General features: G+C 43.1%; 3 protein-coding genes and 1 pseudogene across 6 annotated transcripts; 1 reads left to right on the forward strand and 3 right to left on the reverse strand.

Annotated features, from left to right (window-relative positions):
• The first annotated feature begins 6,726 nt into the window (after window positions 1-6,726).
• LOC118605492 lies at window positions 6,727-6,844 on the forward strand (annotated as a pseudogene).
• Window positions 6,845-8,461: 1,617 nt separating this feature from the next.
• LOC107506523 (MHC class I polypeptide-related sequence A-like) lies at window positions 8,462-10,194 on the reverse strand (the record flags this gene model as incomplete). Its single annotated transcript, XM_036234858.1, is given in 5 exon segments — window positions 8,462-8,619; window positions 8,622-8,756; window positions 8,934-9,025; window positions 9,888-10,044; window positions 10,047-10,194. Coding segments are annotated over 5 exon segments (690 nt in total), but the record flags the coding sequence as incomplete, so codon positions are not given.
• An 11,958-nt stretch (window positions 10,195-22,152) lies between these two features.
• On the reverse strand, window positions 22,153-25,882 carry LOC107519335 (HLA class I histocompatibility antigen, B alpha chain-like). 4 transcript variants are annotated; one of them, XM_036238055.1, is made up of 8 exons: window positions 25,646-25,882; window positions 25,076-25,305; window positions 24,532-24,807; window positions 23,628-23,903; window positions 23,409-23,525; window positions 22,937-22,969; window positions 22,739-22,834; window positions 22,153-22,576 (listed from the first exon to the last, which is right to left on the reverse strand). In XM_036238055.1, exons 1-8 carry the CDS (start codon window positions 25,765-25,767, stop codon window positions 22,572-22,574), a joined length of 1,155 nt encoding a protein of 384 aa, XP_036093948.1. In that variant the 5' UTR covers window positions 25,768-25,882; the 3' UTR covers window positions 22,153-22,571. The 4 variants fall into 4 exon arrangements, with proteins under 4 accessions (XP_036093948.1, XP_036093950.1, XP_036093947.1 ...); XM_036238057.1 differs by having other exon boundaries at window positions 22,153-22,616; window positions 22,739-22,786; window positions 25,076-25,354; window positions 25,646-25,857; XM_036238054.1 differs by having other exon boundaries at window positions 25,076-25,354; window positions 25,646-25,857.
• A 27,126-nt stretch (window positions 25,883-53,008) lies between these two features.
• Window positions 53,009-54,346, reverse strand: LOC107498433 (HLA class I histocompatibility antigen, A alpha chain-like). The gene is given in 4 exon segments (XM_036238058.1): window positions 53,009-53,056; window positions 53,852-53,955; window positions 54,074-54,319; window positions 54,322-54,346. Coding segments are annotated over 4 exon segments (393 nt in total). The 5' UTR covers window positions 54,332-54,346; the 3' UTR covers window positions 53,009-53,023.
• Window positions 54,347-72,089: the final 17,743 nt, after the last annotated feature.

The raw sequence follows: 72,089 nt of genomic DNA on the forward strand, positions 1-72,089 counted from the left end.
AAACCTAGAAAACTGGGTTCTTCCCCTATGAGATCCTGTATGGGTGGCCACCACCACTCATCAAAGGAGTACAAGGAAGCCTCAAGGAAATAGGTGAATAGACTCTGAGACAATAGCTTCAGACCCTAGGCACCACCTTCCAGACACTCAACCAATGCGTTAGGGAAAGGCGCCCTGTCAGTTTAACCTAGACCGTCTGGGTAAAAGAGTGGAAAATCCTTGTGGAGAGGCTCCTTTACTGTCATTTTATCTGCCACCACTGCAGTTAAGGTTTCTAAATAACACCCTGGAGACATCATAGCAAGCTTGAACCCGCAGCTGCAGAAAGGGAATGTGTTCTAGACTCTTCTGAGGCTCTCAAGGCAACCCTCTGGAAGAAAACACCAACTATGCCAACAGACCAAAGGTAAGACATTGACCCCGATTTAGTCACACCAGAAGCTGACCAATTTATGTGTGGCAGAAGCCTAAGAATGATGTCTCATCAGGGTAGCACCCCTAATGGCTCTTTTCTTTTTCCACCCATGTATAAGGAGACAGTCTCCTCACTTCTTCTTCCCCTTGCACCCATTGCACACAAAAATACAGGATAGGATCCAGCATTGCCACCGCCTTCACTTTCATAACCAGCCTACCCAAAGGGTATGCCCTACACACCACACTCTGCACTCATTGGGGATTCCAATATTGGATGGGACACATAAAGGTTAAATCTGAGAGTGGCTAATCCTGCCAAGTGCCTGTAAAATTAGAAGAAGTTTAGGTATGTTGGCTATGGACCTCCAGCAGAGGAAAGGTTCATAACCATGCAGAGGGCCCAGCAGTTAGAGAAATTGTCCAATGACTGCGTAATTCAACCACACCTAAGCCTACACTGTCTCCTAGGTGCCAAAGCCCACAAATGTATTAGCAGATAAAGGCCACCTTGGGCCAAAACCTAGACCTCCCAACCCTAGAGAAGAACCTCTTTGTTGACCTAGCTGAGATGATAGCCCATAAACTTGGTGTTACTAAATGCTGAGTTTGTGGAGGAGCACTCATGAGTGAACATTGGCCTTGGAAGGGAACTAGCCTAGTCGCCTTTTACCTCCTCCAGTGGAACCACACAGTGGCTTGCCACAAAGAGGGTCAATCCAAGAGCTCCTCCCCTCAGAAATGGTAGGGGGAGAATGTCTTGGCCAGTTGGGTCCAGGATACACTCAGTGGGTTGGAGAGAACCCATGTGAAAGAATGCTATTTTTAAATCACACAGACCTAAACTGGTGGCCTAAGGCTCCTTCTGGTATTGGGCCAATAATACTGCAGCTAACTCCTCCTTGTGCCGCTCTCTCAACCAAAACTCGACTGTCACCAACTGTACTATAGGGAATGGCACGGTCCCTAATCCCTTCCACTCCATCCCAGCTATTGGCACATTCTAGAAAAACCTCAGTTCCACTAGCCCCAAAAGCTGGAAATCACCTGATGGGCTCTACTGGATTTGCGGAAAGTGGGCTTAACCTCAACTTCCAATGAACTGAAAGGGAAGTTGCACCATTGGGAGAATTCAGCTTGGTTTCTTCCTTCTGCCTGACCAGGGAGGAAATGAGCTAAGTGTTCCCCTATATCAAGATTTAAAGGCCAGAACTAAGAGATCACTTAAAATAGGGGGACAACAAATGTAGGGCAAAGATAACTGGCCACCCCTCTAATTATCCAATGCTACGGTCCCGCCACTTGGGCCCAAGATGGGAGCTGGGGTTACCAGACACCTCTATACATGCTTAACCAGACCATTAGATTACAAGCAGTTCTTGAGATCATAACCAATGAGACAGCAACTGCTTTAGATCTTCCAGCCATGCAACAATCTCAGATGTGGTCAGCTATCCCCCAAAATAGCCTAGCCTGAGATTATCTATTAGCAGAAGGAGGAGGAATGTGCGGAAAGTTTAATCAGACTGATTGTTGCCTCAAAATAGATGACAATGGAAAAGCCATGGCTGCCATAGAGCTACTAATATTAGGAAAATAGTTCATGTGTCATCCAAAGTTGGAAAGGATGGGACCCTAGTAACCTCTTTGGAGGCTGCTTCTCCACTTTTCATGGCTTTAAGACCTTAGCTGGAACAGTACTCCTCCTCCTCAGGGCCTGCCTCCTCCTCCCATACTGGTTGGCTCTTGTTATCTGGTCATCCACCTCCCTCAGAGGCTATAGTAGAAAGAAAAACTGCAGCAAAAGTCCTCATGCTATGCAGGCACCAGCCTCTAAACCAAACATTAGAAAATAAAAGATGATGCTCTCTGACCCAGTGCTGAGTCCAAGCATCAAAGCAGGGAATGTGGCAGCCTGACCCTGCCTGAACATTTTCTGCTCAAACAAGTTTGTTCCTGACTGCCCCTGCCCCCACCCCTCATAAGGACTTTCTGGCTAACATCAGTTTTCTCATAGCTTGCCAACAAATCAATGTTCTTCCTTATATCTGTAGCTGTGTAAGAATGACAAGACTGTATAAAACTGCCCATTATGTTACAATTGGGGATCAGCCTTTGGATAAGAATCCACTGAGCCAGTGCTGGCATCAATAACCGCTGCTTCCTCCTTATACCCTCAGTGTCAGGTCTCTCCATTGGAGAATCCCACAACACCCAGGAATCAGGACAGAAAGCAGAGAAGTGGGGACAGCAGAGAAACAACAGTTGGTTTTTATCAGCTGCAGTTGCAAAACTGAGGCTGAGCCGTGCTCCCATCCTCCAACCCAGAGGGCCCCTCCCTGCATATCCTCCAAGATAGAACACTGCAGAGCCCCAGCAGTATCTGAGCAAACACAACCGAAACTGTCGCTAACACTCACACAGACTGAGACTGTGAGTGGCGAGCATGATTGAATATCTATAAGAAAAATAAAGGCATTATTAAGACTTTATATAAAGCAAGGATCAAGAGGCTTAGATACCACGTACCGAAAACCAAATGAAAAGTGCCTTTTTTGAAACAGGCTAAAGAGAGACCTTTCTGTAATGAATCTTTTTTTCTGGAAAAAAAGCAGAATACATTTCCATTAATGCACAGGTGGAGAAATAGTCCATTAAAAACCATGAACTATCAAGATGACGAGGCATCTCAGAAAGAAAGAGAAAAATCTCCAGAAAATAAGCTTATAGACATAGAAATAGGCAACTAAATGACAGAGAATTCAGGATGACACTTCTGAAAAAACTCAGTGAGATCCAAAATGATTCACATCAACAATTTCAGGGATTTGAAAAAACAGCTAGATGAGCAGAATGAGTTCTGTAGCAAGGAGATTGAAACCCTCAAAAAGAACTAAATAGAACTTCTGGAGATAAAGAACACACTGCAGGAGTTAAAAAATGAAATAGCAAGCTTGGGGAATAGAGTTGACCAAATGGAGGAAAGGATCAGTGATATCGAAGACAGGAATCTAGAAATAATCAGAAGGAATAAGAGAGACACTGAAGAATGAAAAATAATGAAAGAGAAACACAAGAACTAGTTGATAACATCAGAAGAGGAAACAAGAATAATGGGCATTCTCGAAGGGGATGAAAAGGAGTAGGGATTAGAAAGCATTTTAAGACAAATACTTGACAAAAATTTCCCAAATCTAAGGAATTAGCTGGAGCTTGGAATTCAAGAAGTCAACAGAACACCCAATTATCTCAGTCTCAAAAGGCCTTCATCAAGACACATTGTATTAAAATTATCAAAAATCAACAACAAAGATAGAATTCTCAGGGCAGCCAGGAAAAAGAAAACGATAACCTATGAAGGAAAACCCATTATATTATCGTCAGACTTCTCAGCACAAACCTTACGAGCCGGAAAGAAATGGAATCAAGTATTCAAACTATTAAATGAAAGGAAATACCAGCCAAGAATAATATATCCAGCAAAGGCCAACCTTACATATGAAGGAGAAATAAAGAACTTTCAGACATAAAAAATTGAGGGAATTCACAACTATGAGGCCACTACAGGAAATACTGAGATACTGAAAGGTGTCAGCTCAACCTAAAATAAAATGAGATAAAAAAAATAATAATTAGGAGTAAGGTGACTAGCAGGCAGATAGAAGCAGAGGAGTACAACCCTTATTAAGAACAGGGCATTATAAGCTTAAACAATAAGAAGAGACTTGCTATAGCAAGATAGTAATGAACTTTCAGCATACATAGGGACAAACTGAGACAACAATAACAGAAGAGGGGAGGATCCACAGATCCAGTTTCACAAAGAGGAATGGTGATCAAGTATGCGCAGAAGAAAATGGACAAATGTACATATATAACAACTATCCATTACATATTTGTAATGGTAACCACATACCAAGGATTCAAACTGAAGTATAGAACATAAAACAAGAAGGATCAGAAGGAAAACTCAGAAAATCCAACCAAAATTAAAAACAGAAAACAAAAAAACACACATACAGAAACTCAAGGACAAGAAAGTAATGGAAACACCGAGCTACCAGAAAGCAAAAGATAAAATCGCTGTAAGAAGACCTCATATTTCAATAATCACCCAACATGTAAATGGACTGAACTCATCAATAAAAAAGCACAGAGCTTCGAATTGGATCAAAAAACAAAACCCAGCCATATTCTGCCGCTAGGACACACACCTCAGCTCCAAAGACAAGTATAGACTCAAAGTAAATGACATTCCAAGCAAATGGCATTCAGAGAAAAGCAGGTATAGCGGTGCTTATAGCAGACAAAATACACTTCAAAATAAAAAAGGTAAAAAAGATACTGAGGGACACTTCATAATGATAAGGGGAATCATGCACCAAGAAGACGTAACACTTATTAATATCTATGCTTCCAATTAGGAAGCTCCAAAATACATAAAGAAATGACTAATAGAACTAAAGAGAGAAACAGACCAAAACACTATCATAGTAGGGGACCTAAATACTCCACTGTTCAATATGGACAGATCATCCAAACAGAACATCAATAAAGAAATAACATCCTTAGCTGACACATTAGACCAACTGGACATAATTGACACATTTGGAGTCTTTCATCCCAAAACAGCTACTTAAACATTCTTCTCTAGTGCACATGAAAGATTCTCAAGGACTGACCACATACTGGGAAACTGAGATAGCCCCAACAAATATAAGAGGGTTGAAATCATACCAACCATATTTCTGATCATAATGCTTTGAAATTAGACATGAACTGCAAAAAGAAATCAGAAAGAACCACAAATACAGAGAAATTAAACAACATGCTACTGATGAATAACTAGGTCAGAAAAGAAATCAAAAGAGAGATCAAGAGGTACATAGAAACAAATGATATTGATAGTACAACATATCAAAACTTTTGGGACACGGCAAAAGCGGTCATGGGAGGAAAGTTCATATCATTACAGGCCTACCTCCAAACACAAAATGAGCCCAAATAAACAACCTAACTCTTCATCTTAAAAAACTAGAAAAGGAAAAACAAATGAAGCCTAAAGTCAGCAGAAGGGAAGAAATCAAAATTAGAGTAGAAATAAAATTGAAAACACACACATGCACATGCACAAAGAGAAAAAATAAATGCAACAAAGCGCTGGTCCTTTGAGAAAGTTAATAAAACTGACAAATCCCTGGCTAGACTCACTAAAGAAAAAAGAGAAAGGACAAAAATAAACAGAATCAGTGATGAAAGAGGAGAAATTACGACAGACACCACAGAAATACAAAGGATCATGCAAGAATACTATGAAAAAGTAGATAACACCAAATTTAATAACCTAAAACACATGGACCTGTACTTAGAAAAATATGACCTTCCGAGATTGAATTAAGAACTGGAAAATCTAAATAGACTGATCAGCAGTATGGAAATTGAAACAATCAACAAAAATCTACCAAAGAGTAAAAGTCCAGGACCATATGGCTTCACCAGTGAATTCTACCAAACATTCAAAGAAGATTTCATACCCGTTCTCCTCAAACTCTTCCAAAAAATCGAAGAGGTAATACTTCCCAACTCAATTTATGAGGCCAATATCACTGTGATACCAAAACTTATTAAAGATCACACAAAAAAAGAAAACTATAGACCAATATTTGTCATGAACACAGATGAAAAACTCCTAAATAATACACTAGTGAACTGAATACAGCAACATATTAAAAAGATTATACACTATGATCAAGTGGGCTTCATCTCAGAGGCACAGGGATGGTTCGACATATGCAAATAGATTAATGGGATACGCCACATCAACAAACTTAAAAAAGAATCATATGATATATCAATAGATGCAGAAAATGCCTTTGACAAGATACAGCACCCATTAGTGATCAAAACACTTAACAAAATTAGTATAAAAGGAAAATACCTTAACATAATAAAGACTATAAATGACAAACACTCAGCTAACATTATACTTAATGGTGGAAAAATTAAAAGCCTTCCCTCCAAGATTAGGAAGAAGACAAGGCTGTCCACTATCACTACTGTTATTCAATAAAACATTGGAGGTCCGAGCAGATAAGAGAAAGATATAAAAGTCATCCAAATAGGAAATAAAGAAGTCGAATGGTCATTATTTGCAGATGACATGATTGTCTATATAGAAAACCCTAAAGACTCCACAAGAACACTACTAGAAACAATAAGCAAATACAGTAAATTTTTTGGATACAAAATCAATGTTCAAAAATCCATAGCATTCCTGTACTCTAATAATAAAGTGTCAGAAAAAGCAGTGGAGTCTATGGCCATGCCACCTGAACAAGCCTGATCTCGTCTGATCTCAGAAGCTAAGCAGGATTGGGCCTGGTTAGTACTTGGATGGGAGACAACCTATAAAGACCAGGTGGTATAGGTGTAAAACGTAAAAAATAAGGGATTGTAATCTGACAAGGTCCTTGCAATCTGTGAGGTTGACCAAGGGTTGCTTTGCCTAAAGAAAAAAAGAAAGGAAGAAAGAAAAAAGAAAAGAAAAAGAACAGAAGAAAAAGTGGAAAAATAATTCATTTTGCAATTTCAACAAAAAGAATACCTAGGAATAAATCTAACAAAACAGGTGAAGGACCTATATAATGATAACTATAAGACCCTATTAAAAGAAATCAAAGAAGATACAAAGAAATAGAAAGGTATTCCTTGTACTGGGATTGGAAGAATCAACATAGTTAAAAGAACTTTGTCACCTAAAGCTTTATACAGATTTAATGCAATCCCCATCAAAATCTCATTGGCATTTTTAAAGAAATGGAACAAAAAATCATCTGATTTGTACAAAAGCACAAAAGACCCCGAATTGCCAAAGCCATCCTGAGAAAAAAGGATGAGGCTGGAGCCATCATTCTGCTCAACTTCAAATTATAATCCAAAGCAACAATAATCAAAACAGCATGGTATTGGCAGGAAGACAGTCACATAACAGTGGAACAGAATTGAGAGTCCAGAAGTAGACCCATGTTTATATGGGCAAATGTTTTTTTGACAAAAAAAGCCAATACATGCAATGGAGAAGGGAAAGCCTGTTCAATAAATCGTGTGGGGAAACTGGAAAACCACCTGCAAAAGAATGAAACTAAACTGTTGTCTATCACCACACACCAAAATTAACTCGAAATGGATTAAGGACCTAAATGTAAGACCAGAAACCATAAATTGCATAGAAGAAAACATAGGAACTAAACTCAAGGACCTTGGACTTAAACAGGATTTTATGAATTTGACCTCAAAGGCAAGGGATGTAAAAGCTAGAATAAGTGAATGGGACTACATCAAACTAAAAAGCTTCTGCTCAGCAAAAGAAACCATCAACAAGCTAAAGAAACAACCATGCAAATGGGAAAATATATTTGCAAGCAACACCTCCAATAAGGGCCTAATATCCAAAATATACAAAGAATTCATACGACTTAATAACGACGAAAAATAAACGGTCCAATCAAAAAATGACCAGAGGACCTGAACAGACACTTCTCCCTAGAGGACAAACAAATGGCCAACAAATATGAGAAAAGATGCTCAACATTGCTATCTATTAGAGAAATGCAAACCAAAACCACAATGAAATATCATCTCACACCTGTTAGAATGGTTATAATCAACAGGACAATTAATAACTAATGTTGGCAAGAATGTGGAGAAAAAGGAATCCTCATACATTACTGGTGGGACTGCAAATTGATACAGCCACTATGGAAAACAGTTTGGAGGTTCCTCAACAAACTAAGCATTGATCTACCATATGATCCAGCAATCCCTCCACTGGGTATTTACCCCAAAGACTTGAAAACCCATATCTGAAAAGATATTTGCACACCAATGTTCATCGCAGCATTATTCACAGTGGCCAGAACATGGAAGCAATCGAAGTGTCCTGTGATAGATGATTGACTAAAGAAGCTGTGGTACATATAAACAATGGAATATTACTCAGCCATAAGAAGAGATGAAATACTGCCATTTCTGACAACATGGATGGACCTCAAAACACCCCAGGCTCACAAGAGGGCACAGTGTGTGCACTGTGACTCCAAAATTGTTCCACATAGCACTTGAACCTCTGCTCCTCTCCTTGAGGAAGCCTTATGGACCAAGTCTGGTAGGTCCCACTCCCATTCAGCAGGACACTTCAGAATACTAGGAGTCTTGGCTCAAGGATTCCTCATCCTGAAGCCAGGCCAGTGAGATGTGCCAAGGAGAAAAGCCGAAAGGCCAGCACATCAGGGTGACCATGCCCTCCAAGGCCTGGCTATGGGTTACCTTCACTGCTGGGGTCCCTGGGGAAAAAAGGACAGAGTCAGTAAGGCTTGGGGCCAAGCCCTGCTCCCTCTAAGGGAGACTTAGAGAATGGGCTGCTCCTCCCACCATTCCAACTCTGGCTGACCCCTCACTGACACCCTGAGACCCAGGTCCTTTAGACTGGCAGGAGGATGGTCCCCAGATCAAGGCCTCACTCTCTTGGATCCATGTGCTGTTGCTGAGGAGGGGAATGTGAGGGGTGCGCTCCTGGGCCATGGGGACCAGAGAACTCTCTGATACGGGCAGGCTGGGAGCCAGAGAGGCTGGACCCCAGTTTGAGGGCTTCTACTCCCACCTCATACCCACCTTCCCTGGTTCAGTGTTCTGTAGGAGGGCCCACTGCTTCCCTGCATTATTGCCACTGGAACAGTTCAGCCCCCTACCTACCTGTCTGTCTGTATCCAAGGGCTTAACAGGACAGACCAATCACAACAGAACATGCTAATGGAACATACATGCATCCCACAGTCCAGGGAGGGTTTCCTCTTGCCGAGAGGGGAGGGAAGCTCTAGGGGTCTGCAGGAGAGGAAGGCCCCTGCCCCAGGGCCATACCTGTACTCTCCTTGAAGCCCATCCAGGATTCCCTGTATATCCGCGCTCTTCCACAAAGGCCTCCCTGCACATGGGCCCAGGAATCCCTGCTGTCAAAGCCATCTGTGTCCCAGGACTTCTCAGTTCCCAGAGCCCAGGTCTGAGCAAAGGACTGGAGCACTCTCCATCCACAGGCCTTCCGGTGATAGGAGATGGAATGCTCCCCACATAGCCAAATGCCTGAAGCCCCTGGAGCTGTTGTCCTGCTAGTTCTCATGGCTCAAATCTCCTGGAGGGAATGCAAGCCTGCTGCCCCACCAGCAGAGGCTTCCCCAGTCCCTGTGTCCCTCTGCCTTCCCTGCCTAAGTAAGAAACTGCAGCCAGAGGGGCCCCTCCCTGATCCCCTCCATCTTGCTGTGCTGGCTGAGTATGGGTCACCTCTGTGCTGAGATCCACAGACACCCCCATTCCTCACCCCCACCCCCAGCCAGGTCCAGTGGAAAGAAACAGGCCCTGTTCTCTACTCCAAACTTTGCTAGAAAAGCCTCACATCACTCTTGTCCCCTTCCTACTCTCACCTCCTTTCTGGACCTATAGGGCCATGATTTCCTCCAGTTATTCTGAAGTCCTTCCCATTCTCTGCCAAGTCCTTGATATCTGTGTCCCACATGTTAGCTCCCAGGACTGCATCTTTCCACCACTCATGGGACTCTTCCCTGCCTTCCTCATGGTCACATGCAGGAAGGGCTGACCATCCAAGAGTTCCTCAGCCAAAAATCTGGATTGCACAGATCCATCTTGGGTCACCACCGTGAGGTTATCACGAAGACTCTGGGATCCTAGGCAAGGAGGAAACCACAGATGAAACTGAGTCCTGGAAATAACTGCACGTCACACATTTTAACAGAGTTTTGCTGTAACTCTCGAAAGGAGAGCTTCTCGAAGTCTTGAGGATGCAGAAATTGCACACATACCAAAAGACAAGAATGAAGATTTCCAATGCAGGAAAAATAGAAAAAGGGAAAGGAAGGAGAGGGGAATTGAGGGATGGAAGAAGGGAGAATGGAGATGGGCAAACATGGAGGACAGGTGCCAGGACACAGGCTCCCTAAGGGTACAGGTAGGTGGTCCAGGGGAGAGGCTGGCCTGCAGGGGGCAAGGGAGAGGCAAGATGGCCATGGAGAAGGGGAGGTCTTGCCAGAGGGGAGAGAGGGGAAGTAAGGTAAGATGGGAGGGATCTGTGGTCAGATCAGCTGTGGTGCAAAGGTGGGTTAGGGTGAGAGGGAGAGCAGGGAAGGCTCATCATGGACAAGGCGGGGACAAGGAGGGTGTGGCAGTGAGGCCAGGGTCAGGAGGGGCTGCTTTGTGGCCCTACGGGAGTTTAGCCTGGGGAGGCGAAGGGGTGGGCCTGGGCCCAGAGTGGAAGAGGCATGGGGCAGGTACTGGTGAAGAGGTAGATGGACCTGCCAGTTCCCCTGGGGAGAGATGGGTGGTGAGAGTCACAAGGAATCAGTGCAGTGTGACTAAGAGTGGCTTATAGTTAGAAAGGAGGGGGATGGCAAGAGAAAATAGAACCTAGAGCCCAGGACAGGTAAGCAAGATGCACAGCCTGGGGAAGGACCCACATGATGGGAATGGTGTAAGGTGGTGGTTGGGGAAGAGCATCATACCCCCACAGAGTTAGGGTTAGACAGACATCCAGCACAGGAGGGGAGGTGCTGGGGGAAAGCCAGCTGTAGGAAAGGCCAGAGCTGACCAAGTGGCATAAATAGGGATTTTAGATACATGGTGTGGGGTGCGAGAGCCCACTGGGTCAAGGAACCAATTGGTGGGGGAATCGGCCACAGAACAGTTGGACTAAGAGCAGTTTGCAGGTCTGCAAGGGGTGGTGAGGGCAAAAGAACGAGAGGCAGCAGGTAAGACTAGTTCTGAGGGCTGGGATTGGGGGGCAGGGTGACTTGAGTTGAGGTGCACACAGGAGAGGACAAGTGCTCTGGGTGAGGATGGGTCAAGGTGGGTGGTGATTGCAAGGGCCCCACCGGAGGGGGCTGTGAGATATGAGAACTTGGTGAAGACCCAAGGCAGATGCGTAAGGGGTGGGAGCAGGGCACAGTGCTATGAGGGGAGGGGTGCAGAGGGCCCAAGGAGACAAGGAGTCCAGCACCTGTGGGCTAGAGTGTGGAGGCCTCAAGAGGGTGAGGTTTAGGATGAAGGAGTGAAGAGGGGTGGTGCCCAGTAAAAGGCCCAGGATAAAGGAGGGCCAAAAGCAGGCTCCTGCCCTGGTGGGAGCTGGGAGGACAAGGTGCCAAAACAGAGGCCAGGTCTGCACACAAGGGGCTGTGCGCTGTGCTCAAGGCGCAAGTGTGGTTAGCACCAGGGCTCCCCCTGGGGAGGGTGTGAGGGGAGTGGGGATAGAGGGAAGACTCCCCCCTGGGCAAAAAACACCCCCAGAAAGTGTGGGTTAGTGAAAGTGGGGGAGGTAGGAGCCATGCAGGTAAAGGCTCCTTGTTGGCCAAAGCCCACCAGAGGAGGAGAAGGGACCTAAGGGAAGGAGAAGGGAAGAGGGGAGGACACAGAGGACTTCAGAGAGGAGGGAGCAGCAGGGGGAGGGGAGGGTAAAGCCCTGAGGGGGCACATGACATGGCAGGGGAGGAGGCAGGAGAGAGTCAGTGTGGGAACACAGGCATATTAGGAAATTAGGTACACTGGTGGGGGAGGGGAGGGGTGAGAGGGGAGGAGTTGGGGGAGACCAGAGAAGTCACAGGAAGACTCCTTGGCCTGAAGCCTTCAGGCTCTGACCTCCCTCAGTGCGAGAGCCAGGAGCCTCTGCACTGCCCAACAGAGGAAGTGTGGTTCAGCCCATGGCTCCCCAGGCAGTTGGTGGGCACTAGAAAATGGCTCCTAACTCCAGACTAAGGGCCCTTGATCTCTGCCCACCTGGGAACTCCTTGTTACCCAGGGACTGGGAGGGGTGCAGTGCTGAGAACACACTGCAGGCTCAGTCAGTGTTAGGGGCTGAGAGGGAGCCCCGCACTGGTGGGGAGTGTGGCCTGGGCCTCAGACCTCCAAGGGCCCTTGAATGCCATTCACAGGAGCAACCCAGGAGGCAGCCAGACCCAGGGGCGTCAGAGGGCTGTGATGTTCCAACAGGAAGGGGAAAGCAGGAGAGCAGTGTGCAGCAAGAAGAAAGAGAAAATGACCTGGGGGCGGGGGATCTATGAGAAGAGAACTGAAAATAGATTGGAAAAGTAGCTCCAGTCCCCGCCCCCACTGCCCACATCCGCCACAGACACTGTCACCAGAGCCATGGCATATAGACACTCCCCGAAATCCACCCAGTCCACTGGAAACACCCCACAGCCCATGCTCAGTCAAGGACCCTACTGAACCCCATTCACCAGATAAAAGGGCAGCCTCAGCAAGAGCAGCAGGACTTGTCAGAGCCCCGTGGCCATGACTTTTCCAGTTTCACAGGCAGCAGGGCGGGGCTTCCCTGAGCAGCTGAGAAGAGCCAGCATAAGATTATTACTAAAGCACCAGGCCCAGCCCAACTCACACTCATCTGAGTATGGAGACCTTCCAATCAGAAGCAGAAGGAAGGCCTTGCTGGTTACCTCTGAGAGTCCTCTAAACCCTAAGAGACAAACCAAGAATGCAGGGAGCCCCTGCTGGCTGCCACCCACCCCTTCCCTGTGAGTACAACCCAGTGTGGTGGGGACTGGCTCTGAGCAGCTGAGCATTACTGCCTCAACCTCAGAGGCTCCCAGACCACCACGCCCTCCCCTTCCCGGGCAAAGGAGTCCAGGCTCTGTGACACACTCACCCGGCTGCCTTTCCTGGCTTCTTAGCACTGCCATTTTTGTCCCTTCTGATCTCCTTTTTCCTGCCTCAGGGACTCAAAGTCAGCCCCTCAAACCCTCATTCAATTCCACCGCCGCTACCTAGTCCAGGCTTTCATCTACCTCAGCCTGGAAAGCCCCAAAGTCTTCCTAAACACTGCACTGTCCCCATTATAACCATAATATCCCAACCACTACAGCTGCCCCATCTGTGGAATTTACACATGTGCCCCAACTCCACCAGCAGAGTCCACAGCCGCCACAAACTACTGTCTGTCATCACCCCCATTTCTCTAGTGACACCTCCCAGTAAAATGAACTCTGCTCTCTCCTAACCTGTCCCACTAGGATGCCACTGCTTAAGCCTCTCCCTCCTCTTCCTTCCCACATCTCAGACGTGCACATCCTAAAAGATCATCCCAATTAGACAGGGGTGACAGTGGCCCAACCTTGAGATTATACTAAGAAAAGGGTGAATCATGTGATATCCAAATTATATCTCAACAATAATATTTTTTTCAATAATAACATTAATAATAATGTCATCCTAAAAGCCTCCTTCTGCTGAAAGATGTGCCCAATGCACCTCTCCTGGTCTCTGGAACATCTCGCCTCTGGTCCTCAAACTTGGCTGCTGATATAACCTCCTATCCGAATTCCCAGGCCACGGCCAAAGCTGATTGAATCAGTATCCCTGGAGTTGAACCCAGGCCTTCCTGCCTTTGAAAGCGCCCTCCATGATTCCAATGTGCAAGAGACCTTTAGAATCACTGGTCTACCCCATGGTTTAAACCTCCTTGATGGTACAAATCATGTCTTGACTTGATCACATCTTATTATCTTAAACTACCCCCATTAGACAATGAGCTTCTCCAGCATCAGGAACTGTGTTCATTTCATCTTCGTCTCCCTGAAAATGTTTCCTTAAAGTGGAACCCTGCCCATCATTACTCACCATTTTTCTAAGACTCCTAATCTACACTTTTGCTGTGGATGGAAATGTCATGAATCACAAAGTTTCAACAATCCCTCAGATTTCACATTCATTTTTATTAATTTATTACTTTGACCATCATAACTTTTTTAGTGCATCAGGGATGGGATCCTGCACATACCGAACCTAGAATGGGTTCACCTCTTGTCTGAGTCAAATCAGACAGTACACCAGAGGTAGTTACCACACAAGGCAAGATTCATTTGCAGCAAATAAGGAGCCCATGGAGGAATGATTTCTAAAGCCATGCTCCCAAACTGGGGAGCCTCTTTATTTTTATCCTTTCAGGTCAATGCATACTCATGATGGAATTTTGTCATAGCATGTATACTATGCAAAGGGTGCTGTTGGGTTGGCTCACCTGCAGTAGCAGGTCAAGCTTCTTCACATGTGACATGTGCAGAAAATAGCATCCAAACCCCTCCTCAAAGGTGGGAATTTTACTTTAATAATGAGTTCTCTCTCACCTCATTCATAAAGGCTTCCTTAACCCATATGAGCTGGTTCTATCTTTGGTTCCTTTAGTGGTTTCTATAGGTGGTTTTCTGGGGGCCCAATCATTTCCATCATTTCCTGGAAAATATGCTAACAGAGTCGTTAACAGAACATTTTAGTGACTTTCTTAAACTTAGTTTTGAGACAGAAGGGTGTAGTTTCACAACTCGGAAACCTTATTCTGCTTACCCTCTCCCCTTCTCAGACACATTCTTTTCATTGCTAAAGGTCCCAGGGCAGTGAGGATGTGGAGAAGGAGATGGAACCCAGCTCTCCTGACAGCTGGTCCCAAGCCTTTGCTCTGTGAGGTCAAGCCTCCTTCCAGGACTTCCTAGGTATGGTGGCTCTACCGAACTCTTATTCAGCTCATTTCCCCCATGGGTGAGGGGGGAAAAGACTTTTAATTAATTAATTAATAATAATAATAATAATAATAATAATAATAATAATAATAATAATATGCTAAGTTTGTTCCACAGCATTTACACATGGTTGCAAGGAGAAATGAAGCCAATATTACCCTTTCTGGGGTTGGAAGAGCCCCTGATGGTCTAGGGCTCCGGGTTCAGGGTGCACCCCAAGACCTAGGCCTGGCAGCCTCTCCCCCACCAGCCTCTCAGGGCCTCTTCGTACCAGTGTTTCCCTCCACCCCACCCTGCTCCAGCCCTGGCCACTCTGCCCCATGAACTGTTTTGTCCCCTTCACTACTGTATTTGGACCCCTAGACTCATCAACACAGGAGCACCCGCAGACCGCAGGTGCCACTTTTGGGTCCCCAAAAGAAACTGAGACCACCCAGCAAGAGGCTGACACAACCCTAGGCGAGCTTCACTGTCAGACCGGGTAAGAGTTTAAGCGGACCACCGAAGATCACCCGTCCTCTCAGACTGGCCTAAAGGAAATAGAAAGTGTTCATTGACCTACAAGCAGAACGAAGGCGTTTATGCGCAGGTTGGGAGCCGAGCGCGGTGCACCTCGGGTTCTGGTTTTTAAACTGCAGGATGTTACACCTGCTGGTTGGGAAAACGCGGCCTCACCCAGGTCTGCGAAAATCCCGTTTCCCGGGTCTGGAGGGCGATCTGGATTCCGACTCATTTAAACAGCATCCGATTGGTTCTGAGGCCCATGAGTAGGGAAGTGCTTCTTCCAGCCCGCCCCCAACGGGCTGCCGCTGGATTCAAAGATCAGAAAACTTCTAAGGCTTGCGTCACCTGGGATGGAAGTGCTCCCGTGGTTCATCCTGATTGTGGTGGGCACCGCAGGCCTGAATGGAAGCCACCGCTACGGGTCCAGGAACATCCCACCGAGATTCTGCCACGTTCACAGAGGACCTTCTTTAGACCGGGGGTGACCTCCATCAGTGACTGGAGTGAATTCACTGAAATGACACAGTAACAGCAGGGCTGATGGCGCTTACAAAATGTCTTGACCAGCGCCCTCTCCAGTCTCTGTCCTTGACCTGTCCCAAGTGGACTCAGTCACCTATGCTGACCAGGGGGCTCGGATATGAAGAGATAAGATGTAATGGAGAGAGTAGAAAAGGTGGGAGGGAAGGGGGACAGTGGGAGAAAGGGAGAGAGAAAAAAGAGGAGGAAAAAAGCTAAGAAGAAATAAATGTTAAAAGATGTAATATTATTTCTAACCTTTACTCTCTGTCATGTTTTGACATTTCACCATAGCTGTTTGATCTCTCTCTCTCTCTCTCTCTCTCTCTCTTTCTCTCTCTCTCTCTCCCCGTCTGTCTCTCTCTCTGTCTCTCTCTCTCTGTCTCTCTCTCTGTCTCTCTCTCTCTCTAAATACATAAACAGACACCTATTACTGTTACTGCCAGACCATATGAGAGTAAATACAAATATCAGGACCCTTTACCTCCAGATGTGGCAGGGTGTATCTTAGCAACAAGATGTTCTTGTTGTTGACTTACAAAGCACACATTTCAAAGAGGATAATATGTTTAAAACCAACTTTGTTGGGACCCACATTACATACAGTAAGATGCATCTATTTGAAATGCACAGCTGGTCGAGTTTTGGAAATTGTACACACCCTTGTCACCATTACCACTGTGAAGATGGAGAACATTCCAACGTCCCCAGAGATAAGTCATGTCATAAAATGCTATGCATCTATTAGAAGGAGTAATATAGAGTTTAATATATTGCTCTGAAAAGATGTGCCCAGTACACATTCAAGCCTTTTTAAAGGTTAAGAACATGCTGAGTTATGCCACTAATACCACTTACAAAATAAATGTTTTAAATAAAGGAAAACCTGGAAATTTCTCACCAAAGTTTTGACAGTCATATCACCAGGGAACGGGATAACCCTGGTGCCTTTCACTTTCTCTGAAATGTTGGAATTTTACCTTTTAGTATAAATTTGGATTTATATGAGGGTCCATGTGGGTCCCAGGCCTGGCTGGTCCCAGGTCTTGCTGTGCAGAGGACCCCGGATTTAGAATGTTACATTAGTGTAGTAGGGCTCCTGCGCCTAACATATGTAAGCATGATTCAGCTTATTGTATCACACATGCATGGCAGAATGCCACTACTGTACTCTGATATACATGGAGCCATGTGGTCCCCTGGAGAGCAGAAGGAGAGCATATGAAGGGGGGCATAAGGAAAGCAGAAGCAGAAGCCCACTCCCCACAATAAAATTGGTGCCTGCCATTTCATTCTCCTATTGGCCTCTTGTGCATTTTTCCAACTGGGCATCTCACCACCAAAACCTTCCCTTTTCCATCAGCTTGGCACCGACAGTCCAGGACAGAATATTCCAGTTTTTAATGTTATGAAACTAAGCCCCAAATTCAATAAATTATATATTTTTAAAAAACCAAAATGTTAATTAAAATCCAACACCAGAAATTGTCTTTTACAAAAATCCTTCACATTTTGATAGTATGGAATCTTTCTTAAGGTGCTTCTGGAAGGGGTGTTTTAGTGGAGTAGACAGATTTGTTAACAAATACTCAAAGTGCAGGTTATAGTAAAAAGAAATGCAAGACTGAGTGCAGGTACAGGACCCTGTCACATCTATACACACATCTAATTTGAAGCCCAAGGTGCCACAGTGTCCTTGGGTCCTAAACAAAGTCTGGGCAAATCTTGCTCCTTGAGTATTCAGGGCTTTTGCAAAAGGTCAAAGGTTTTTGAAACAGGTCAAAAGAATGAGACTGACTTTCTGATCTAAAGAAGTTTCGAGAATGTTTGGTGCCTGGCTCCCTTCTCCAGGACACTATTGATGAGATCAGTCTGGGAGGAGACTGAATACTTATCCTTTGCAAAGTAAGTATCTCACTCCTACTAATTTACCAAATTTATCCTGACAGAAAACCAAACCAAAGTGACTTTTCTGGTCAATGCGAGGCCCTGTACTCTGCCCATTCCTAACGTGCTTCAGGACGCTTGGCAGTGAGACTCTGAGCTCCAGACCTGCTGCCATCAGGCCGGGGCCCTCTCCTCCTGGACTCCCTTCACCTCTGCCCAGCCCCACCTCACCTGTCTCTGCTTCCTCATCCTCTTCCCCTCCCCAGAATATCTCTCACCTTCTTCAAAGGTTTCTCCTCCTCAGTACAAACTCCTCCTCACTGTAGGAAAACAAACAAATGCCAGCCAGAAACTGTGCAGGACACCTGTGACTCCCACCCTGGACATCAGTACCGAACCCAACCCGCCTCCCACTGTCCCACTCCCACACCCTGGTGTAAATGGAGAGTCAAGGTCCGAACCTGGCATCTAAGAACCTCCCACCTCAGCATTGCATTCGAGACTTGAAGTTATGTGCATATGTGCCTTTATTTTGAGACAGAGTGATGTTCATCAGATCAGCAGACTTCAAAGAACCCTGCCTCAGAAAGCTTAAAGGACTCTGCTTTAGGGAGGAGGGTGAGATTAGAGGACCCTCTGACTCCAAGTCTGCTGATCACTCCTACACAAAGGGATACTGAAATGTGGTGCAGGACCAGCCATTCCCTCCAGGGACCGGGGAGGGATGTCAGAGTCAATGAGAGTGAATGTCAAATCGCATCACAGAAATATCATTACAAGAAAATTTCTGTGTTACACTTTTAGTCACACACAAATGTGCAAATAGAACCAATGTTAGAAAACTAAAATTCTAGCTCAGGTGAGATCCCCGAAGTTGGCTGAAAGGCTTCGTGGGACCTGTAGATAGAAAGGACATATCTACTTAGGGGTGCAGCCCAATAGCCCCTATGACTTAGGGTCTCCAGGAGGGATCCTCTCTCTTCAGTAGTGCACAATGAGGTCATTTCTGGAGAGAAATGTAGGATTTCTTTGGATTCCTGAGGTTTTTAATTTACTCTCTGACGTTGTAAATGTTGAGTCCATCTTTGAACATCTTGGAATTAATTTACCTTGACCCTGTCTAAGTGTGGAACCTGACACTTTTTCTGAAGGAGAGACAAGAAACTGGCCATGTGAGCCGTCACCCCATGCGTAGGTTAATTTTCTGTCATCTTGGCTAGGCCACAGTACCCAGCTATTTGATGGAACATTATTCTAAATGTTTCTATGAAGGTGTTTTTTTTTTAAATTATAGTTAACAATCAATAATATTATATTATTTTATGCAAGATTAATATTTAACTTGGTAGACCATGAGCAAAGTGGATCACCCTCCATAAAGTGGGTGAGCTTGATCCAATCAATTCAAAGCCTAAATAGAAATAGCCCTCCCCCAGGGAACAGCGGATTGTGCCAACAGACTGCCTTCAGACTTGAAATTCAGCAGAATCCCTTTCTGTGCTCTCCACTTAGTATCCTACCCCACCCTACAGATTTTGGACTTGACAGCCTCTAAAATCACATGATCCTGTCCTTAAACTGACAGTCTCTATGATCATCAGTCAATTCCTTCAACTAAATCGATATCTATCTCTCTCTATGTATATATATACAGATATATATGTTAAATACAAATATACATATAAAATATGTGATTAGATATTTATATAAAAATTTTATAATTTATATAGTTATATATACATACTACATTAGGTAAAAATATAGGTTTCTTAAGCAAGGGGTCTTATCTGTTTCTTCACCATTGTATCCCAGTATGTAGCAGGGGCTCAATAAACATATGTTAAATGAATGAATATGTCAGTACAGCAATTTAGAGAAGCAATTTGACCATATGTATGAAAAGACATTAAAATGTTTAACCTCTTTGAACTAATATTTATTATTGAACAAATCAATTTTTTAAAATCTCATTATATAAGAATCCTTACACATAATGATGGTTGTCAAATCATTATTTACAAGAAAGCGGATTGATTCAAAAAGGATCTAGTTGTTTGAAATGATATGCAGCTTGTAAAAGTGGTATAAAATTTATGCAGAATTGAAAATATTGAAAATTACTTTTTATATAGTAACAGATTTCAGAAAGTAATATTCAAAATAACCTATAACAAAATAGCCCATGCAAATACAACTTTAAAGTAAATATGCAAAAACATTTATTATTTTATATATGTGGGACGAGCTGTGATCCAGGCTCACGGCTAGGAAGAGGACCCCGAATTTAGAATGTTACATTTATGTAGTAGGCTGCCTGCGCCCAGCTCATGTAAGCATGATTCGGCTTATTGTATCACGCATGTGTGGCAGAATGCCACTATTGCACTCTGCCCTATATGGACCCCATGTGGTCCCCTAGAGCAAGAAGCACACTCTCCGCAATAGAATCACACTCCCCGCAATAAAGCTGTTGCCTGCCATTTATTCTCATGTCGGCCTCTCGTGCGTTCTTTCAACCGGGCTTCTCACCACTGAAACCTTCCTTTCTCAATCAGCTCAGCACTAAATATATATTATTGATATAATATAATTTATACAATATTATAATACTGTTGACATATAAATATATAGTTAACATATAAACACATAGAAACCCACAGAATGAAACTCGGAACCCCTACACCTCTAGGGAGCATCATTGACACTGGAGTCTATGAAGCCTCAACAATGTAATAGTTAATAATTTTTTGAGGGGAGTACACATTTCAAAATTTCTTCTGTGCATTCCAATGTTTTCTGTGATTCACCAGGTTTTTATTGTTCTAATATGAAAAATATGTTTTAAATTTCAAACTAAAACATTTGAAGTAAAGTAACAATGAAAAGAAGTAACCAATACAAAGACTTCCTTTATACTTCAGTCTGACACAAAACCTCTCATTTGGACTCCACAGGGCAGAAATTTGTACTGGTGGCTCCAGGGAAAGAAGAAATGAACTCTTCCTCTACAATCCATGATCCACCCTTTGGTTACAGAGTTCAGATGAGCAATAAAGCAACACTAACATTATCGTCAATTTATAGCTTATCGATTGCTTGGCCTGGGATCACAGACAATGTTAGTCTTGAAAATGAAAGGACACTCAGCCTCTTGAGGAGCCCATCTGGGCATGAGCCATATGGACAGAAGCACCACAATAGTGGGAAGATCAAATGAGATCTCAGGACCGGTCACACTCACAGTTTGTCCACGTCCAGTGGACACACTGCTGAAGGATGGACCAAGGTAAGGGTTCCCATCTTTCTTCGACTGTGGATGACAGGTGGTTGAGTTGTTCATCTACCAGCAAGGCACAGGTGCCTGGTATTCCTAGAGCTATCTTCGGGTCCTCTGCTGAGGACGCCACCTGCACATACAATACCTGCACATCTTTTGTGAGTAGGCTTCTCTTCAGACGTGCAAATGTGACATCCCTAACACTAAGACCAATCACTGGCACTCCCAGTGAATCCTGCTAACTGGATGATCTCCCAGCTCCCACTGAAAATTAGCCTTGGTCTTGCATCTGACTACTTGGATCCAAGGGAGAAAGTCATCTTGGGGTTTAGACCTTGCTGATCCAGGAGGATGTTCTGAAACACAGCTTCCTACTAGCAGAAGATCAAGGGAGACTTCTAAGCAGGAGACAAAGTCCTGAGAGAATAAGGCAAATGGGCAGATTCTAAAGCAAACCTTGGTAAGTTCACCACACAAAAGTTTCTGAAATATCTTTTGCAGCCTCTTCTTTTTAGTTGTATAAAATACACAAAACATAAAATTTACCATTTTACTACTTAAAGTATATGATTCAGTGACATCTAGTACACGCACGATGTTTTACAACCATCACCACTATTGTTCCAGAGCAATTTCATCACCCAAGAAGGAAATTGCTTACCCTTTAGGCAATCACCTCCAGCCCCTTCTACCCCCAGCCCATGAAAACCACTAAACGTTTTTCTAAATGTATTTTAATCTTCTGGATATTTCGTATAAGTGGAATCACACAACACGTAGCCTTTTGTGTTCTGGCTTCTTTCACTTGCAATGTCTTCCAAGTTCATCCATATTGTACTATATATGAGTACTTCATTCTTTTTAATGACCAAAGAATATTCCATTGTACAGCTAGATCACCACGCTCGGTCCTCACAGCCTCTCCTGTCCCCACCTGCAACAAACTCAGCACAGCAACCACACAGATTCTGAAAAGTTCCCAGTGATTCCATTTATTTCCTCTCTCAAATAGAGGATTGTCTCCTTTAATTAATCCATAAACCCTTCACAGTTAGAACTGAAAAACAAATTCATATTTATATCCTTATTTCAATAAGGCAGTAAGAAGTTGCAGCTCAGTGCAACATGAAGTAAAGGCAGGGATGGGAACAGCACAGCCTCTGCTGGAACAGGAGAACGGATGAGGGAAGAGACACGGGTCAGTGTGGGGAGGGGGTTTGGTGGGCAGCAGGCAGGCCGGTCACCCCACCTCCTCACACTATGCTGAGAGGAACGCAGACACATTCAGACGCCCTTTGCAGAAAGAGAAATCAGAGGGTCTTCAAGTCACAGAGTGGGAGCATGAACAAATCTTGCATCACTCGTTCCCCCACAAGGCAGCTGTCTCATGCTACAGAAAAAAATAATCACGAACAAATTCAGGTTAGTCGCTGTATGTGGTGAAATTCTCAACACTCCTCCACATGCTCAAAATGTCCCAAAGAATGCACATTACCCAGGCCTGTCCCCTCTTCCCCAGCCCCTCGCCACTTTAGGCCACCCAGGGTCTCACCTTTAGAAGCCGTGAGAGACACATCAGAGCCCTGGGCACTGTCACTGTCTGGGGTAGAACAAAACAGGATGTGGTCAGAGCTCATAGGAGATGTGGCTAAAGGAGGAATTATGGGGGTGAGTGAGCTTTCCCCATGGGTTCCCATCTACACCATCCCAAGGGTCTCAGGGATCATCCCACCACCACCACCATACTCACTTGCAGCCTGAACGTAGATTCCTCCTTTTCCACCTGTGCGAAGAAAAGATCTTGTGAGAAGTTGGGGAGGAAGGGGGGCCATGAGGTCTTAAAATAACCCCCTAGTCCTGGAAAACCCAGGGAAGTTTCCAGAACTATGACTTCAGACCCAGGGAATGATCAGGAAATCTTAGGAAAGTACATATGTGGGGACTGGACCAACCACCCTCCTAGAGGTCTGTCCTGAGCAGGGACCTTCCCTTTTATTCTGTGTCACCTAGGAGTCAGGTCCCCATCACCAGAATCATTGAGGTGATAAATCTGTCCTTCATTTCTACATGTGCATTTATACAGAGTGTTAGCAGATGGGGCCCCAGGTGGGAAATGCATGTGTGGATGGTACTTCCCATTAATGAGGCAGGACACATTCTAACTGGGGCTTGAAACCCCACAGTGGGAAAAAAGAAAAACTCGGACCCCACCCCTTCCCTACCTGAGCGCTTCCTCCTCCACATCACAGCTCCGACCACAGCTCCAGTGACCACAACTCCAAGGAGGACCAGGGCAGCAAGGACAACCACAATGGGGATGGTGGCTGGAGGTGGTCGCTCTGGGAAGGGAAGAGACGGTGAGGACCCCGACCCTGCTGAAGTCCTCCAGGGGCTCCTGCTTCCCCTGAGAAGAGGCTCTGTGCCCACGGCCCCCTCCTTACCCCATCTCAGGGTGAGGGGCTGGGGCAGCCCCTCGTGCTGCACGTGGCACGTGTATCTCTGCTCCTCTCCAGAAGGCACCGCCACTGCCGCCCACTTCTGGAAGGTCCCGTCCCCTGCAGGCCTGGTCTCCACGAGCTCCATGTCCTGGGTCTGGTCCTCCCCGTCACGCTGCCAGGTCAGGGTGATCTCCGCAGGGTAGAAGCCCAGGGCCCAGCACCTCAGGGTGACCTCACCATCAGAGATGGGGTGGTGGGTCACGTGTGTCTTTGGGGGATCTGAGAAGGGTCGGAAAATTCAGGAACTTTGAATCCATCTTGGGTTACTCCACCAGTGCTCTGTGACCATCCTGAGAATGGACAGGACAAATGGGGTGGGGGAAGGAAGCACAAAACCCAGACACCAGACTGTACACAGGCATCTGGAATGATCTCCTATTCTGTAGAAAGGTCTTTACTCAAAGTGAAACTGCCTAGGGTGTGAGGCAAATCTCTGATGGAGAGATAAAGGATTTCTGGTTCAGACCTAGGGAGAGGTCAAGAGACTCAAAAAAGCTGGGGTCAGACCTCAAACACATTGGGTGTGGGACAGAGAACAGGACCTGAGAAAGAACGTCCCTAGGATTCATTGAGCAGCTGTCACAGTCAAAAACCACTGATCCAAGATTATCTCCCTCTCCATCCTGACAGAGACTGGGCTCCTTAATTGTACAGAGAGAGGTGAGCCTTCTGGGTGAGTCATTCTCTGGTACCCAATCTGAACACTCAGCTGGAGTCCTCCATTTATCCATGCATGGGATGGGCGGTATTCTGGCTAGGACCCCATTTTTCTCCGCTACTAGATGGACACCAGCCTCGGGGCTATGCTCAGACCGGAAGACATGGGAGGCCCCGCGGCCCCTCGTACCTGCGCGCTGCAGCGTCTCCTTGCCGATTTCCAGGTATCTGAGGAGCCACTCCACGCACTCCCCCTCCAGGTAGGCCCTTTCATGCTCCGCCCATCGGGCCTCCTCCCACTTGCGCCGGGTGATCTGAGCCGCCGCGTCGGCCGCGGTCCAGGAGCGCAGGTCCTCGTTCAGCGCGATGTAATCGGCGCCGTCGTAGGCGAACTGATGGTACCCGCGGAGGAGGCGCCCGTCCGGCCCCACGTCACATCCGCAAAGCCACTGGTACGTGTGAGACCCTGTCCACGCCCCTGCAGTCAGCCACACTAGCTCGCCCCGCCCCTCGAGAGCCCTACGGGCTGTGGCTGTGGTAGGCCAAAGCCTTTTCTGTGTAAACCGAAAACAAAACCAGGAAGAATCCCCGAGGGCTCTTCCCGGATAGGGGTGGGGGTGGGGTGGGGTGGGGGAAGGGCTGTTGGCGGACCTCGGGGTGACGCTCAGACCGGAGAGTCGGGGCTGTCCTGGGGAATAGGAGTCGTGACCGGGCCCCTGGCCCTCATCGCTCACCGGCCTCGCTCTGGTTGTAGTAGCTGCGCAGGATGTTCAGGCTCCCTCGGGCAGACCGTGCGGTGTCACTGTAGATCTGCGTGTTCCTGTCCCGATACCCCGGTTCCCCTTGCTCCACCTGCTTCATCCACGGCGCTTGTGTCTCCACGCGCGGACTCACAGCGTCGCTGTCGAACCGCTCGAACTGCGTGCTGTCCACGTAGCTGACGACCACAAAGCGAGGCTCCTCACTGTTGGGTCGGGACATGGCCGTGTAGAAATATCTCAAGGAGTGGAAACCTGGAGGCGGAGAGGAGCTGAGACCCTGGCGACCCTTTTTCCTGCGCGAGTCTCGGGTCCGAGTTTGATGGGCCCGGAAGGGACGAGGGGCGAGAGAGGACTTCAGAGTCTGAAAGTCGGCGGTAATTGAGAGGGGGCGGAAATAAGGACCCAGCGGGGTCGAGGCAGCGGGGAGAGGGGGGAGGGGGTGGGCCGGTGGGGACGCGCCTTCCCCGGGGGTCCTACGCCGCTGCCGAGTGGTCCCCTCGCACCGCCTGGCGGAGGGCGTTTCCCTCCTGACCCCGCACTCACCTGCCCAGGTCTCGGTCATGGCCAGGGACCCCGAGAGCAGCAGGAAGAGGGTTCGGGGTCCCATGACCGGCATCCTTGGAGTCTGGAGAGAACCTGCGTCCTGGCGGGGCCGTGGAGACCATATAAATGGTCGGATTTATCAACGGGCGGCGACACTGATTGGCTTCTCTAGAAACCGGACGCGCAATGCGAGTGAGAACTGGGGCCGCGTCATGAGTATCCAGACAGAAGGACCCGACACAGGTTGTGAGAGGGAGAAGTGAAACCCCAGGGAAGTGGTGACTCCCCAACGCTGAGCTTCCCCGCCCCAGACACCGCCTTGGAGGCTGAGACTCTGAGAGCCACGCCCTGGGGGCCTGAGACTTTGCCCTGACCGCTCCCCCTTCACCGACAGCTCTTTAGCACACCCTCTTCCTGAGTGTTGGCCCAGGGACTGTGTGAGGAAAGCAGGAAGCAATATCCTGGTTAGGCTCATCCACTTTTCCTCCTTTTCTCTTCCCGAATCCCTCTCCCAGAAATGGACTCTTTGCCTCCCATCTCTTACCTCTCCCCTGGGCACTTGAGTAAGAAGAAGAGTCACTCCCCGAGAACTTGATTCCAGAGACTGAGCATGCCCTGGGAATGGAGGTAGAAGGACAGGTATTTTCTCTTTAAAAGTGGAGGAGTTATGCCTGAAAACACCAGAGATTCTCATAGAAACCAGGTCCCTTTTTGTTTATTAACTACAGTGGGTAACGGAGTCTTGAAGACCTCCAATCATTCGGAATCTAATCTGTAAAAGAAGTGATTTGTGGTCCCTTTGTATAGAAATGTGTCTAAGCAGAACTGATTGCAGACTCACAAAGCTCCTACATTCTACTTCCACAAACAATATCTGTGACTCCAGTGTTGTTATTGTGTAAAATGATCTTCTATAGCCCTGAGTTTGTCTGTGTTCTGGATATATCTGTACATGGAAGCACAATTTGTTACTGCATATTTGAACTAGAACAAAAATGTTTAACTTCCACAGCTGAAACTCTCTTTTTAAACGATGTTTATTAGGCCATTGCTAGCAAAAAAGACCTGGTCCTGGGACGTGAAGTCTGAACCACCACACTAGTAGCATGGCTAAGTGAAAAGTCAACATGTCTTCTGTCCTGGAGTTGTTGAGCATTTTTATACATCAAGTAAGGGGGAAAGAGAGATGTAAGCCATTCTGAAAGAACTGACAAAGGGGGTGGTAGAAGGTGGTTAGGGCCAGCGCGGAGTTAGGTGCAGAGTGTGTAAGAAGGAAATGTCTGCTCCTTTGACTTGATAGACAAAGTCTGGAAAGTTCCTGTGTAAACAAGGAGTGGAGGCTCCTGGGGTCCAATGGCACCTGGCAAGCCTCAGTTTGGGATAATTTAAGAAATAGCCACCTGGAAATTAATTGGGAGTTCCAACCTACATACATGAGTATGAGCAGTCTTCTGTTAGCTGGCACACCGCTAATAACAAGCTAATGGTTCTGTTTCTTTCTCTTACTCTCCAGCCACTGTAATTTAATTTAGAACCTGTCAGAGTTTTATCTTTTCAAGTGTATGGAATGTCAACAAAAACTCAAGGAGCTCTTTCTGTGAAACCAAAGAGAGTTTTATTTATATATGGTTGGCAAACTAGGGAGACAGCACCTTTCAGTCTGAAGGTGTGTTCTTCTACAGAAGAATTAGGGCAGAGCTTTTAAAGGCAAAAACTGCAAGAAACTGATCTTTAAGGGGATCAGTTAGTAAGGAAAACAAAGCTATAAGTATATATAATATATTTTCCGATTGGTTAGGGCAACGGGGCTTTCTAGTCTAGCTAGTTTAGGATCAGTAGTTGGGGTCACTAGATATGGTCAGTAGTTGATATCATGAGACATGGTCAGTAGGGAGTGTTGCATAGACCACCACCTCAGTTTTCTTTAGAGATTGCAAAACAAAATTGTAAATCAAATTTTGTGGTTAAACAGACAATACAGGAAGTACAGATCATCATGTAGGCAGAGTCAGTTCAAACTGCAAAGCTGCCCAATCACACAAGCAGAATCAGAGACAAATTGTGAAAAAGTTCAAATATATGACAACAAAGTTATAAAGTTATGATTTTTAAGTCTACAAAACTTTAATCACCTCAAATCTGCAAATACTCAATGTAGTCCAAATGTCCTTAATCAATACTCCTCCATTGCCTGTTTTTATGAATAGACACCTAGAGGCGTGTGCATATTTGATTGGGGCACTTGATATTTATTTATCCTGATTGATGTAAGGAGGCAACTGGTTTTTAGGTGGCCCCACAGAAAGTGGGAAATACTAGATGCAGAGAATACCCTGCTAAACCTACTAGATATTTATGAAGAATCTGTATAACAACAGACTTAAATCAGAGAATTGCACTTTTTTAAAAGTCTTTATCTCACTTTTTTCCCTCACCTCCTGCTTCTCCAACCTTCCCTCGGTCTCTCTCACCCCTCAAGCCACCTTCTCCCTTTAGTTTCCACCAGCCCCTCACTCCCGATTCTGGCATAAGCACCACCCCCCTCACCTGTTACCCGTGGACATATTCTCCCCACAGGGGTCAGTGATCATGCTAATGTGAGTCAGACTGTGACATTTCTTCACTTAAAAAACTCTAATGTCTCTCGTCTCACTTTTGCAAAGCCTCTAGAATATAAGACACATGAGCAAAGGGGCTTTCAGCTGTTTTGGTGAAAGCTATATCCCTAGCATTTAAAGCTGTTCCTGGAACATAGCAGACATTGAATTAATCGTTGAATGAATGAATAAAATATTACTCTATTAGAATTTAATTGCATCGCAAACATCAATAAAGGTTTTATTCATGCAACTAGTGTGCATAGCAGTTCATAAAATTCATTCCAGTGGAGAAAAATGCTATGTGCTTATGTGTTGCACAGTTGAGCCTATGTGTTAGTTTTCTATTACTGCATAAAATTACCATGAACTTTGTGCCTTAAGGCAACACACATTTATTTGCTCATAATTTCTTAGTCAGAAATCAAGGCATGGTGTGGATGGGTTCTCTGTTCAGGGTTTAACAAAGCTGTATCCACATCTTGAGCTGGGATCCTCTACCAAACTCAAACAGAGCGGTCGGCAGGATTCTGTTTCTTACAGGTATAATGTGCCTGAGGCCCCCGTTTCCTTGCCAACTAAGTAAGGGGACTGGGTGCTGGTCCAAACTCCTAGTGTCCATGAGCATATTTTGCTATGTTACCCCTCCATTTTCAAAGCCAACAATGAAGAACTTCCTTCACATTGAATCCCTCTCTTTGCTTAGGAAGAACCCAGTCTTTTTAAATACTCACTCAATTAGAACAGTCCCACCCAAGATAAACCCCTGTCTTAAGGTCAACTGATTTGAGGCCACACACCTACAAAATCCCTTCCCTCCCTGCATTAGTGTTTGATTGAATAACTAGGGGAGGGTGAATAACTAGGATAGTCATTACAGACCATCATAGAATCTGCCTAGCACAGCCTGGTTCTTCCCTTTGTGTTTAATTGGGTTACAGTTGGAAATTGGAGTTTAAGTAAATAGATTGTTCGAATAGTAATAAAATACATCCTATTAGCCATGAAATTTTTTCTTAAATCTTAAAAGCAAATGCCATTTTAAAATCTTATAGTTAATTTAGAGCTAATGAAAATTAAAGTGCAATAATTCATTTTCCTCTTTAGACACTGTATTAGTTATGTACTTCTGTATAACAAATTACTTGAAACTTAGCTGCTTTTCAAACTATTAATTACTTCTTTTTCTACTTTTATTCCATATCCTTGTCATTATACTTTTAACATATACCCCCAGGTAATGCTTTCTCTTAGCATAACCACATAGTATTATTTTAATGTTTTAAATATCTGATAATAAGAATAAAGGAAGGAAGGAAGGAAGGAAGGAAGGAAGGAAGGAAGGAAGGAAGGAAGGAAGGAAGGAAAGGAAGGAATGAAGGGAAGGAGGGAGGGAGAAGTAAATAAGACAAAAGAAAATAAGAATAAAAGAGAGGAATTGAAAATTAATATAGATAACATTTCAAGGTTCAAGGAAATGAAAGAGATGTAGACAATACCTACAGAATAATAGAAACTTAAAAGAGCTTTCTTAGTTACCTATGGCTGTATATAAAACTACTCTAAAACTTAGTGACTTAAAATAACAAACATCTTTTAATTCAAAGAGATAATACAAAGACAAGTAAGATGGAGTAGATGCTGGTGGGAGAAGTTAGATAAAAAGAACGATTTTACAAGATAGAATAAGTAGTATGTCATTGGTATACTGATGCAAATGATTTTGTTAGGCTGAGTGCTCCAAGAAGCAGATACCAAGATGGGATTAAATTCAGCAGTATTTTATTAAGGGAAACACTTGTCAGAGAATATGGAGAAGGAGCCAGAAAAGATGGTAGAGCCAGCAGTCCAAGATGCAAGTCTGACCTCAAGTGATGGGCAGAAGAAAAGGTTTATTGTGCTATCCTAGACTCCCTCTGGCCTTGGACAATTTCACAAGCAATCCAAGTGAAATTGTCCAAGGCCAGAGGGGATCCTCAAACCACAACTGGCCATCAGAGGACCCCCATATGTCCCAGGAATGGCCTGCCTTAATATCCCTGCTATGACTAGTTACTGTCTGGAAATAGCCCATGGGAAGCATGGCCTTTGCACAAATAGCACCATGACTTTCAGAGCACAGGGCCCTTGTGGCTTACCTGAGAGTGTGACCCAAACCTTCCTACATGAGGGGACTGGGTCCCTGAAAATCAAACCCTTTTGTTATGGACTGAAATAACAAAATCTTCGGTTAATATCCTAATGCCTGATGTGACTGTAATTGGAGATAGGGCCCTTAAAGAGGTACTTAGGCTAAATAAGGTCATAAGGATGGGGCCACAATCTGATATAAGAGGAGCAAGAGACACCAGGGATTGCACTTGTAGTCTCTTCCTCTCCCCTCCTCTACCTCTCCTTCTCCCTCTCCCTAGCTCTTTCTGGATTCCCCTGTGCTCACAGAGGAAAGGCCATGAAAAGTTCTACAAGCCAAGAAGAGAGGCCTCACCAGGCAGTAACCCTGCTGGCCCCTTGATCTTGGACCTGCAGCTTCCAGAACTGTAAGAAAATATATATTTCCCTTGTTTAAGTTACCCAGCTTGTGGTATTTTGTTATAACAGCTCAAGCAGCCTTTCTCGGGCTGGGTTGATGCATAAATCCTTCAAATTATAGGGAGCAAGGGAGAACCAAGAGGTGTCTAGTCTATCACCTGTGTCCTGTCCCCCTTGTGTGACAGCAGCCCTGCCCCCTCCAATGGAGTAGGATAAATTACTCCTGCATCAAGAAGAGGGGAACTCCTCTCCTACTGGTCTCTGGACACATGGAGTCCAAACTTCCCTGATGGCAACCCTAATGTACAGAGAAGTAGTTCAATGAGATCCTCGTGTCATCCCCATGTAGGACTTCCAAACCTGAAGATCCTAGAGATGTGGATAAAGGAAGTATAACTCTGGGTAACTCTGAAAGATGATAAGTGGGGCCACACCTGCTTCCACACCTCAATCCTGGACCCACATACTCTTCCTATTGAGAATTTGGCACCACAGAGATGTCTGTAATTCAATAAATATACTGCATCCTGGAAGATGTAACCCTGTCCTTTCAGGGCATTTTCTAAAAGCTAGTATTTAGATTGTGCCTTCAGAAGACCTGTCCAGCATTCTGTGTGGCAGGCAGCCCCTGGATGGTGCATGCTGATATGATCAGTGGATCCCATTGGAGGTCAAGAAGGTCAAGGAGGTCATCACCCAGCCAAGGAGGTCATGGGTCTTCTGACTGGATATTGTACTAAGAGCATTCCAAGACTGTGGATTAGGTATTTCAGTAGTCCCCAGATCATAGGGCTGGCTGATGTTCTGAGGACAGGACAGGAAAACCCACACATGAGATTGGTATCTATCCCTAGGAGGATGAACCTCTGACTCACCCAGGATGGAAAAGCACATTTTTGTAAACAGGAAGAGTGATGGTTAGGATGTGGGATTGAAAAGTTGTCCCATGTGATAGACATATCTAAGGTAACCTATCCTAATGAACAAAGCCCTGCCCATCCTGGAGGCAGGACAAAATAAGGTTCCCTCCCTCCCCCCACACACAGATCCAATAGAGTCCTTTTGAGGGATCTATTTTCGCTGAATTTCAAGGAATGTTGCCTCCCTTTAGGATAGTTCCTTGAGTGGCAAGTTTTGCTGCAGGCAAAGGAGAAAGGAGAGGATGAAAGTGGTCATGGCTAGAAAAGTTCCTGTAGAATACAGTTCCCTGTTCAGGGTTGCAAAGGAGATCAGGTTGATTTTCTCATTGAATACAGAGATAATCAGAGTTAGCAATCTCAAGTAGCTGGCAGGAAAAAGTGTGAACAGTGGGACAGCTTCTACAAAAGTCAGTCTTAAGAGATAAGTTTAAAAAAAGGAACTGGTGGCATTGCCTTTGAGAAAAGGATATTATAGGTGACTCCCGGAGCCCGGCTGTTTGGGGAAGGACTTCTTGATGACAGGTTACTGAGACTTTGGGAGCAAATTGGGAATGTCCATGCACATTGTGAGGAGGAAAGTTCTCCAAGAAAAGTGCCCGAAGAATAATTACTGAGAATATGAAGAAGAAAAGAGACTCATCTCTGTTACTGAGGAAAGAAAATGTGGCTTCAGAGGGGGAGGAGACTGAATTAGCAAGAGGTTTGAGGTCATTGTCATAGAAATTAAAATATCTTTGAAGATTTAGGTGAGTTTTAACTCCTCCAGCCAGAGTTGAAGAAGAGGAGGCAGATAAAGATATTGGAAGGGTGGCCCATCAATAGTCAGGGGGTAACCCACCCCAGCTCTGAGTAGAAAGGCAGAGCCAGCAGGGCTAAGAAAACTTAAGGGGAGATAGTTTGTTTGGCGAATTGATAAGGAGTAGGTGGAATAGGAAGAGCCATGGTAAGAATTTTTAAAAATGAAGAGAAAGTCAACAAGTGGCAGTAGTCCACTGTCAAGGTAAGTGGAGAGCCTTTAAGAGGTTATTAATTTAAGAGGCATACTTAATGGGGCTATCTCGAGAGGTAAGATAAGCTCGTTCTCTCCAAATAGTTCTGGACAAGCATGCAGAACTAAGAGAGCATATTTGGAATCTGTGTAGATGGTTACTCTTCTTCCTTTTGCTAAAGTTCTAGTAAGGGCAATTAATTCTGCCAGCTGAGCAGAGATTTTGTCAGGTTGTGCCTCCAGAATGCCATAGAGTGTTACAACCAAATACCCTGCCCTCCTCGTATGATCTGCCTTGAAGCTATTCCTATCTGTGAACCAGATGTCATAGGATTCTCTAAAAGTTGATTTATTAAGTTGGCCCTGGGACTATAGGAAAGGGAGAGAGCTTTGTGATAGGAATGAAAAGGAGTATCCTCATCAGGTGATGGCAATGAGGTTGCTGTATTTAAAGTCCCACAAGTAAATATAGTTATATCAGGTTTTCCAGAAGTAAAGCTTGATATCTCAGGAGTCTACTATGAGACAACCAAAGGTGACTCTTGTCTTATAGTGGACTTGTGACTTGATGGTTTGTATAAACTTGGATGGGAGCTCCTAGAATGAATTTAAGATCCTCTTCAAGGAGAAGAGAAAGAGCTCCTAGAATTCTTAGGCACTCAGGCCACCCTCAAATGGTGGGGTCTAATCACTTTGACAAGTAGCCTATAGGTTGATGAGTGGGACCTAACTGTTGGGTAAGAACCCTAAGAGCAATGCCGTACCGTTCATGGATACAAAGTTGAAAAGGCTTAAATGGATTGGGGAACCCTAGAGAGGCTCTGGTAAGTAAATCCTTAAGTTTCCAAATGGCCTCTTGCTGAGGCCATCCCCATTTGAGGGAAACCGAGTCATCTCTTCCCTTTAAGCTATCATATAGAGGTTGGGCCATCAGCCCGTAATTAGGAATCCAAAGCCTGCAGTGCCCAGTGAGTCCTAAAAGTGCTCTTACTTGTTTTAGAGTGGTGGGGTCCAGTAATTGTATAATTCCTTGAACTCTTTCAGGGGACAGATTCCAGGTACCAGGGCCAATATGACCCATATTAGGTGATCTACTATTAGACTAATTGGGCCTTGGATTTAGACACCCTATAACCTCGGGTGGCTAAGAAATTCAGTCTGAATGATAGGTTCTATAGCCTTGTCTTGATTAGGAGAACAGAGAGGGAGATCATCCACATACTGTAAAATGGATCCCCCTTCAAGTTGTAAATCTTGTAAATCATGAGCTAAGGCTTAATCAAAAAGGTGGGGACTGTCCTGGAATCCCTGAGGAAGTACTATCCAAGTCAATTGCTGGTGGACTCCGTAAGGCAAATAGAAATTGTGATGTGGAGGGATGGAAAAGAATGTATCCTTTAAGTCTAAAGTAATAAACTAGTTAGTCTCTGGAGGTATGTTTCCCGGTAGGATATATGGGTTAGGGAGTACTAGGTATATGGGTATCAGTGCCTCGTTGATTATTTGCAAGTCCTGTACAAGACAGTAAGTTCTGTCCAAAATGAGGTGTTACGGGGAGAATTAGTAGGGACCGAAAGTCCATGTTGTAAGAACTTAGATATAGGTTGTTTAGCTTCAGGCCTTAATGAGAACTGTTTCTGATTAGGAAAATGAGAAGGGTCTTTTAAGTTGATTACACCAGAATGGCTGTTTTAGCCCATCAGGGAATGCCTTGATTCCAGACTACAGGATTGACCTAAGTCTCCCAAGTTTCTGAATTAGGGATATCCTTGGGTTCCTCTGATAATAAAAGCATTTGTAAGGGAGAGGAAATAAGAGTACCTCCTAGAATAATCTTGGTTCCTAATCTCTGTAAGATATCCTGGCCTAGAAGAGGGCTTGGGCATTCAGGCAAAATGAGAAAAGCATGTGTAAATGAATACCCGTGCCATAGGCAACATAAAGGCAGAGTAAAATATCTAGACATTGGCTTATCAGTGACCTCCAATACAGTGCAGGTTCAAGAGGAGAGAAGTCCTGAGAAGGGATTTAGAACAGGGTAGGTGGCCCCCCTTGTATCCAAAAGGAAAGTAATAGACCTACCTGTCACGTCCAGGTGTACCCTCAGCTCTAGTCCAGTGATGGAGAATTCTTGTAATGAGGTTGACAGGAGGGGGCCTCTTCGGTCCTGTGCAACTATTTAATAGCCAGTGGCTGGCTCTGACCCAGAAGTCCTTCAACCCTTGGGGCAGAGGGCAGCCCAATGACCCAACTGATAACATTTATAGCAAGCAGATCTGGGAGGCTTGTCCTTGTTGGGACAACTTTTGGCCCAGTGGCCAGGTTGTCAGCAGATGTTGCACTTCGATGAGTTCTCTGTTGGGAGCTGGGCCACTCATGGACATGGATTGAAATTGGCCGTGAAGGGCCACTAACATTTGGTCATGCCTAAAATCTTTCCTGTGTTCCTTCTCATGAGCTCTGGCCTCTAACACCTGGTCATGTTTATAAAAAACATTAGTGGCAGTGCTCAACATCTCTACCAAAGTTGTTCCAGGCTCTTGAATGATTTCTTGGAGTTTCCACCTAATATCTAGAGCAAAGTGGGTTAGAAATTTGTCTTTCATAATGACTTGGCCTTCATAAGAACTTATGTCTAAGTTAGCATGCTTAATGAGGGCCTCTCACAGCCTCTCTAGAAAGGCTGTAGTGTTTTCCTCTGGGCCTTGGGTAATTGCTGTTACTTTCATATAGCTAATGAGTTTTTGCCATCCTGCCTTAAGCTCAGCCTTGAGATATATAACAAAATATTCTCTTTCCCATATTGCAGAAGAGTTATAGTCCCACCCAGGATCTATGGGAGGTACAACTATTTCCTCTATGGGGTACTTGGGATCAGAGAGATGGAGGCTATTGGCACATCTCCTGGCCTCCCACAAAACTCTCTTCTGTTCAGTATCCGCTAAGAACTGTCCCAGAATAATCATGGTATCCTTCCAGGTTAAGTCATAAACAAGTGCAATGTGTTGAAAGGTATCAGGGTCGTCAGAATAGCTTCCTAAGTCTGCCTCCATCCTGCTTAAGTTCTATGAGTGAAAAGGGTTTGTAGACAAGCTGTGGTCCAAATTCTCTTCCATGAGTTTCCACCAGAGGGCAAATTTTTTGAGGAGACATAGAGGAAGCCTCAGATGGTGGAGATTCCGCCGGGTATGGGGGATGTTTGTGATAAATAGAGGGAGCAGTAGTAGTAGTAGTAGTGGGAGGAAGGAGAGTTGACTATTTGACTGTTCGGCTGAAGTGAATTCAGAAGAGGAAGTCTTGCTAGTATTAAGCAAAGCTACTGTGGCTAGTTTGCATTTCTGTAAAAGGGGATTATTTTTTCAAAGTAAAAAAGAAGACTTGAACATAAGGTACCTCTGCCCATTTACCCTGGTATTTGCACCGAAAAAAAGATCTAATTGGAGTATGGTGTTATTGTCAAGGCTCCTGTTAACAGGCCCGGCTCCCCACGGGGAATTTATATAGTGGCCACGAGGTGTTGCAAAAGGAAATAAGCCTCTGTTTCTTCCGAGTCAGGGGCCGAACTGTGTCCCATGAGTTAAATTGCAGCCAAGAGGACTCTGTAAAGAATATAAAACTGTTAAGTAATGATTTTCCACAAACACCTCCACTAGCCACCAGGTGGCAGAAGCAATGGCAGGGCACAGCTTGGGCCCCTAGCCGCTTGTGTTTTAAAAGTGCCCTTTTTTTCCTCTAGGTGCCTCAGTCTGAGGTAGCAATGGCTGCGTTACATTTCAGGCAATCTACAAGACCTAGAAAGTTACTGAGAGTTAGAAAAACCTCATACGGCCTTTAATTGCAAGCGATAAGTGAAATTAAGCAATTGACATTTTTAAATTGGTAACCTTAGGTGATAATACAAAAGAAATAAAAAATGAGTCCACATAATAGAGTGGGAAAACTTAGAGTAAAAAAAAAAGTGGCTTTAAAAAAGCGGTAGCTTCTGGGGAGTGGGGGCGGTGAGAAATGACATGGAACAGGTGCCTGAAGACAAAGGAGATGGGGCAAATGCACCTGGAGAAGACGAAGCGGTGCAGCTTCCACGCAAGGAGTAGCCTTTCTGAGGCCTCAAAATTTCGGGCAGACATGGGGGCTTTCCTAACAAGAGAGAGGATCCTTCGGTCCTAACATGGATGGGAATATCCCTCTCAGAAGGTTCTCGAAAATCCCCACCCTCCACCCCCAACGAGAGAGTGAGATTTAGGACTACAAGTGAGGAGACAAAGGAAATCAATTGAAATGGCAGAGGGAGAATCCAATTAAAGCTGAGTTTGAGTCTAGAAAGCATCGGCGCGCCTTCTCTGAAGGGTATGCCGGCACCTGCATCACTAACGCCAGGAGCCACCATGTTTTCTTAGCCGGCGCTTTGCCAGTTGCATTAGAGAGAGAAGCACTCACGTTCAGAGGAGGAGGCGTGGGGACTGGTTCAGAGATGAGACATGGCACGGGAGGTGGAGCCTAAGACAAAGAAGAGAGGAGCGTGGCGCTTGAACTGCTTTCTTTGTTGCCTCGGTTAATTTTAAAATCTTATTTTGCTAAAAGGCAATTTTAGACTCCTGATGACATTAGAAAGCCTCCAAGAACCAATCAAAATAGGCGTTCCATTCAATTTTTACAATTTCAGAGCTATGGTTGTCCAAGTTGGTTTTAATAAAAGTAAGTTTGGGGATTTCCCTCTAATAGCTGTTGATATTCCAAATTATTTTTGGTCATTTCATCCGTTTAGTAAGAAATGTGTATGCAGAGATATTGAGATGAGACATCATTTGTAAAATTCTTAATCTTTTAGCAGGAAATGAAATAAGACGTCTCTTGCAGAGGTAACCTTTTTAGTAAACATAGTTTTCTTCCCTCCTTTCTTAGGGAAAAAGGCCCTCTCCCTCAAATCCTGATAATTGCCCTAAACTGGTAACTCAGATCCTCTGGCTATTAATAAGGGTCATCAGCCCATCGTTAAGCAGAAATGGTGTTAAGCCAGGCAGAGCCCTTAGAGTCTGAGGGGGGAGAGGACTTTAGGCCAAAGGTTTTTTTTCTCTCTCTCTCTTTAAGAAATATATTAACCAAGCTTGTTTACATTTACTCAATAGGCAAATCAATAATAGAAATTAATAGATATATGGTTTAAATAATGTTTTTATCTTGTTTTCCTTGTCTAGGGACTGAGGTGGCACTTCAGCAGGAAACCCAAGACCCCACCCTGAATGAGGCAGAAAAGGAAAGAGCTCCATGAAACCTTTGTAGTCAGGGACCAAGGCCATTCTCAGCAGGAAGCAGATATGGAAGAAGAGACCTCCTGTCCCTCAACATCCATACTAATGATAAGGGAGTTCATAGCTCTTAGAAAAGAGTTAGGCAGGAAAGTTAGTTAGGGGGTTTCGGGTCTGCCTGCAGAGACATTGAGGTCATCTTATCCTAGAAGAGGTCCGCCCTAATCTGCCCACAATTAAGCAAGCCAAAAGGCATTTTTTAACTCACAAAGAAACCAGTAAGCAGAGAATTAAGTACCAGTTTAAGCCAGTCACTCGCACCTGCGAAAGGAAGACCCCCAACAGCCTTCAACTCACCTGAGCCTCATTATACCACATTATAATACGATGCATATGCCCGGAAGGTTATTAATATCATTATAACAGACTGAATTCTGGGAACATGCGCAGAAAGCAAATGATGAATCACTGAATCTTGTCAATCGAGGAAGCCTACTCCTCTAAGAAAAGTAATCACCCACAGCAAAAAGGGATAAAAACCCCAAAGGCTTTGTTACCAGGTCTTTTGAGCCATGCTTCTCTTGCTGGGGTCTGCTTCCACATCTGGAAGTGTACTTTCCCTTCTAATAAAACTTTTCTACTGTATTTCAGTGTCTTGCTCAATTCTTTGTTCAAGACATCAAGAACTTGGACAACGTGCCGAGAGAGGATTCCCACTCTCTGGTAACAATATCACAGTTTTTAAGCATAAAATCAGCCAGGAAACTTGAAAGGAGGGGCACTCTCAAAGTACTTAGACAACTGGATCCCATTTTTCAGAGGTTTTTCTCCAGAGCAAAGGTCAAAACAGCCTGCAGACCAAATATCAGCACAATTCCACTAAGAAGAGTTCAATTTAAAAGTAGTTGAACCAAAGGCTGAGCAGTTCATTCCAGCTGGAACAGTCTGGCCCCAAAAGGAATCAGACCAAAGGCTGAAGAGTGCACAGTTCGAGTGGAATGACCTGCTCCTGAAGGAGTCAGGCTGAGGGCTGAATGGAGTGGTGTCAGTGAAACAGTCTAGTTCCAATAGGAATCAAACTGAAGGCCAGCACAGTTTCTGTAGAAACAGCCGGGTTCCAAGAATTGGGCAGAAGGCTAGCACAGTCCCAAGGGACCAGCCTGATTTCTAAGGAGTTAGGCCAAAGTGCCGACTGAGCACTCGCAGATGAAACAAGGCCTTTAATTTAAAAAGGACAAAACCTCAAATTAGATCCTGAATAGAGCCTGGACAGCCTCAAAACGCGAAGAGAGCAGAAGGTCAGATCCAGAAGAAAGACTTACCCCCAGACTCCAGGGTCAGCGAGGAAGTAGCAAGCTCAAAAGGTAATCACTAGCCTTGGAGCTATAGGGGTCTTCTCTGGATCTCCTGCATGAGCCACCAAACAATGTTGACCTTAAAAATAAAAGTCACTTGTTTTATCATGAAAATGATTTTTTTCAGGAACAGCAAAGAATTGCAATTTGGGACAAGCAAGCTATAGCAAAAGCCATAGGCAAATTCAACAAAGAAGAGGAACATTATTTGACACAGAAAAAAGGAAGAAATTAGAAGATGTTTTAAACAAAAGTTCATTGGAAAAAACCTAGATTTCAAGGCTATGACAGTTTCTCATTGACTGAGTTGCTGTGGTAGGTGATTTCTTGTGAGAGATGCAATGTACATCTTTCCTGTTGGGGCCTATAACTGACGGGTCTTCCTGTAGGTGACCTGGAATGGCACTGTGTGAGAGCTCCCCTTTCTGGCCTCCTGACTTCACTTAGTGAGGTTTCCGTATATTAATTTTTACAATAATTAGTCAATGGAGTCTATAGAGGATAGTCTTCCAGGGCACAGATCATGGTGAGCACAGGGAAAGTGGATGAATGGGAAATTCACAAAAGAAGAAATCTAAATGATAAACAGATATATTAAAGTGTGTTTTACCTCACTAGCTGAGGAAAATACAAGTTGAAACCATAATGACAACATGAATGAACTTTAAGAACATTATGCTATGTGAAAGAACCCAGTCACAAGGGCCACATATTATACGATCCCACTTTTAAGAAATTTTTTCAACAGGCAAATCTATACAGACAGAAAGTACATTAGTGCTTTCCTGTGGCTGGGGGAAAGGTGAGGGGAGAAAAATGAAGAGTAACTGCTAATGAGTATGAGGTTTCTTTTAAGGGCAATAAAAATGTTCAAAAAATGATTGTAGTGGTTGCACAATTCTGCAATATACTAAAAACTATTGGATTGCACACTTTAAATCAGTGAATGGTATGTGAATAATATGTCGATAAAATTGTAATAAAAAACATAATGAGATACTATGACAAATCCAATAGGATCTCTAAATTACAATGACCAACTATGAAGGAGTGATGTCAGGAAAGATGGTGGAGCAGAAAGCATCAGTAATCCATATCTCCTCCTGGACAAAAATTAAACTGGTAGACTCTGTCTGATGTAACTATTCTGAAATGCTGGAGTCTATTGAAGGCTCGCAACCTCCAGGGAAAAGCTGGGGTGATAAATTATAGTTAATTTTAGTCAATTTTTGTCTAGCATCATAGAGGCTACCCACTCTCACCCTCCAAGCCTGTTACAGACAACCAGCATGAGTTCCTAGAGCAGCTTGAACACAGCTTGTGTGAGTTAAGGTGGGCAGTTAGGACTTTGTTCTCTAAACATCAGAGTGAGGTTTCTGATTGCTACTAGCTTGTTTTGATCGAGGAGGTGCAGCAAAGAGGCAGCTGGCCATGTTTGCAGCTCCCACCACCACTATTTCAAGTGCCTTCTCTGGTTGAAGCAATTTCAAGGGTATTTTTAAAAGCTAGGTTCCTCTCCTTTATTTCCCTTTTCCAATTTGGGAGGCAGGCATAAAAGGACTAGAATGGCCAAAAGCAACTGCAAATATAGGGAAATTTAGAAAGTTATTGGAGATGCCCAGGGAAAGGTATAGACTCATAAAAGGTCTGAGAAGTTCTTAAATTTATACCTCAGGATAATTCCTGGCATGGAAACACTCTACACAACAAAACAACCAAAAAACAAAAGCAAAAAACAAAAATCCAGCAAACCCTGGGAAAAGGGAGAATTTGATTTCCAGAGTTATCATGTTATAAGGTTGAAAGGTTCAGCTTTCAAAAAAAAATCACAAGGCATACAAAGAAACAGAGTATGGCCCATTCAAAGGAAAAAATAAATCAATAGAACTATTTCTGAGAAAGAATGAACTGGAAACCTACTACACAAAGACTTTTTTAAAACTGTCTTAAAGATGTTCAAACTGAAGTCAGCATAATGACAGACTAGGAGGTCCTAATGCTCATCTTCATAAAAACAACAAAAACAAAAAATCAAAATGTAAAAATAAAATAAAATATATAGGGTGCAACAACATCTTTTGAAAATAAATAAATAAATAAAATAATAACCAACCAACTACAAATTCATGACAATAGCTCTGGAAAAGCTCAGGACTATAATTTGAAAAATTATAGTAGAATTAAGCATCTAATATCTAAATTATAATTTAGAAAATTATAGTAGAAATCAACAACTACAAATCTATGAAAATAGCTCTGGGGAAGCTCTGGACTATAATATAGAAAACTATCGCAAAAATCCTGTAGAGCACAAAAAACAAAGAACGGTTGCATAGAAAAACATTGGAAGCGTTTTAACTACACCACCTCATTATCCAGTCTGAAGCAGATCAGCACCACAAAAGATCCTCTTGGATTTCACCCCACAGAGAAAAGAACAAGAGGACTCTAGCAATCCTTCTCACATGTGGACATCTGCATCCTTTGCTACCAAGGACTCCCGAAGACTTCACAAATGCTAAACCCAATTGAAGGGGCTGCCTGAAGTTCTTGCCACTTCCTCCCAGGGCTAGAGCTCTTGCTATGGTGAAACCTGCCCTCAGGAACCCAAGTCACTGCTTACTGCTATGCTCCACTCAGGATCAGAACACTATAGCATGTCACCATTAATAGGAACTGGAGATGTAGCTGCACTGTGCTCCACTCCTTGGTACCACAATTAGAGCTTCGGCCACCAATAGTAGGGCCAGGTAACTGCTGTTCTGCACCCCTCCCCCTGAGTCCTGAATCAGATTTTTGACCCACCATCACCTAGGTAGTCTTGCTGCTCTGTGTACCTCCCTATGAATCCAGATTCAAGGCTCTGCCATCTGGTCACCAGGGTTGAGCTGCTGCTGTTCCATATCCTGTCCCTTGGGTCCTAAATAAGTGCTTTGACCTGCCATTGCTGAGGCTGAGCTGGTTTTGCTCTATGCCCCATCCCCTAGGTCCTAAGTCGTGGCTCTGACCCACCATCACTGGGGCCATGATGCTACTGCTTATGTCCTACCCCCTGAGCCTTGTGTCATAGTTTTGACCCACTGTCACCAGGGCTATACTACTGATATGCTGTGCCTCACTTTCTGGAATCTAAGTTGAGCCTTTGACCCACCATAACTGGGACATGTTGCTTTTGGCCATGTCCCCTAGGCCCAGGCCACTGCTGCCCCCTGTCATCCCTAGGCCCCTGCCACTCCCATGTCCCATCCTCTCTCAGGAGCCTGAGTCACTACCTCAAGTCAAAGAACCTGACCCCTGTTCTGTGAGTAATCTACACACACCCAAACTTCAGATACCAGCACCAGAAAACAAGACCCATGCATATGCTGTCTACAAGAGAACCACTTCAGATTAAATGACATTCACAAACTGAAAGTAAAGGGATGGAAAAGACATTTCACAAAAATGGAAATGAAAAAAAAGTCAGGGTAGCAACAATTATATCAGATAAAATAGACTTTAAAACAAAGACCATATATACTAAGAGACAAAAAAGAGCATTACATAATAATAAAGGGATTGATAAATCAAGAGGACTGAACCCTAGGAAACATATATGCACCCAATACAGGAGCACCTACATACATAAAGCAATTATTGACTGCCATAAAAGGAGAGATCAATAGTTATACACTCATAGTAGGAGATTTTAACACTCCATTGACACCAATGGACAGATCTTCCAGGCAAAGAATCAACAAGAAAACAATGCCCTAAAAGAAGACCAAATGAACTTAATAGATATTTTCAGAGCATTTTACCCAAAACAGCAAAATATACATTCTTCTCAAGTGCACATGGAACATTTTCAAGGATAGACCACATGTTAGGACACAAATCAAGTCTCAATAAATTTTAGAAGATTGAAATCATATCAACTGTCTTCTCTGATCATAATGGTATGAAACTAGATATCAACTACAAGCTGGAAAATACACAAACGCATGGAGGCTAACTAACATACTATTAAACAATGAATGGGTTATTAATGAGACCAAGGAAGACATCAAAAGATACCTAGAAACAAAGGAAAATAAAAGCGCAACTATTCAAAATTTATGGAACACAGCGAAAGCAGTCCTAAGAGGGAAGTTCATAGCTATACAGGCCTACCTCAAGAAACAAGAACTTACAATTAAAAGAACTAAGAAAAAGAACAGCAAACAAAGCCCAAAGTGAATAGAAGGAAGAAAATAATAAAGATCAGAGTGGAAATAAATGAAATAGAGTCTAGAAAAATAATACAAAAGATAAATGAAACCAACAGCTAGTTCTTTGAAAGAATAAACAAAATTGACAGACTCTTAGCCAGACTCATCAAGGAAAAAAGAGGACTCAAATAAATAAAATCAGAAACGAAAGAGGAGAAATAACCATGGATTCAACAGAAATACAATGGATCATAAGAAAATACTATGACCAATTATACGCCAACAATTTGGACAATCTGGAAGAAATGGATACATTCCTAGAAACATACAGTCTCCCAAGACTAAGTCAAAAAGAAACAGAAAATTTGAACTGAATGATTACCACCAATGAAATAGAATCAGTAATCAAAAAACTCTCAAAAAACAAAAGTCCTGGACCAGATGGCTTCATAGGTGAATTTTACCAAACATTCAAAGAATTATCACTTATTATTCACAAACTATACCAAAAAAATCAAGAAGGAAGGCTCCCTAACTCCTTTTATGAAACCATCATTACCTTGATTCCAAAACCAGGCAAAGATATCACAAAAAAAAAGAAAACTAGAGGCTGATATCTCTTATGAACATTGATGCAAAAATCCTCAACAAAATATTAGCAAACCGAATTCAGCAATGCATTAAAAATATCATACACCATGATCAAGTTGGATTTATTTCTGGGATACAAGGTTGATTCAATATCCACAAATCAATTAATGTGATATACCACATTAACAAATCGAGATATAAAAACCATATGATCATATCAATAGATGCAGAAAAAGCATTTGACAAAATCCAGCATCTATTTATGATAAAAACTCTCATCTAAGTAGGAATAGAGGGAACATACCTCAACATAATAAAGGCTACATATGGCAAACCTACAGCTAACATCATACTCAATGGGGAAGAGGAGTGGTAAAAGTGTTCCAGTTGTCTTGTTCCTGATCTTAAGGAACAAGACAACTGGAACACTTTTACCACTCCTCTTCAACATTATATTGGAAGTCTTAGCCACAGTAATAAGACAAGAAAGAGAAATAAAAGGCATCCGAATTGGAAATGAAGAAGTAAAACTCTCATTATTTGCCAATGACATGATACTATATAGAGAGAACCCTAAAAATTCCACCAAAAAACTATCAGAACTGATCAATGAATTCAGTAAAGTAGCAGTTTACAAAATAAATATTCAGAAGTCAGTGGCCAAACTTCAATAGCTTCAATGCAATCTCTATCAAAATACCAATGGCATTTTTCAGAGAGCTAGAACAAATAATCCTAAAATTTAAACGGAGCCGTAAAAAACCCTTACTAGCCATGGCAAACTTGAGAAAGAAGAACAAAGTTGGAGGTATCACACTACCTGATATCAAACTAAACGACAAGGCTACAGAAATCAAAACAGCATGATCCTGGCATAAAAGCAGATATGCTGATCAATGGAACAGAATAGAGAGCCCAGAAATAAATCCAAGCCTACACACTCGATATATGACAAAGAAGGTAAGAATATACAATAAATGGTGTTGGGAAAATTGGACATATATATGTAAAAAAAAGAAGCTGGACCATCTTCTTACACCATATACAAGAATAGACTCAAAATGGATTAAAGACTTAAATGTAAGACCTGAAACCATAAAACTTTTAGAAGAAAACATATGCAGTAAATTCTCTGATATTACTAACGGGAATTTCTTTTCAGATATATCTCCTCGGGCAAGGGAAACAATAGAAAAAATAAACAAATGGGACTACATCAAACTAAAATGTTTTTGTGCAGCAAAGGAAACCATCAACAAAACAAAAAGACAACTGACTATTTGGGAGAAAATATTCACTAACGATACATCTGATGAGGGGTTAATATCCAAAATTTATAAAGAACCTGTATAACTCAACGACAACAGCAACAAAAAAAAACAATCCAATTTAAAAATGGGCAGTAGACGTGAACAGATACTCTCCAAAGAGGAAACACAGATGGCTAACAGACATATGAAAAGATGCTCAAGGTCACTAATCATCAGAGAAATGCAAATTAAAACCACAACGAGATATCACCTCACACCTGTCGGAATGGCTTTCATCAATAAATCAAAAAACAGTAAGTGTTGGCAAGGATATGGAGAAAAGGGAACTCTCATACACTGTTGGTGGGATTGCAAATTGGTACAGCCACTATGGAAAACAGTATGGAGGTTTCTCAAAAAATTTAAAAAGGATATACCTTTTAAACTAGCAATTGCACTTCTGGGTATTTATCCAAATAAAATCAAAATAATAATTCATAAAGATCTATGAACCCCAATATTTATGGCAGCAGAATTTACAATAGTCAAGATATGGAAGCAACCTAAATACCTAAATGCCCATCAACAGATTGGATAATGAAATTATGGTCCATATATATATATACAATGGACTATTACTCAGTCGTTAAAAAAAATGAAATCCTACCATTTGCAATGACATAGATGGACCTAGAGATTATTATGCTGAGTGAAATAAGACAGAACAAGATAAATACCATATGATTTCACTTATATGTGGAATCTAAGGAACAAAACCAAACAAACTAATCAAAAATTGACTCACAAATATAGTGGATGATTTGGTGATGGACAGAGGGAAGGGGGTTGGGGAGCTGGGAGAAGGGGGTGAAGGGTTAAAGAAGTACAAATTAGTAGATGATAGTTGGTTACAGGAATTGGAAGCAAGGCAGAAGGAATGCAGTTAGCATTAATATGATGGCTAGGCGGAGGGCCAGGGGAGGGAGGGGGCAATTGGGGGGATCATTTTATAAACTATATAGATGTCTAACCAACGTAGTGTATACTTGAAACTAATTCAAATAAATAAATTTTTTAAAATGGAATTAGAGAATAAAAGAAAGAAAGAAGGAGCATAGCTCATAGGCAGTGGCTGCAGCAGTGGGATGGCCCTTACTGCACGTACTACATGAGGCTATTACTAAACAGATGCAGGCCAAGGAGAGAGTAAAAATGCTGGAAGAGGAAATGAAGTTAGAAAGAGACATGCAAGTTACACAGGCTAATAATGACATTCTGGGATGACAGAACAGACCAGTGAGCAGCTGCAGGACTAGTCTGCCATCTTGTGAGAGTGTGGGGGCAAAAGTTAAGGAGGGCTTCCATACTTGTAGTGATTGCACAGTCAGAATGGAACCCTAGTAAGTAGGACCCCATGGCAGAAAATTAATCAGAATCAGATGAGGAAGTTGAATTGTCCGTCCAAGTGGAGGGTGCCAGTGCATCTCAGACTCACCTGGTTATAGTTTAGAAATTAAAGACTCAACAGAAACACCCAGAAGGGCAAGACCAAAGGAAACTGCCTCCTCCCTTAAAATATCTACATATCTCAACCAGCCCATATACATCTGCAGAGCTGGTAAAACTGGCTTCTAAGTTCTGCCAGAAAGGATAAGAGTCCCTCACGGGGGAAACTGATGTGGACACCATAATACAGTTTGGGCATGAATTGACCCAGATGGCCTCTGTCACCACCCACCCTTCCTTGCACCAACACATACATGGGGCAATCCAATATGCAGAAAATGCATCACTGCTGAATTGGCTAATGGTGGGGTGTGGCACAGCCTGGCCAAACGAAGGGGCCCTGCGGATGGCCCAACCATTTAGGGTGTCTATGCCGAAGCTGCAAATATTCCTCAGGGAGATGGGAATGCCACAAGCTGTTTATATCCAGCTGTTTGGGGGGAACTGATGTGGTACTGTTTCCTGCTGGAATGCAGGACCACATCATCCAAATGGTCCACCACCAGCCTATTATGGAAACTTGTTACCTGTTCTGTCCACTCTGGTGGGGAGAACAATTCAGGCAGCAGCACAGGCTGTTGCTGATTTGGAAGAAATCAAATCGGCTAGACAGAAATGAGGGGTCCTACAGATTCAAAGGAAAGAAATAAGGTCTATTGTAAGCGTGTGAGCAGAGGGTAAAGGCAGCCCAGTAGAAGTGACCAGAAAATAATTGTGGACAGATTTGATAAGGGTTGGGGTAGGCCCTAAAAGAATTGATAAGCAGCCTAATGCAACATTGGTGGCCCTTCGGCAGCAGCTTAAACCAGAACGGTCTGCACCCTGGAGGGGGCCCCAAACGGGAGACCAATCCAACCCTCTGCCCCTTGCTTGGAGGAGCTGTTACAGTACCAGGATCCCCTCGAAGGAGAGCCATCGCCAGAGGACAATCTCTGGGGACTCCTGTTTGACTAGGGGTGTGCCCAAAATTTCCTGGCAATGGGGGGTGAGCAGCGTGCGCCAAGAGACCAGAGGTCTTTTGTGGAGATTGCCATCTACTGGCCCCCGACAATGTTCAATGCACGTTAGCCTTGGTTGATACCATGGTGGAATGCACCCTGATTCACAGTAACCCTGGAAAGTTTCAGGGACCCCTTTCATAACTGACAGATATAGAGGACAGAGTATTCAGGTGAGACAAGTAGTCCTCCCTTTGGCCATTGGAAGACTCCCCCCATGGCCATACAAGTTTTATAACTCCCCGGTGCCTGAATACATCCTGGGGATAGACATGATTTCCCCACTGTGCATGCAGAAAACCATGGGCAAATTCCTGCTGAGGATTCGTATGGTAAAAGCTGTCCTCCAAGGTCATGCCTGCTATCCGCCTGTGGTCCTTCCAGTGCCACGTCGAGTGGTAGCGGTGAAGCAGTACCAGCTACCTGGAGGGCACAAGGAAATAGGAGAAACTGTTCAAGAACTGGCTAAGGTTAAAATAATCTGTCCAGCACACAGTCCCTACCATGTCGTTGTGTGGCCAGTGCAATAACCGGATGACTCCTGGCACATGACTGTGGACTACAGGGAACAAAACAAAGTGGTTCCACCTCTTTTCTCTGCTGTCACTAAGGTCGCCATTATTATAGGCACTCCGAGTGTGGAATTGGGAAGTTACCACTTTGTGCTAGACTTGGCTAATGCATTTTTCTTTATAGACATTCACCCAGAAAGTCAGGATCAATTTGCTTTCACTTGGGAAGGATGACGATGGACCTTCACAGTCTTACTGATGGGCTATCTCCATTGCCCCAGCACTATTGTATTGATGATGTCATATTAACTTCTGATTCTCTTTCAGACTTGCAGCAAACTGCCCCAACATTGGTAACACAAGTGCAGAGGAAAGGATGGGACATCACAAAAACAAGTTGTAAGGTCCTGGCTTGTCTGTCAAATTCTTGGGGGTTGTCTGATTGGGTAAGACAAAAGTGATGCCCGTGGCGGTGACAGATAAGATTCAGGCTTTCCCTCTAACCACCACAGTTAAATAACTGCAGGTGTTTCTAGGTCTCCTGGGATATTGGAGAGTGTTTATCCCACACCTAGCACAGATGATACGCCCCCACCCCAACCCACCCCCCTATCATCTGATTCATAAGGGGGCCTCCTGGGGCTAGCAGGAGGAATAACAGGCAGCCTTCACGGCTGCCAAACAAGCAGTGGAGGCAGTACAAGCACTAGGCATCACTGATCACACATGCCCGTGTGAATTAGATGTACATGTCACCCAGGCAGACATGCCTGGGGGCTCTGGCAATGGCAGGAACAGATGCCTGTCCCAACTGGGTTTCAGTCCTAACTCTGGAAAGGTGCAGAGGTGTGGTATAACCCCATTGAACAACATGTGTATCAAACTGTGTGTCAAGCTCTTTTAGCCACCGAAGCCTTGACCGGGCCCTCTGAAGTAGTGGTGAAGACAACCTATCCCATTGCTGGATGGGTGCATGATGTGGCTGCCAGACCCAAGAGTTCGGTGGCACAGTGTTCTACTCTAGCCAAATGGAGTGCCTACCTGCTGCAACACATAAGCTCTCTACTAGCCATAAACTACAGCAGGTTCTGGGGCCAGTACTCTGCCAAGCTCCAGCCACCACCAGGCCTATTCTAGATATGCCAGTGTCCATTATTCAAGAGGGGGAAACCCACTATTCCAGAAAATACCAGGTACACCCATGGCTCCTGCAAGGGGCAGCCAGCCATATGGCAAGCCATTGCCTACCAGCCGGTGACAGACAGCATATGGATGGATGAAGGAACAACAGCCAATGGGCCGATTTATGTGCTGTGTGGCTTGTAATAGACAACAAGAAAGGCCCTCTGACCATCTGCACTGACAGCTGGGTGGTGTACCATGGGCTGACTTTGTAGTTGGCCTCTGGTGGCAGACCAATAACTAGCAAGTGGCCCAGCAGCCCCTTTGGGGCCAGGATATGTGGCAGGACATATATGGTGTTAGTCAGCACAAGACTATTATATTATATTATGTGAATGGACAGCAACCTTTGCAATGCCCCAATAATGCAGAAGCAGATGAATTGGCCCACATACGATGGTTGGAGGCGGCCCCAGCAAAAAACACAGCAGCCTAACTATACCGGAAGATGAAACATGCAGGCCAACAAAACCTTTAGGAAGTGGTGAAGACATGGGGCCTTTCCCTCCACTATGCTGATGTTGTCAGGGCCTGCCAGATGTCCCATCTGTGCTGAAAGGCAGCCTCGTCAGCTGCCCCAAATGGCTGGAGGCCTCTGGAGGGGAGACACTCCCCTGACTTGGTGGCAAATAGACTACATCAGACCATTACCTATGTCAGAAGGAGCCCAGTATGCCCTTACTTGCATGTACACAACAATGAGAATAATGCAGGCATACCTCTCCAAGATGGCCAACCAACAAGCCACCGTTTGTGGTCTAAAACAGGATGTGCTTTCTATGTACTTCCAGAAGTGATTGAAAGTGACCAAGGAACTCATTTCACTAGACACTAAGTGCAACAATGGGCAGATGACATGGGCTTTGACTGGTGCTTCCATCTGCCCTACAGCCCCATGGGTGTAGGACTTATTGAATGCTGCAACAGCTCTCTGAAGCAATCCCTAAAAACTGATGCCCACCCCTGGGCAGGTTGGTCTACCCACTTAGATGACTCCCTTTGGGTTATGAAATCAAGCTCAACTGGGATCACCTCTTAGTTTCTTCAGGAGGCCCTGAGCCGCTCCAGTACACCTACAGATCCAGACCACAGATTCCACCATACCCCCCAGAGTGGGCCACCACAACAACGTGCTCTTGCCAGCCCCCTAGGACATACCCCGGGGGAAAACAACTCTGCACTGGGCTTGAACAGCAGAAATAGGACCTTGATGGTGTCCTATGGCAGCTCCCTGTGGGGAGGGTCTCAACAAGGACTTAATCTTATGTCCAGAGGTCACCACCTCTTGGCCCTTGTGCCTTATTTGTCATAACCCAGCTGCATACACAATTGTGAAGGGCACATATATTGCCTCCCTTTAGCAATTGTGCACTCCCCCACTATAGGTAGCCTCCCTGGATGCCTGGGGATGAGTACCATACCAAGTGTGGTATGTCCGTCCAGGACAGGCCCCTGTTACTGTTACCCTTTTAACCCAGGACTGGACAGCAGCATGTGTCCTCCTGGATGGGCAGGATCTACCACTTTTAGTACCCCTTAAACACTTGTCATATCATCCTTCGTTTTGCTGCAGGTAACACAATTCTGCAATGGGCCAGTATGATGGCAACTACAAGCAACCACTCAGCATGTTGGGTGTACACCGAATTTGCAACAACGGCGTCAACTGGCTTCCCCTGGTGGATAGATCCAGCCAATGCCTCCACCTGGAACTGGTTTTGCACCTGGGCAGCATGGATGCTACGTTCCACTCTATGCAACAGCATGCATAAGCCCTGGTTCGGAAGTGGACGAACTGCTCCCAACCCTGGTTGAGTTACTCTGTTTGGGATGGTGTGGGATGGCTGATGGCTCTCCAGGTAAAGGTCCACCAGCCTGCTTCTGTACATCAAGAGGCAGATGGGATGGGAAATGCTACACAGCACACCATAGGGTGGTTACCCAAGCCCCTCTGTAAAAACATCAGGACAGATGGGGCAAACAAAAGGCCTCATTTTCCACTGGAGTCATCCCAGTCCCTTGGGGGACACTTTGGGCCAGCAGAATACACAGATGGCCATATCTGCCCTACAACTGGACTGGCCAATGTACGTGGAGACATCCCTATATTCCTGGACAAGTGCACTCTGGCCATCCAGGGACACCCTGTTTGGAAGAATGTGAGGTGGAGAAGCTATGTTGGGATGGAGTGTAGGGTTAATTCAAACATAGCCCCTCCATGGACACAGGAGGCAAAGAGGACTACTGGGTCAGCAGCCCCAAGAAAGACAATAAACAAAGCATCCCCCAAGCTGTGCTTGCCCACAGATACTTCCCATTGCTCCCAGGGGCACTATCTTCCCCTTTGGCCATTCCCATGGACATCATCTCCTCACTCTGCTCAGGACATAGCTGTTTTGGTCCTCCCCAATATTAGCTAGGCAGCATGTCCAACTCTCATCTGTGTGGGAAGACCCTTGTTCCCCAGGATAAGGTAATCTTCCTCCCCTCTGCTCGCAGCATGGAAAACAATGCCTGCTCTTGGCTGGATGCCATTTGCTGCAGCTCCAACCAAACAAGCATTGAAGCATCATGGTATTTTGAGTAATAAATGGCATGTCTCACTCCCGGTGTTTTTTTCGTAATATCCAAGGCCCAGGTGCAGGTTCCTGGCCTGGAGCTCCTGCATTACACCACCTATTACAATGGCCAAAATCCACAACACTGACAATACCAAATGCCAAGAGGATATGGATAACAAAAACTCTCATTCACTGCTGATGGGAGTGCAAAATGGTCTAGCCACTTTGGAGGATGGCTTAGTGGTTTCTTGCAAGACTAACCATACTCTTACCATTTGATCCAGCAATTGTGTTCCTTGCTATTTATCCATAGGAGTTGAAAACTTATATTTACACAAAAACCTGCATGCACATCGTTCACTCTACTACAACCTAGTTTAGCATAAGGACAAGATGGTTATGGCTTGCAGAATTTCTTTTTAGTTTGTAATTTAGGAACTTGAGATTGACATTTACTTCTATTGCTATTCCCTAAGCTTCACTGCACACACATAGCTTTTGTAAGACAGGGTAGCATGTAATATACTGAATGTTGAACTACTCACACTAAGATATTAACAATATATTTTATCAGAAAGTAAATAATTTACTTTAAAAAATAAGGCACATAAAAATTACAAGGACTTCGTCAATCTAACATATGATCTCAAATGGTAGCAGTTAAATTAGGAACCAGTCAGCTGCTTTCAAAACATATTTTTCAAAATTAAATTATTTTTTAAACAGATTTATTGAGCTATTATTAATATACAAAGGACTGCACATATTTAATGTGTACAATATGTACGATGGTGTGTGTGGGGAGGAGGTCAGGTCATGGTGAGCAAGGGGTGGGCCAGTCTCCCCACTTCCTTACGTTATACTAATTGGAACACACATCTTCAGACAGCAATGTAGAAAGAGAAGTCAGGGAATCCTGAAGTTACAAAGTAGGGGCATGAACAAACCTTGTATCACACAGTCCCCCACAAAGAAGCCATCTCACACTGGGAAAGAAAATAATTATGAACAAATTCAGGTCAATTACATAAGCAGTAACATTCTCAACAGTCCACTGCATACTCAAAATGTCCTACTTAAAGAATCCCCATAACTTAATTGTGTCTCCTTTGCCCCAACCACTCCCCACTTCACCTTTAGAAACTGTGAGAGATGCATCACAGTTTCTGGGCACTGTCACTGTCTGGGGTAGAACAAAACAGGATGTGGTCAGAGCTCAGAGGAGACTAAAGGAGGAATTATGGGGGTGAGTGAGCTCCCCTGATGGGCTCCCATCTACACTATCCCAAGGGTCTCAGGGATCATCACCCCCCATACTCATTTGCGGCCTGAACACAGAGCCCTCCTTTTCCACCTGCGGGAAGAAAATATCACATGAGAGGCAAGGAAGGAGGCAGGACCATGAGGTTCTATAGGAACTCTCTAGTATTGGACCCCAGAGAAGTTTCCAGAGCAGCGACTATAGACCCAGGGCAGAAGGTCAGAATCAGGAAACCTGAGGAAAGGGGATATGTGGGAACTGGATCAACCCCTCCTGGAGGTCTGTCCTCACTCGGGATCTTCCATACTGACCTGGTGGGACTCAGGTACTTAACACCAGATTCATCAAGATAAAAAATTTTCCTCTTTTTCACATGTGTTTTTCAAAGGAGTGTTACCCAGACTGGGTAATAAGCACATGTGTGTGGATGGTGCCTCTCAGCATTGAGGAAAAGACTGGAAAATTTCCACTTGGCTTGAAATCCCCCAGTGGGACAAGAAAACTCAGACCTCTTCCCTACCTGAGCATTTCCTTCTGCAGTCACAGTTCGAGTCACTGCAGCTCCAAGGAGAACCAGGATAGCAATAATGCCAATGATGGGGATGGTGGCCAGAGATGGCAGTTCTGGGAAGAGAAGAGGTGAGGGCCCTGACCCTGAGACCTCAGCCCCAACCCTGCTGAAGTCCTCCAGGGGCTCCTGCTTCCCCTGAGAAGAGGCTCTGTGCCCACGGCCCCTCCTTACCCCATCTCAGGGTGAGGGGCTGGGGCAGCCCCTCGTGCTGCACGTGGCACGTGTATCTCTGCTCCTCTCCAGAAGGCACCACCACTGCCGCCCACTTCTGGAAGGTCCCGTCCCCTGCAGGCCTGGTCTCCACGAGCTCCGTGTCCTGGGTCTGGTCCTCCCCGTCACGCTGCCAGGTCAGGGTGATCTCCGCAGGGTAGAAGCCCAGGGCCCAGCACCTCAGAGTGACCTCACGGTCAGAGATGGGGTATAGGTCATGTGTGTTTGGGGGGGATCTGAGAAGGGTGAGGAAACTTAGGCACTTTGCATTACCTTCCAGTGGCCACTGAAGCAGCACTCATGCGGCCATCATGAGAATAAAGAGGACAGTTTCGGGGGCGGGGGGGTGGGGGTGCGTGGCAGAGGAGTGTAAAACTCGATTCCAGCCTGGACTCCAGGACCTAACTAGACTCAGGGTAAAACACCCTAGAGTAGAAGGCTCCATCCAGGTCTACGAGTGGGGCAACAGAGACTTCTGCTCTGGAGGTGGAGTGACTCAAAAAACCTGGAGTTAGATCTCCAATAAAGTTGGGCATGGAGCAGAGAACAAGGCCTGAGAGTGTAAATCACCTGGTGCTGCTCAAGGCTACCGCCAGGGTCTAAAAAAATCTATTAAATTATTTCTGAGAGTTCTCATTCCATCGCCGGAGACTGGATTCCTTAAATGTCCTGAGAGAACGATGGGCCCTTTGAGCATGTCACTCAAGGTACAGGACCTGGAAACCCACCGAAATCTTCATCCTCAGGATCCAATGGAAGGGCGGGGAGAATTCCAGTGTCAATCTCATTTTTCTCTCCTTTTGGTTGGTCCAGCTGGAGGTACAACCCCAGCCTGACAGGAGTCGAAGAGGTGCCCCCGCAGTCCCTGGTACCTGCGCGTTGCAGCATCTCTTTTCCGTTCTCTAGATACCTGCGGAGCTCCTCTCCGTGCTCCCTCTCCAGGTATGTACAGTAGCGCCTGGCTAATCTCGCTGTTTCCCACTTGTACTGGGTTATCTGAGCCACCTGGTCCGCTGCGGTCCAGGAGCGCAGGGACAGGTTCAAGGTGATGTAATCAGCGCCGTCATAGGCGAACAGCTCATAACCGCGGAGGACGCGGGGATCCTACTCCAAGTCCACTGGCAGATGTGAGACCCTGGACCCGCCCCAACTGTCAGCCCCGCCCACGTAGTCTAACTCCGCCAGATTCCGCCTAAATTGAAAACAAATTTCGAGTAAATTCCCGCGGGCTCTTGCTGACCTCCAGATGAATCTCGGACCCAGAAGGTCCGAGAGACTCCAGCTCGACCAGGGGGATGCGGGTCATCACCTGCAACCCGGGCCTGCCTGCATTGCTCACCTTACTCGCTCTGGTCGTAGTAGCCACAGGCCATCTGCAGGTTCGATCGGGAAGTCAGTGCATGGACCTTGGCTATCTCCAAAACTGGCCCCTCCAGTTCCGCCCACGGCGCCCGCGGCTCCACCCTCGGACGCGTGGTGTCGCTGTTGAACCGTAGAAACTGTGTGTCGTCCACGAAGCCGACGGAGATGTAGTGGCCTCCCAGCGACTCGGCCGGGACCAGGCGGAGTGGAAATACCTCAGGGATTGGAGCCTTGGGGGCGAGAAGGATCTGAGACCCAGGCGACCCTTCTCCTGGCATGAGTCCTGGGTCGGAGGTTGTCGGACCAGAAAGGGGGAGGGGGCGATGAGGCTCGAGAGAGGGAACAGGGGTGGCGGGACAGAGAAGCGCCTGAGGGGAGGGGAGGAAACAGGGCCGAGGTGGGGGTCTAGAGTCTGGGCCCGGGACCTAGGAGACGCGCCTGCCTTTGGGATCCCCGGGCCGTACCTTCTCTTCTACCTGCCAAAGGTCGTCCCCTTCCGACCACGCACTCACCCGCCCAGGTCTCGGTCATGGCCAGGGCCCTGGAAAGCAGCAACCATGACAGAGGAAAATAAGTTCTGTTGGTTGGTGAAGCCTTTATAACCTGCAACAGCATTGACGCTGATTGTCATCTCTAGAAACCAATGAGACTAAGATGTAGTGCGGCATCATTTGTGTCCAGAAAGGGTCTGACACAGGATATAAGAGAGGGAAGTGACACTCTGGGGAGAATGGGAAATCTCCAATTTTTGGTTGCCCACCCCAGGCACCGCCTTCGGGGTTGGGACCCTGAAAGCCATGCTCAGGGACCTAAGGGCTTTGCCCTGACACCTCCTCCTACATGCAGAGCTCATTGTCACACTGCCTGAGTCTTGGTGCAGGGCCTGTCTGAGGAAACCAGGGAGAGACCCCTAGGCTGGTCCCCTTTTCCCCTTCTCTTCCTGGATTCTCTACCTGAACTGTACTACTACACCTTAACTTTCCCTCTGGACTCTTCTAGAAGAACACGCATTCTCAGGTAATATGATGCCAATATGAAGCTGCCATTGGAAAAGTTGGTGAAGAAACAATAAAACCAGGGACTGTTGTGCCTGCTGTCACCACTAGAGATTCTGGTAGGGACCAGTTTCTTTCTTGTTTATTAACCACAGTTGGGTAACCCAATCTTGATAACCCTAAACATCAGGAATCTCTAAAGTAATGATTTTACCCTTCGTATATAAATGTGTCTGAACAGCCCTGCAATAAGCAAACAAAGCTAATTTGCACTTTCCCAAACTGTGACTCCAGGTTTTTATATTTTAAAACTTTATTTTGTAGCCCCAAGTTTTTCCGTGTGAATCCCAGATATATATATATCCCCTCAATACCAAAAAGCACATTGAACCAGTTTTGTTACTGGGTATTATCTGCGCCTGGGCCTTCATTTGTAAAAGTGACTGAGTAATGTGAGGAGAAGCTAATGCTATCGAAAGAAGTTTTTTTTATCACTTACATTTCCTGAGTAGAGGTGGGCGGCACACCACACAGGGCCACGTGGAGAAGCACCAAATTGTGTTAGGCAGAAAGAGAAGAAGAAAGCATGGCTCAGAGCCTTTATTGTGTTTCCCTCTAGAAGGGTGAGGCTGGGAAAACATTTTAGGATTGACTAGTCTGAATAATATGATCAGCTGGCTCTGGGTGATGGGAGTTGTCTCTAGCTGTCTAGTATCTGCCCTGGCTAATTAGTGCAGAGGAATATTGCCTCCTGGAGTGTAGGAGCCTGAGAGAAGAGGTCATTCAGAATATGAGCCCTGGATTGTTTCGTTTGCAAAGGAAAGACATGCTCCTGGGCAAGACTTTACTATTTCTAAGAATTTGCTAGCCCTAGGCGGGATGGTCTCTCCCCAGTTATCAAGGACACAAATGCCAGAGCATCAAGAATACAGAAAATATTATTAATACAGTATATTTCAACCAGAATGTGCAAACTTCAATCACCTCAAATTGCAAATATTTGATGCAGTCCAGATGCTCTTCACCAGTGCTCCTGCATATTTTATTGGGACACTTGGTATTATTTCTTTACCCTGATTGACATAAAGAGGCAATTGGTCTTTAGGCAGTCCCATAAAAAGTAGTAAATACTGGGGGTACAGAGAGGGTGCAATGGATAAAGGGGATCAAATATATGGTAGCTGAAGGAAACTGGACTTTGCGTGGTAAACACACAATAGAATATACAGATGTCAAATTATAGTGTACGCCTGAAAATTATATAATTGTATTAACTAATGTTACCCCCAATAAACTTAATTTTTTTACATTAAAAAAATAGTAGCAAATACTAGATGCAGAGAATATCTTGCCATGTAGACATATATTTATTAAAAATCTATATAACAACAGATTTAAATCTGAGATTCTACTGCTGTAGAATTTTTTGCCTCTGTTTCTTTTCTTTGCCCCCTGCTTCTCCAGCCCTTCTCTATCTCTCTCATCTCTCAGACCCTCTTCTCCCCTTTGTCTCCTGAATTGTGGCACTAGTGCCACCCCCTCCATTCCACCTCCCTCCCCACTATTCTCCCCACGGAGATCAGAAGCCCTGATAATGTGTATCAGACTGTGTTATTTCTTCACTAAAAAAGCTCCAATGGCTCCATCTCACTCTTGGGAAGCCTCTAGAATGTAAGGCATATCAGCACAGGAGCTTTGGGTTGTTTGGATGAAAGCTGTATCCTCAGCATGTAGAGCCATGCATGGTACATAGTGAGCACTAAACTAATTGTTGAATGAATGAATAACAAATCTGACTGTATTAAAGTTTCATTGCATCACATAAAAACCACAAAATGAAAAATACTTAAACAAAAATTGGGATAGATTTTATTTCATATAACTAATGCACATAAATGTATTCCAGTGGAGAAAATGCTCTGTGCTTATCTGTTGCACAGTTGAGCCTGTGTATTAGTTTTGTGTTGTTGCATAAAACCACAAACACAGTGGCTTTTAAAAAACACTCTTTATGTTCTCACAGTTCTGTAGGTCAAAAGTCCAGATGTGGTGCAGAGGGGTTCTAGTCTGCATTTCACAAGGCTGTGTTTGCAACTAGAGCTTGAGGTCCTCCTCCAAATATATACAAAACTGTTGGCAGAATTCAGTTTCTGGTAGTTATAGGACTGAGATTCCCCATTCCCTTGTTCTACGTCAGTGGGATGCTGTTCCCAGCTCCCGAGGCCACCAGCATTTCTTGCCCTGTGGCCCCCTTCATTTTAAGCCATCCTTTGTACTGAATCCCACTCACTCTTCTGATTTCTTTGTTCAGGAAAAGCCTAGTCCTGTTAAGGGTTCACCCCAGGATATTCCTCATTTCAAAGTCAACTGATTCAACCTTAATTACATATGCAAAATCCCTTCACAATAGTACCTGGATTCGTGTTTGATTAACTGTCTAGGAGAAGGTGAATAACCAATGATTGGATGTTGCAAGCCATCTTAGAATCTGCCTAGCACAGCCTGGTTCTTTTTTTATGTATAATTAAGTCATGTTTGGAAATCAAAGTTCGAATAAACATTGTTGTGAATGATAACATACATTCTGTCTGCATAGCCATGAAAATTCCTATATTTTAAAGCCAAATGATGATATGTTAATAGTTCACGGTTAATTAAAAGCAAATCAAACTTAAAGTCCAATAATTTATTCTCTCTTTGGACACGGTATTAGTCATGTATGGCAGCATAACGAATTCCCCAAAAGTTAGCAGCTCAAAATAAAGATGTGTATTTTCTTCCATAGTTTCCCAGGGTCAGGAATCTAGGAGAGGTTTACTTGCGTGCTCCTGGCTCAAGGCCTCTCTTTAGGTTGCAGTCCGGTTTTCAGCCGGGGCTGCATCTTTGACTAGGGCTGGAGGCTTGCATGTAACATGACTGATTTACTGATATGGCTGTTGGAAGAAGCCTTGTTTCCTTCCTGGATGGTCTCAGGGGGCCTCATTTCCTAGCCATGTGGACTTTGCCGTAAGACAGCAAAAGACTAGGTAGCTTCTTCCCTCAGAGCAAGTGATCAGAGAAAGAAAGAGTGCAAGCAAGATAAAAGCTGCAGTGTATTTTATGTCCCAGACCCAGAGTCACACACCATTATATCAGCCTTACTCTGTCGATTAGAAGTGAGTCATTAAATGCAGCCCACACTCAAGAGGAGTAAGTTATTCCACCTCTGGAATTTACATGCATGTAAAAATCAAAATTACAATTAAGTATTGTTTCAGGATTTTATAAACCCGACGCTTCTTTTATCTGATTATTCTCTTTAATGCTTTAAATTTCACTTTTGGAAAGTAATGGTTAAACGTTTGAGACAGAGAAAGGAGATAAAACAATATTTGTAATTTTTTATTACATATATCTGTAATAATAAAGTTCCCTAAAATAAGTTTCAACAAAGTTGAGAACATAGTAGCTAGATCATATAGTTTAAAGACTGGGCACCATAACAATAATGCCTTTTTTTTTTCTAGAATTCTTCAAATTTCTCTTTAGAAAGTGACAATAAAAAGTTTGAGGCAGAGAAGTGAGATATATCAATATCTAAATTTTCTTGTAAAGGCATTTATTAACAATCTCTTCAATAAATTATGACAATGTGAAAAAATAGTAGCTCTTTAAATATTTCCAACACGTGGAGACATAATAATGTCTTTAAAATAATAACTTTTTCCTTAGATATTTTTAATTTTAGCTTGTTAAGAAGCCAAAAATTAACTAAAATGCCAATTTCCAGACTCAAATATCATCTTTAATATTTGCCTAATTAGATTGCTTTTCAACTAAAAAAGTGAAAACTCCAAACTTTAGTCTCTTTACCTATCATGACAACAGATCTGATATAATTCAAGAAGAAATGGTTAATTCTAATTTAGAAACAAAATAGTTCCAAAAAATGGCTCTTAAGGTGGCATCCTATGATGAATTTAACATCTTTCACTATGTTTTTCAATGAGATTTGGTAGAAGTGATTTAGGCACGGACATGATTCTAAAAACTGCTATTTGACTCTAAACAATTTTTTAAAGCAGCTCTATTGTGTTTTTCATTCATATTTGCCTTTCATCACTGGTTATTTCTTTTGTAGCTTAATTCATATTGACCAACGGTATATTTTTTCATGTTGTAATGTATTTAATACAGTTGAATATGAGGTTTATGTAAATAACACATATAATCCTTAACAAGATAGAATTACCTTGCACATCAGATTGAACATTATATCCAGAAAATCTATAGAGATGCTGCCAGACAAAAAAATCAAACACCTACTTATAGCCAATGAGGTTCTTTCTTTCTTTTTTTTTTTTTAAGAAAAGCTGGCACTGTAATGAAAAGGCCAACATCATTTCTACAAAGACTACCTCTTAAAGAAAAATCTGCTTTTATTATTATTATTATTAACTAAGCTACAGACTTTATTCAAAAACAATTTTTATAGCTGGCATACAATAATATTTTCATTTCAGTTGTACAGCATAGTGATTAGAGATTTATAAATTCACAAAGTAATCACTCCACTAAATCTACTACCCCCTTCCCCCTTACATGTTTATTACACTATTAACTATTTTCCTTATGCTACACTTTATATCTCCATGTCTATTTTGTATTTCTTAATCCCTTTGCCCTTTTTCACTGTCCCCCCACCCCCACTCCCAACTAGTAGCCTTCAAAATATTCTCTGTATCTATGAGTTTATTTCCGTTTTTGTTGTTGTCGTTTATTTTGTTCTTTAGATTCCACATGAACATCAAATCATGTGACATTAGTCTTTCTCTATCCGACCCATTTCATTCAGCGCAATACCCTCTAGGTCCATCAAGGCAATATGTTTACCATCCCCTTCCTTTTAGTCTGTGTGCATCTTTCAATCTGAAGTGAGTCTCTTGTAGGCAGCATATGTGGGGGTGTCATTTTCTTATCCATTTAGCCACTCTGTCTTTTGATTGGAGTGCTTAATTCTTTTCCATTTGAGAGACTTGTCCGTAGAAATGTAGTTATTACCATTCTTTATTCGTGTTTTTGACATATTTTTTTTTCTACTTAAAGAAGTCCTCCAACATTTCCTGTAATTCTGGCTTAGCATTGATAAATTCCTTTAGTTTATTTTTGTCTAGGAAGATCTTTTCTTTTTAATTAATTAATTTATTTTTTATGGTGACATTGGTTAACGAAATCCGCTAAGTTTCAGCTGTACATTTTAACAGTAAGGCATATATATATATATATATATATATATATATATATACACACATATATATATACACACACATACATATATATACACATACACACACACACATATATACATATACATATATATATATATATTTACAATGTGCGTTCACCTCCCATAGTTAGATTTCTTTCTGCCACCACATATTTGACCCCCTTTACCCTGTCTACCTCCCCCCTCCCCTCTTCCCCTTTCCCTATGGTAACCACTAGTCTATTGTCCACGTCTATGAGTCTCTGTTTGTCCTGTTCATTTGTTGCTTTTAGGTTTATGTTCCACCTATAAGTTATATCATGTGATTTTCAACTTTTTCTGTCTGGCTTATTTCACTTAGCATAATTATCTCGAGGTCCATCCATATTGTTGCAAATGGCAGTATTTCATCTCTTCTTACGGTATATATGTACCACAGCTTATTTAGCCAATCATCTATCATAGGATATTTTGGTTGCCTCCATGTCCTGGCCACTGTAAAGAATGCTGCTATGAACATCGGTGTGCAAATATCTTTTTGGATATGGGTTTTCAAGTCTTTGGGGTAAATACCCAGTAGAAAGATTGCTGGATCATATGGTAGATCAATTCTTAGTTTTTTGAGGAACCTCCATACTGTTTTGCATAGTGGCTGTACCAATTTGCAGTCCCACCAGCAGTGTACGAAGGTTCTTTTTTCTCTGCAACCTCTTCAACATTTGTTATTACTTGTCCTGTTGATTATAGCTATTCTAACAGGTATGAGATGGTATCTCATTTTGGTATTGATTTGCATTTCCCTAATAAGCTAGCAATGCTGAGCATGTTTTCATGTTTGTTGGCCATTTGTATGTCCTCTAGGGAGAAGTGTCCATTCAGGTCCTCTGCCTATTTTTTGATTGGCTCATTTGTTCTTTAGTCGTTATTTAGCTCTTTCATTGTTATTTTTTGATTGGATCATTTGTTCTTTAGTTGTTATTTAGTCGTATAAGTTCTTTGTATATTTTGGATAGTGGGCTCTTATTGGAGGCATTGTTTGAAAATATATTTTCCCATTTGGATGGTTGTCTCTTTACCTTGTCGATGGTTTCTTTTGCTGTGCAGGAGCTTTAGAGTTTGATGTAGTCCCATTCATTTGTTTTTGCTTTTACTTTCCTTGCCTTTGAGGTCAAATTCATAAAATCCTCTTTAAGTCCAAGGTCCTTGAGTTTAGTTCCTATGTTTTCTTCTATGCATTTTATTGTTGAGAAGTTCTTTATCTGTCCTTCAACTCTAAATGATAGCTTTGCTGGATAAAGTATTCTTGGTTGCAGATCCTGGGTTTTCATCACATCAAATATTTTGTGCCAAGCCCTTCCATTCTGCATAGTTTCTTTTGAGAACTCAGCTTCCAGCCTTATGGGTGCTCCCTTGTAGGTAACTAACTACTTTCTCTTGCTGCTTTTAAGATTCTCTCTTTGTATTTAACCTTTGGCTTTTTAATTATGATGTGTCTTGGTGTGAGCCTTTTTGGGTTCATCTTTTTTGAGATTCTCTGTGCTTCCTAGGGTTGTATGTCTATATCCTTCACCAGGTGAAGGAAGTTTGCCATCATTATTGCTTTTTTTCCTTTTTTTCTTTTTTAGGCAAGGCAACCCTTGGTTGACCTCACAGATTGCAAGGATCTTGTCAGCTTACAATCCCTTATTATTATTTCTTTTACACCTACAACACCTGGTCTTCCTAGGTGGTCTCCCATCCAAGTACTAACCAAGCCTGACCCTGTTTAGCTTCTGAAATCAGACGGGATTGGACTTGCTCAGTGTGGCATGGCCATAGACTGCATTATTTCTTCAAATAGCTCTTCAACTTATTGCTTTCCTTTGAGTACACCTATAACACAGATCTTTTTACATCTAATTGTGTCCTATAGAGTCCTTAAGTTATTATTAAAGTCTTGGCTTCTTTTTTTTTTTTTTTTTTTGCCATTCTGATTGAGTGTCCTTGGCTTCTCCATCCTCAATATCTGTGGTTCGATCCTCTTCTTTATCCACTCTGTTGATTCCCCCTAATATACTCTTCATCCCAGATAATGTGTACTTCATTTCTGACTGGTTTTCTTTCATCATTTTCTCTTTTATGTTTTTATCTCTTTGTTAAAGTTCTCACTGAATTCACTTCTACTTCCCTTAAGTTCAAGGAGTATCTTTATAACCAATGTTTTGAACTCTGCATCTGCTAGATTACTTGACTCCATTACTTCTGGATCTCTGTTCTGTTCTCTCATATGGTTTCTGCTTCTTTGTCTTATCATTTTGGCTGCCTTTCTGTGTCTGTTTCTATGTATCAAACTAAGCTCCTATGTCTCCCAGTCTCTCATTAATGTGGCTTTGTGTAGTAGGTGTCCCCGTGGCACAGTCCTGAGGGGGATTCAGTTGTAGGTCAAGTTTAGCCCCAGCCTGTGCTCCTCCTGGGCCACCTATTAAGATTCAGCAAGCAATCCACAAATGCTGTGCTTATAGTTTTCTCAAGAGCCCTTGCTAGAGACCTAGGTCAGCTGCCACTAGTATGAGTCTTGGGGTTGGCTCAGCAAGAAGCACCAGACTTGCCAAGGACACAATTGGATGTGGCTTGGATGGGGCCACGAGTTGTAGGTATCCTCTGGGCGAAGCAACCTCTGTTACCCAGTTTGATAATGTCTCAGCTATGGTATCACTGTATCTGCACACTGGAAGGATGTAGGGTTCAATAGAGGAACAATACATACTGCCGGCACCTCTACCCTGGAGAGATCCTCACCTCTGGCCCTCACTCTGACAACTCAGTGTCCTCCTGTAAGTCCCTATTGCCCCTCTTGGAGCCAACCAGGCACTGGTGCTCAGAGTGAGCAAGTCTGTCACTGCAAAAGTCTGGTTGCAGATACTGCCCCTTTAAAAGGTATCTGTGGCTGCCAAGCTGTCACTGCTGCAGCCTCTGTCCCATTCAGACCCTAGGGACTGACAGCCTGCCTTCTATCATCACAGGTTGATTCATTATTTCTCTCTCTAGTTGTAGTGCTCTGTTCATTTAGATCCCCAGCAGCTTTGCTTGCTGTTTGCTCTGTGTTTCTGTCACAAGTTTGATTTGGTCACAAGAAGGATGAACAAATCCTCTATCACTTTACACCATTTTCCCCCAGAAGCCTTGCCAATGCTGTTTTTATGGCATCCTGGCTCTCTTTCTAACATGGCTCATAATAAGTGGCTTTGTTCCAGTGTGAGTAGTTCTTACTAAAGATTCTTGAAATAAATTTGGTGTTTACTTTTCTCTTTCATTTAAAAAAGTAACCTAGAATGATTCACAAACTCCATTTTGAAAAATGCGATTTCAAAGAGTCGTAATACAATACACACCTGGGCAGCCACCACTGGAACAAGAAACAGAAACTATGACGGCACAGTGGCTGCCTCTCCAATCTCATCCTCCAGATATAAATAACCTCTATCCTGAGACTCGTATTTATATTCCTTTGAGTTTCTCTAAAGATTTTACAGTAAGTGTGTATTCCCCCAAATCAAATATTATTCAGCTTTGCCTATTTTTAACCTTCTTCTACAGTGAACACATAACTGCATGGATTCTTCTGTGACTCCATGTTATGCGTACATGAATTATACCTGATGTGTAAGCATAGTTCACTCATTTCTACTGCTGAAGTCTTGTATTTTATTATTATACCACAATTTTGCTATTTTCCTATTGATGCGTATGCGCTTATTCCAGTTTTTGCTGTAAACATAAGTGTACATTTCTCCTGGGGCACAAGGCAAGAAATTCCTCTGAGAGATGATCAAGGATAGGACTGCTGGGCTGTATGGGGTATGTTCTTTAACCATAGTAGATAATACTTATTTGTTTTCCAAAGTGCTTGTACCAATTTAAACTTTTACCAGGAATGTGTAAGAGTTTATGTTGTCAATGTGATTGTTATGAAAACAAAAACTGAGAAGTGGCTGTTTCAGTTGAAGGGGAGAAAATGAGTTGCAGAATCATCCCTAGCTTTTTAAAAAATTTTTGACTATATTAATAACATTTTTTTTTTAGTTTTCTTCTTTATATCTCAGAATTATACTTTTAGCATATAAGTCTAAATAATGTTCCCTTTTACCATAACCACGTAGTACTATTGTATATTTTTGGAATCTTTTATATGTTTAGAATCTTTCATAATACAAAAGAAGAAAGGAAGAAAGGAAAGGAGAGGGGAAGATAGGAGGAAGGAAAAAAAAACAAAAGAAAATAAAAGAGAAAAACAGGAGGAATGAGAAATAGAGAGTATAGAAAACATTTTCAAAGTGCAAGGAAATAAAATGGATGTAGCTGATAACTATAAAATAATAGAAACTTAGAAAGACGTTGTTACTTATCTTTGTTGTATAGCAAATTACCATAAAACTTAGTGGCTTAAACCAACAAATATATATTAACTCAAAGTACTTAAAAACAGGTGAAATGGGGCAGATGCTGGTGAGAAAAGTTGGATAAAGAAAAAGATTTTGCAACATGGAATAAATATTAGGTCATTGACATGTAAATGAAAATGATTTTGCTGGTAAGGATCCTCTAAGAAGCAGATGCCAAGACAAGATTTTATTGGGGGAAATACCTGTCAGATATGAGGAGGGAGCCAGAAAACACTGGGAGAGCCAGCAGACCAAGATGCAAAATCTGACCCCAATTGATGGTCAGGTGAGAAGGTTCATCAGACTATCCTAGACCACCAGGCAATCTAAGTGAAGCTGAGAAAAACCATAGGTGAGTCCTTGAGCACAAGTTGGCCATCAGAAAAGCCCCTGTCTCCCAGAAATGAGCTTGCCTCGGTGTTTCTGCTGTAACCACTCATCGTCTGGGAACAGCCTATGGGAAGCAGGGCCTCTGCACAAATGCTACCATGGACTTCAGAGCGCAGGAGCACTTGGTGGCCTAACTGGGGGATGTGACCCAAATCGTCCTACCTGAGGGGCCTGAGCCCTTGGAACTCAAGCCCGTCTCAGGCTGGGTTGCTGCTTGCATCCATTAATAATTATAATAGTAGAAGAGAGGATCAGGAGGCACCCAATCCTATCACCTGGGTTCCACACGTATTTCTCCTGTCCCAATTGTATGACAGCAGCCTCACCCACTTCTGCAGATCAGACCTGTCTGGTGTCAATTCCTCTTCTCACCTGCTGATCTCTGGGCACAGGAAGTCCACACTTCTCTGGTAGCAACCACAATGTGTGTACGTAGTTCAATCAACCCTCATTTGCCCCCTTATAAGAGGGCATGCCTTTAGAGAACCAGAACTTCCAACCCTGCAGAGCAGGTTGGAATCCCCCAGTGGATGATCGGAGGTGATGATAAGTGGGGCCACACCTGCTTTTACTCCTTAGTTTCTGTACCAACATATTCTTCCTATTGAAAACAAGGCACTGTTTAGAGGTTGCTCATTCAATAAGTATACCTCATCCTAAAAAATGACACCCCATGCCTTGAGAGTGTTTCCTCAAATCTGGCACTTCATTTGTGCCTTTAAGAGGCCTATCCAACATGCTGTGATCATGTGAAATGTAATATGATCAGTGGATCCCATGGTAATGGCCCATCCTGGACCTCCCTAATTATAAAATGGGGCTCCCAGTTGAATACTGTGCCAAGAATAGCTTTATGAATCAGGTATTTTGAAAGCCTCTAGATAGCACTGGCCCTGAATGCAGAAGAAAGACACATACATAAAATAGATATCTATTCCTCTGAGGATGAACCTCTGGCCCTTCCAGGATGGAAGGAGCTCAGTGCAGTCAACTAGTCACTTCATGGATAATTAATCACCTCAAGAAGTAGTACTATATCAGAACCCGGTATTGTTCTCTATTTTTGACAAAGTAGACATTTAGATGTAGCAGTAGCCTTGGTAAGTGGAAGTCAACACTGTATGTAGCCTCATTTCTGCCATCGTGGTCACTCTGCTCATGTGCCCACTCTACCAGTCCTGGGTTAAGCAGTGATGAAGGCTGGCTAAGGCCAATTTGTCTGCTTGGTTGTTCGGGGCCTCTTCAGGGGTGGATGTTTTCTGGTGGATGTTAACGTGTGATTCAGGCTCAAACTCAGATGTACCATTTCCATCTTATGATGGACTGCTGCTTTGCCTGTCCAATTTATGACTTAATGGGTTATGTGGATCCCAATACACATGGACATTTGTAATTACATGCTACTTGGTGTCCCATGGTCAAGAATTCTGCCTTATCAGGGCCCAGTAACACACCCACAGTTGCTTCTAAAAGTGGGTATATTTCTCTGCTCTGAATGGCATGGCCTTACTGCAGAACCCAGGGACCAGCACGGTGCTTCTCCCTCTGGTGCTTGGTTTAGCTCCACACTGCATCTTTTCCTACCACTGATACCTCGAAACACCACATGTATGGTATCTGATTGTAAAATGGCATCTGATTGTAAAATGGCCTGGATCTTTCTGTCCAGGTAGGTCCCACTTAAAGCTAACATTCTTCTATGTCACCCAGAGTATGAGCCAAACAATATTCCCCAGGTGTGGAACACGTTGCTGCCAGAACCCAAAAAGGCCTACCTAGCTGTGTCCTTTCTTCTTTGAGGTATGTAACACACAATACTTTGTATCTTACTTATGGTAAAATACACGTAACACAAAATTTACCATCGTAACCATTTTTAGGTATGTAGTTCAGTGATACTAAGTACATTCATACTGTGATACAACCATCAATACCATTCATCTCCAGATCTCTTTTTATCTTCCAAGTTTGAAATTTTATACCTATTTAACAATTCCTCATTGCCCCTCCCCCATCCCCTGGTTATACTATTCTATTTTCTGTCTCTATGAATTTGACTATTCTATGGAATCATAAAGTCTTTGTCTTTCGTGGCTGACTTATTTCACTTAGCATAATCTTCTCAAGGTTCATCTCTATTGTAGCACATATCAGATTTTCTTTCTTTTTAAGGCCAAATAATATTCCATTGTATGCCATATTTTGCTTATCTGTTCATCTATTGATGGACAATTGGGTCGTTTACTCCATTCAACTATCGTGAATAATGCTGCTATGAACATAGGTTCACAAATATCTCTTCATGTTCCCACTTTCAATTCTTTTGGATATATACCTATACCCACAAGTAGAATTGCTGGGTCATATGATAATTCCATGTTTAATATTTTCAGGAAGCCCTATACTGTTTTCCAGAGCACTGCACCATTTTGCATTCCCACCAATAATGTACAAGGGTTCCAATTTCTCCACTTGCTTGCCAACACTTGTTATTTTCTGTTGTTGTTTTCTTTTTTATAGTAATGTGTGCAAAGTGGTATCTCATGGTTTTGATTTGCATTTCCCTAATGATTAGTGATATTGAGCATTTTTTCATATGCTTATTAACCATTGTATATCTTCTTTGGAAGAATATCTAGTCCTCTGCCCATGTTTTAATCAAGACGTTTGTCTTTTTTCGAGTTTTGGGAGTTTTAGGAGTTGTCTATATATTCTGGATATTAATCTCCTATCAGATTTATGACTTGAAAATATTTTCTCCCATTCTGTGGATTGCCTTCTTTCTTACTCATTTGATAGTGCTCATTTGTGTACAAAGTTTTTAATTTTCATGAGAACCAATTGGTCATTTTTCTTTTGTTGCCAATACTTCAGGTGTCAGATCCAAGAAATCATTGTCAAATCCAATGTCATAAAGTTTTTGCTGTTTTTTTCTAAGGCATTTATGGTTTTAACTCTTATGATTAGGTTTTAATCCATTTTTGGTTAATTTTGTGTATGATGTTAGGTAAGCCTCCAACTTCATTTTTTAATATGTGGATATCCAGTTTTCCCAGAAACATTTGTTGAAAAGACTGTCCTTTCCTAATGAGTGGTCTTGGCACCCTTGTCAAAAATCATTTGAGTATATATGTGAGGGTTGATTTCTGGACTCTTTATTCTATTGCATTATTCTGTATGTCTGTCTTTATGCCAGTACCACACTATTTTGATTATTGTAGCTTTGTAGTAAGTTTCAAAATGTGCGACATCCAAATTTGTTCTTTTTCAAGAGTGTTTTGGTTATTCAGGGTCCCTTGACCCCCCAAAAAAAATTCTTATAATTTTTAAGATAGATTTGATTTCTGCAAAAACATTGTTGGAATTCTGATAGGGATTGCATCGAATTTATAGGTCACTTTAGGTCATATCGACAACTTAAAAATATTAGGTCTTCCAGTTCATAAACATGAGGCATCTTTCCATTTGTGTCTTCTTTCATTTCTTTTAGCAATTTTTGTAGTTTTCATTACAAGTCTTTCACCTCCATGGTTAGGTTATTTCCTAAGTATTTTATTCTTATTTATGCTGTTGTAAATAGGATTATTTTCTTAATTTACTTTCAGATTGTTCATTTTAATGTATAAAAATGCAACTAATATTTCCATGTGATTTTATATACTGCAACTTTACTGAGTTAACTTATTAATTTATTAATAGTTTTTTATGGAATTTTTAGGATTTTCTGCATATAAGATTATATAATCTTCAAGCAGGGATAAATTTATTTTTTTCTTTTTACTTTGGATGTCTCATATCTTTTTCTTGTCTAATTACCAGAGCTATAACTTTCAAGACTATGTTGAATAGAAATTGTAAAAGCAAGCATCCTTGCCTTATCCCTGATCGTAGATGGGAAGTTTTCAGTCTTTCAAAATGATATTAACTGTGGGGGTTTCATAATGGATTTTATCATGTTGAGATAATATCCTTTTTTTCCTTGTTGGATGAGTGCTTTTATCATGAAACAGTGTTACATTCTGTCAAATGCTTTTTTCATTAATTGAAATTATCATTTGTTTTTCCCACTTCATTCTGTTAATATATGTGTTACATTGATTGATTTCATATGGTGAAATATCCTTGAATTCTAGGAAAAAATCCCATTTGGTCATGGTGTATAATCCTTTTAATAGGCTGTTGAATTCAGTTTGCAAGTATTTTGCTGAAGATTTTGCATCACTATTCAGCAGGGGTGATGATCAGTAGTTTTCTTTTCTTGTAGTATCTTTTTCTGGCTTTGGTATCAAGGCTGCTAGCCTCATAGCATGAGTTAGGAAGACTTTCCTCTTCTTCAATATTTTTGGAAGATTAAGAGGATTGGCGTTAGTTTTTCTTTAAGTGTTTGGTAGAATTCACCAGTGAAGCTATCAGGTCCAGGGCTTTTCTCCTTACCAGTTGTAGATCTATTCAAACTTTCTATTTTCTTGTGATTCCTTCTTGCTAGATTTTATATTTCAAGAAATTTATTCATTTTATCTAGGTTTTTCAATTCGTTAGCATAAAGTTGTTCATAGTACTCTCATGATCTTTTATATTTCTGTATAATAGGTAGTATATCACCACTTTCATTTTGATTTTAATAGTAAGTTTTATTTTTTTAATTAATTTAGCTAAAATTTTGTCGATTTTGTCAATCTTTTCAAATAAACAACCTTTTGTTTCATTGATTCTGGGATTGCTTTTCTACTCTACTTTATTTATCTCTGCTCTAATATTTATTATTTCTTTCTTTATACTAGCCTTGGATTTAGTTTTCTCTTCATTAAGTTTATTAAGCTGTAGAGTTTGATTGTTGATTTAAGATCTTTTTTTAAATGTAATCTTATGCAGCTATAAATTTCCCCTTAGTGCTGCTTTCATTGCATCTCATAGTTTTTCTATGCTGTATTTTCCTCTTCATTTGTCTCTAAATATTTTCTAATTTCTCTTGTGATTTCTTCTTTGACCCACTCTTTTTTAAAGAGCATGTTAATTTTTATAAACGTGGATGTTACAGTTTTCCTTCTGTTACTGATGTCTAACCTCATCCTATTATAGTTGAAAAAGATAGTTTGTGTGATATCTATCTTGTCAATTCTGTTGAGACTTAATTTGTGGCCTAAAATGTGATGGAAACTGGAGAATGTCTCACGCACAATTCTTTGGTTTTGGGAAGAGTGTCTGAATATATCTGTTAAACCTAGTTGGTTTTCGTGTTGCTCAAGTCCTCTATTTTCTTACTTATCTTCAATATAATTGTTCTATTCATTATCGAGAGTGGGATATTGAAGTCTCCATCTATTATTGTGGGACTTTCTACTTCTCCCTTTAATTCTGTCAACTTTTTTTTGCTTCATATATTTTGTTGATCTGTTATTAAATGATAAAAGTTTATAATTGTTATATCTTTTTGATCTATTGAAAATGTTATTAATATATTACATTCTTCTTTATCTCTTTTAAACTTTTTATTTGAAATCTATTTTTGTTATGATATGCATTTAATATCTTTTTGGATCCTATAATTGTCAAATTATTTATGT

The sequence above is a fragment of the Rousettus aegyptiacus genome, unplaced genomic scaffold, assembly GCF_014176215.1.
Source record: "Rousettus aegyptiacus isolate mRouAeg1 unplaced genomic scaffold, mRouAeg1.p scaffold_m13_p_1, whole genome shotgun sequence".
In the NCBI taxonomy this organism is placed as follows: domain Eukaryota; kingdom Metazoa; phylum Chordata; class Mammalia; order Chiroptera; family Pteropodidae; genus Rousettus; species Rousettus aegyptiacus.

What these genes read in the sequence shown, in the direction of transcription:
- LOC107519335 (XM_036238057.1), bottom strand. Translation starts at nt 25,718, where the DNA reads ATGCCGGTCATGGGACCCCGAACCCTCTTCCTGCTGCTCTCGGGGTCC. An exon ending in GCCCCTCACCCTGAGATGGG is followed by an intron (nt 23,526 to 23,627) that starts GTAAGGAGGGGG and finishes TTCCCTTCCCAG; the next exon opens with AGCGACCACCTCCAGCCACC. An exon ending in GTCTCTCACGGCTTCTAAAG is followed by an intron (nt 22,617 to 22,738) that starts GTGAGACCCTGG and finishes CACCACATACAG; the next exon opens with CGACTAACCTGAATTTGTTC.